This window comes from Pongo abelii, chromosome 19 (genome assembly GCF_028885655.2).
Source record: "Pongo abelii isolate AG06213 chromosome 19, NHGRI_mPonAbe1-v2.0_pri, whole genome shotgun sequence".
NCBI lineage: Eukaryota > Metazoa > Chordata > Mammalia > Primates > Hominidae > Pongo > Pongo abelii.
Window position 1 is genome coordinate 60,457,775 of NC_072004.2, and position 72,089 is coordinate 60,529,863.

A 72,089-nucleotide genomic window follows, 5' to 3' on the forward strand; every position below is an offset into this window, starting at 1 on the left:
TGAACTCCAGATAAATAATGAATAAACAACCAATATTGCATGGGGCAGAATTATACTAAAAAATTATTTGCTGATAACTGAAATTCAAACTTAAAGGGAATCCTATATTTTTATTTGCTAAATCTGGCAACCCTACCCAGAAGTCCAGTTCTGACTCTTACAAAAAGTAAGAGTTGTAAATTTAAATTTGTCATCCTCAGAATCCTCTATAAAATGAAAAGCCTGAACAAGATGAATCCTAAGGTTTCTTGCAGTTCAATAATTATGTGATTCTGTGACTCAAGTACTAATGAACTACAAATGTGACACTGGGCAAGTTAATTTCTTGGTGGATCAATTTCCTCCTCTTCAAAATAAGGATGATAAAGCCAATGTCACAATTATTAGATGAATAGACCTGGTTCATGACTTGTCTTAGATAAACAAAGTTAAGATATTAGTTAAAGAGGTGAAAGCAGTTTTATTCAACTACTGACAGTAAGGAAAGAGTTGGGCTGCCTTCTGATTTGTGCAAAGGTAACTGGGCATTTTAAAGGGAAAATAAGGGAGGAGGAAGTGTGAGCAACTGCAGCTCAGGCAGAGTCAGGGAAAATGAAAAATGACTAAGGGTTAGTCAGGGTAAATGTGATTAGGCTGGCTGCATCTGCTAGCTGGCAATTATGGAAGTCAGGATTCTATCCTCCCACAGAGACTGGGACTCCCAGGCCCTATTCTTCCCGATTATATTTCAAAGGAATAGTTTTCAGGTCCTTGAGAAAGATACTCCTGAGTTGTAGGAGATACGTACACACCTCAAAGCAACAGAGAAAGGACTCAGAATTGTAAGCCACTTTGATTTCATGTGCTAGGAAAGGGAAGTCAGGGGCCTATTGTCAGGTGTTGATGAGAACGAACAGTAAATGCTTTTGACAGCCTTGAGATTTTCCTGACAGGAACTCAAAAGGGGGCAGGGTTTTCTCAATGATGCTGCCTTCCATGCTAGAAACCATTCTACGATTGGGTCAAGTCTTAGTGCAGCGGTATGGACTGAGTAGTTCTTATGAGCCAATAGTTCTTTGCAGTTCTCATCTTCAAAAGTGCATGGCATAGTAACTTGTGCTTAATAATTAATCGTTTGTTTATTCATTCAAAATACTATAAAATCCCTCATGATCAAGCTGTATCTAAGGAAACTTTTTGTTTTGTTTTGTTTTGTTTTGAGACGGAGTCTCGGTCTGTTGCCCAGGCTGGAGTGCAGTGGTGCGATCTCGGCTCACTGCAAGCTCCACCTCCCAGGTTCACGCCATCCTCCTGCCTCAGCCTCCCAAGTAGCTGAGACTGCAGGCGCCCACCACGACGCCCGGCCAATTTTGTTTTTGTATTTTTAGTAGAGACGGGGTTTCTCTGTGTTAGCCAGGATGGTCTCGATCTCCTGACCTTGTGATCCACCCGCCTCAGCCTCCCAAAGTGCTGGGATTACAGGCGTGAGCCACCGCACCCAGCCTAAGGAACATTTTTTTTTTATAACTTAGTTCTGTGTGAAGAAATGGCTTTTGATGCAAACTTTAAGTGAGAAAAAAGTATAGGACACTTGCTTGCTTAACTTGCTTACTTTTTTTATTTTTTGAGACAGAATTTCACTCTGTCACCCAGGCTGGAGTATAGTGGTGTGATCACAGCTCACTGCAGCTTTGAACCTCCAGGGCTCACATGATCCTCCTGCCTCAGCCTCCCAAGTAGCTGAGACCACAGGTGTGTGCCACCATGCCTGGCTATTTTTTTAATTTTTAGTAGAGATGAGGTCTCACTATGTTGCTCAGGCTGGTCTGGAACTCCTGGGCTCAAGTGATCCTCTTGGTTTGGCCTCCCAGAGTGCTGGGATTTCAGGTGTGAGCTACCATGTCTTACCACTTGCTTAAAATATTATGAGTCTTAGCAAATTGTTGGTAAGCAATGATGGTGCTGCAGTTTAAAATGAATGTTATTCCTTCATTAAGGCATCTCTTAAGACTTGTCATTGTCACCATTTTTGTTGACACGAAATTGGTGACCTATGGACTCAAAATACACATCTTTATTCTAGAATTTGTATGTTAGCTTTCAGCTTGCCCTCCCTTCAGTTGGTCCAAAACAAAAAGATTCCTCAGTTTCTGAATAGGTGAAGGTACTACACTGATTTAATTATATCTGTATTGCAGCAGATCTGAGCTGGATCTGGGGAAGAGCGTGTGTCCTATTTTTGTTTCTCTTTACTCATTAGATTTCTATTTTTAAATGGTGCTAAATTGTGAATTTAATGCAATGCACACAGAAGCAGTCATGGGTGGAATTTTATCCCTCCTTGGCTCTAAAGAGTTTTCACAGATTTAGGCTTTGTATAAAGAACTTCATGGCCGGGTGTGGTGGTGGCTCACGCCTGTAATCCCAGCACTTTGGGAGGCCGAGATGGGCGGATCACAAGGTCAGGAGATCGAGACCATCCTGGCTAACACGGTGAAACCCCATCTCTACTAAAAATACAAAAAAAATTAGCTGGGTGTGGTGGCAGGCGCCTGCAGTCCCAGCTACTTGGAGGCTGAGGCAGGCGAATGGCATGAACCCAGGAGGCAGAGTTTGCAGTGAGCTGAGATGGCACCACTGTACTCCAGCCTGGGTGACAGAGCGAGATTCCATCTCAAAAAAATAAAAAAGAAAGAAAGAGAGACAGAGAGAGAGAGAGAAAGAAAGAAAGATAGAAAGAAAGAAAGAAAGAAAGAAAGAAAGAAAGAAAGAAAGAAAGAAAGAAAGAAAGAAAGAAAGAAAGAAAGAAGGAAGGAAGGAAGGAAGGAAGGAAGGAAGGAAGGAAGGAAGGAAGGAAGGAAAGAAAGAAAGAAAGAAAGAAAGGAAGGAAGGAAGAAAGAAAGAAAGGAAGGAAGGAAGGAAGGAAGGAAGAAAGAAAGAAAGAAAGAAAGAAATTCTTAATCTTTCTCAGATTATCCTCTTTTTCTCCACTCCATTGATGTTGCCTTGGTTCTGGCCTTCATTACTGCTTTCCTGGATGATTATACTCTTGGTTTTTTTGTTGTTGTTTTGTTTTTTGTTTGTTTGTTTGTTTTGAGATGGAGTTTTCACTCTTGTTGCCCAGGCTGGAGTGTAGTGGTGCAATCTCAGCTCTCTACAACCTTCGCTTCCCAGATTCAAGCGATTCTCCTGCCTCAGTCTCCCTAGTAGCTGGGATTACAGGCATGGACCACCACACCTGGTTAATTTTTTTGTATTTTTAGTAGAGACGGAGTTTCACCAGGTTGGCCAGACTGGTCTGGAACTCCTGACCGCAGATGATCCACCTGCCTCAGCCTCTCAAAGTGCTAGGATTACAGGCGTGAGCCACCGCACGCAGCCTATACTCTTGTTTTAAAATGATCACTCTACTTCCAGCATCCCTCACAGTATTTGTTAGGCTAAGCTGTATGTAACAAAAGCCCCAAGTAAGAGTGGTATAAACGAGATAGAAATTTATTCTTCTTACAGACCTTCTGGAGGTGGAGGATTTCCCCCACTGGCATGGGGAAGAAATGCTGGATAGAAACATGGGGTTGTTTGAGAGAAAGAGTTATGGTAGCTGCCATATGACAGAGAACTAGAGAGATACAGAGATGTTTAAGAGTTATGTGCAATGCATTTCCCTTCTCCATATTCACAAGAAATTTTAGTAACAATTGACATTACTTGTCTGTGCTTTTATAGCAGCAGTCCCCAACCTTTTTGGCACCAGGGACAGAACTGGTTTTGCAGAAGACAATTTTTCCACAGATCGGGAGTCGGGGATGGTTTCAGGATGAAACTGTTCCACCTCAGATCATCAGGCATTAGATTCTCATAAGAAGCGGGCAACCTAGGTCCTTCACATGCTCAGTTCACAATAGGGTTTGTGCTCCTGTGAGACTCTAATGTCCTCGCGTGTGTAGTTCACAATGAGGTTCGTGCTCCTATGAGAATCTAAAACCACTGCTAATCTGACAGGAGGCAGAGCTCAGGTGGTAATTCTCACTCCCCCACAGCTCACTTTCTGTTGTGCAGCCTGATCCCTAACAGGCCACGGACCGGTACCGGTCCACAGCCTGGGGGTTGGGGACCCTTGTTTTAGAGACTCATTTAAATTTGTGATTCTTCCAGAATCATTAAGGCAGGTACTAGGACTTGCCCAAGGAGGCTCAGTTGCATTTAGATTGCAAATGAGTGATGATATCTACCTGGACCTTCTACAGCACCTGGTGAGGTTTCAGAGCAGCATCTTTCAGTGTGTGCGAGTTTAGAAATCGTCATGGGCATTTCCACCAACATACTCTGCTTTTCTCACTTCAAGAGAAATTACGTTTCGTCTTTACCACCACCTCTTATTTATCATGAACAAATAGAATAACTGAGACCACACAAAGACACTAAGAATCTCAAATCTTTTCTGTTCACAGTTGACTTTGGCAGAATGAAAGAACTCAGGCTGACTATTCCCACTGGCTTCTTACTACCGTCACCTAAGAAAGAAAGAAACATCAAGATAAGTGGCTAAGTGAGCCCAAATAAGGGGCATCTACATTGTGTTAAATATGATTCTTTATTCTCTGTGGCCAAAACAAAAGCACAGACATGAGTTTCACACAGACCAATAGGAAAGCCCCTATCTAATGTGTCTTGTGGCCTCTGCACCACATTGTGAGAACCATTGCCATCAACTTTTGCTTTATGTTGGTCTTTTGAGGCCTTCCTTGCATTCACTGACATTCCCATCCTTATTCTTACTGCCTTTCAAACCTGTGTTTGAAGAAAGAGCTGAAGCAATCCTGACCCTCAGTCCTCAGCAGAATATGTCATGAGGCAGTCAGGGGCTTACATTCAAATGTTCTTTTTTGAGGGAAAACAACCACAAAAGCCAACAGAATGTCATTTATTGATTGTGCAATGAGAATAGAACGCTGCTTCATGCAGTGAGTAATGACACATAATCATCTACCGTGACAAGGCATGGGTGGAAAAAGCCTTGAGCTTGGAGTGAGAAAACCTGGGCTCAAATCTTGACTTTTTCACTAATACACATTTATGTTATTTGCAAAACCTCTCTATCTTTCACTTCTTCATCTATAAAACAGACACTATATTATCTATCTCACGGGATAGTTTTCAGGATAAAATGAGATAATCGATGTAGAATTTCTAGAACCATGTTAGGCATTCAAAAAGTTAATCTGCGCGGGGTGTGGGACAAGGGGAGGGGGAATATTAGGACAAATACCTAATGCATGTGGGGCTTAAAACCTAGATGATGGGTTGATAGGTGCAGCAAACCACCATGATATGTGTATACCTATGTAACAAACCTGCATGATCTGCACATGTATCCCAGAACTTAAAGTTAAAAAAAAAATAAAGTTAATCTGTGCAAACACTGTACATCCTCCTTCCATGTAGTCCAGTTGCTAAAAGAAGTAACTTTCAAATAAATACAACCAAAGAGTCAAAAATAATTTTTAAAAAGGACTCAAGCTGGGCACGGTGGCTCACGCCTGTAATCCCAGCACTTTGGGAGGCCAAGGCGGGTGGATCATGAGGTCAGGAGATGGAGACCATCCTGGTTAACATGGTGAAACCCCGTCTCTGCTAAAAAGTACAAAAAATTAGCCAGGCGTGGTGTCGGACGCCTGTAGTCCCAACTACATAGGAGGCTGAGGCAGGAGAATGGCGTGAACCCAGAAGGCGGAGCTTGCAGTGAGCCGAGATCCTGCCACTGCACTCCAGACTGGGAGAGAGAGCTAGACTCCGTCTCAAAAAAAAAAAAAGGACTCAAAACTACTTCTTGGGAAATATGAGAGTATCCAACTCAGATTGTTAGTAAAACTTCTCCCAACCCCTTTCCTATCCTTCTTCTTCTTATTATATCTGACAATCCTAAGAATCCTTTTATTTTGCTAAATTCCAACCCACCTCTCAAAACATCGTGACCAGTATCTCCCAGAGTATGGATTTCTTTTCTTATTCATCTTCATCAGGGTGATAAATATAGCCCATCTACCTAAGTCCTTTGCTTTTTCTGTAGATCTTTTTTTCTTCCCATTGCTTTATCCAGTTTTTATCAAGCAAGTCTAGCAATGGGGCATGAGAGACAAAAGCACTACTCAAAGGTCAGCGATTGTGGGCAGAAAACCAAGTAGGAAAAGACAACATTCTTCTTTTCAGAAAAGAAGGAAAGACTGGGAGCATCTTCATTTTAAAACTTGCTTTATTCGGTCATATTTGTAAAAAAACAAAAACAAAAACAAAAAACAGAAAAAAAACCAAAACAGATTGAAAGCCAGTTACAGAACACCGGATGAGATTGGAAGTTCAGTCAAGTCTTCCGGAGGTGTCTAGAGTCAAAGTTTGGAGAAAAGCTGCTACTTTCAGATTGGATGATCAAAGCTAGGGGAGCAGGTTCCAGGTGCTTCCTCGTATGAATGGCATCCTATCCAGGAACTCTGTATCCCTCCGTGAGCAGAGCAGGTGTTTGCTCTCCTAAAACTTTCCTCTGGCATCTGTTCTACTGCACCTGGAGTTAGCTCTATCACAAACTCCTTCTTATAGGCACTGGTGATGCCCATGCAAATATACATCTGCAGTTTTGCAGAAAGAAGAACTATAACTCTGAGCTCAACAAAAATGTCACATTCTGCTAATGCAAAACATTTTCCATTGTCTTCAGCTCTCACAACACTAATCTCTAAATCAAACTGAGTAACTCTTTGCTGCAATCATACTTGGGATTGCTCCTCAGAAACAGATTCACTAAACACCTCACTAAAAAAAATGTGGCAGGTGTTTACATGATTCATTTAAAGCTGTTTCTTGTGTTTTCTTTTTATATTTTGTGGCTTGCTTTTACCTTGGGGGGTAGGTTTCAGGAAAGATGAGGTTAATTTAAAATTGCGACCATATTTGTTTAAGTCACCTTTAGTTGATAGTCCAGCATTTCTGTGGAAGAGACCACTGTAGTTCAAGGTGTTTTATTTCATCTGATTTAATCTGACTTTTTATCTCATTCATTTCTTTTTCCTTGGGTAAATATCATTCTCATTGATGTTTCCAAACCTAGGTAGCGTCTCAAAAATTTTCCTCATACCAACCACTTCTCTTCCTTGTTCAAGCTATTCTCCCAGTGGGAAAGTTTGTGCTAAGTGATACCCAGCCAGCATCTCAATCAAAATCCATCTGCAGACTTCCTTCTCTCTGGCACCCCTTCCTCATTATGCTCATCATACTCAGTTCACTTGTTATCTCTGCACATTCCTACATCACTAATAAGATGTGATCTGGCATCTGTTGGCTCATTGTGTTGTTGTTGTTTTGTTATTTTTCAATTAAGTTCATATAAATAACTTTATTGAGCACCTACTGTGTGTGTTTCTGTTAAAAGTATCCAAGAAATACAAACATGAATAAGACAATCTCTGTGCTCCAGATATTTTTATTTCAACCTTTTTACAGAAACTAAAATTTTTCAAAATCTTTTAACAGCTTTATTAAGATAGAATTCCTATGCCATACAATTTACCCACTTAAAGTGTAGAGTTCAGTGGCTTTTGTATATTCGCAGAATTGTACGTCCATTATCACAATTTGAGAACATTTTCATTAGACCCCAAAAGAACCATTGTACCTCTTAGCCATCACTTCTCAGTCCCCTCCCATTCCCCTGCCCTAGGCAACCACTAATCTACTTTCTGTCTTTATAGATTTGCCTGTTCTGGGACATATAAATGGAATTTTGTATGAATGGAATCATACAATCTGCAGTTCTTTGTGACTGGCTTCTTTCATTTAACATAGTGTTTTCAAGGTTCATCCATGTTGTAACATGTATCAGCACTGCCTTTCTTTCCTTCCTTCCTTTTTTTTTTTTTTTTTTTGACAAGATCTCACTCTGTGGCCCAGTTTCAAGTGATCCTCCCATCTCAACCTCCCAAGTAGCTGGGATTACAGGTGCCTACCACAACACCTGGCTAATTTTGTTGTTGTTGTTGTTGTTGTTAGAGATGAACTCTTGCTTTGGTGCTCAGGCTAGTTTCAATCTCCAGGCTTCAAGCGATCCTCCCACCTAGACCTCCCAAACTGTTGGGATTACAGGCGCAAACCACCGTGCCTGGCCCCCTTTTTTTTCCAGAGAAGTTTTAGGATCACTCAAAAATTGAGAGTAAAGTATAGGGATTTCCCACACATACGTAGCCTCTCCTGTTATCAACATCCCCCAACAGTGCGGTACATCTGTTACAATTGAGCTTCCTTGTTTGTTTGGGTTTTTTTAACCCTTCTTATGTTATTTCACATGGCTATTTTTCATCTATCTTTATTAGCTATCTCCTTTGTTACCTTCCCCTTCCGCACTGATGGTTTAGCCCAGTGGCCCAACATAGCTGATAAGAAGTAGACTTTCATTCCAGGCTCATTTTCCTGATTTAGTGTTGAGGGTGCGGGTGGATGAAGTCTTGTTTTGTTTGTTTTGCTTTAGAGAAGTGTATTGCTTTAAAACAGGGAGACAGTCTGACATACTGAAAGGAGCTGGGTCTTTAATGTTACAGAAAGGTAGGTAGGAGCCTTAGTTTTGCCTTTGGCAAGTTTACTGACCACTATAAGCCTCAGCCTCATCTGTAAAGTAAGTTGGATAATGCCCATCTGGAGGAGCTCTTGGGAAGATTGAAGCATGGAAAGCACCTCTCTGGAAGGCTCAAGGAAAGGGAACTAGAATTATGGGTGACAGAATTCCCTGGCTTTCCAATGCTTCACTGTAGGTCGAATGAGCACTCCTAGCAGGCTGGCCTCATGCCCCTCCAGAGTCTCTAGCCTGCGGGCTGGGGGCTGGGTATGGACACGATACCTGGAAGGGAACACATGTAACTTCCATCGGTGATCCTGGAAAGGCTCGACAGATCACCCATTCATTCATTCTGTGTGTGTGTGTGTGTGTGACAGAGTCTTACTCTGTCACCCAGGCTGGAATGCAGTGGCGCAATCTAGGCTCACTGCAACCTCTGCCTCCCAAGTTCAAGTGATTCTCCCATCTCAGCCCCCGAGTAGCTGGGATTACAGGCGCCCGCCACCGCGCCCGGCTAATTTTTGTATTTTTAGTAGAGACAGGGTTTCACCATGTTGGCCAGGCTGGTCTCGAACTCCTGATCTCAGGTGATCCGCCCACCTTGGCTTCCCAAAGTGCTGGGATTACAGGCATGAGCCACAGCACCTGGCCCATTCATTCATTTTTATTTGAACCTCTCTTCCAGGAAGCCCTCTGAGTTTAGAAGGTTTAGCGACAGGACCCTGATTCAAGTCTACTTGTTTATTTGAAAGCTGCCTGGATAAAAATAAAATAAAATAAAAAATAAACTGGAGGATAACATAAAAGGATCCTTGCAGAGGATTCCTCCGTTTGTGGATCTCACTGAATCTCAGAGTTAGAAGACGCTCAGAGACCTCAACTCCCTCACGGGTCAGACAAGGACAGGTTTTTCATTCTGCCCTGGATCCTCTCACAATAGCCTCGCGGGAGCTGGCCCTCAAAATGATGAAGGAATAAATGAATGGAGGGATGGAGAAATGAATGATGAAGAAAAAATGAATGAGGTAGGGTTGCTTGTTTGCTGCTATGTTCTTCACCATGCTTTTAAGATTTCCTGGTCCATCCCCTCCTTCACCACTTCTCTCCCTCCCTCGGTCTCTTCTCCAACTTGTCTCTTACAGAAGGGCGCCGCGTTCCCGCGCTCCTCCCCTTCCCCTCGCCCCGCCCCTCCCCAGCGAGGCCCCGCCCCGCCGCCCGAGCCCGGCGGGAATGAATGGCAGCGCAGCCGCCGCGCCGCTCGGGGTGCCGATTGGCTGACCTGCGCGCTGACGCGCCGGCGACCGCGGGTGCACGCAGACGAACAGAGCCGGCGGGGGCGGAGCCGGGCTCAGGGGCGGAGCGCAGGAGCCCCGGGGCGGAGGAGCCGGGGAGGCGGGAGGCGGGAGGCGGGAGGCGGGAGGTGCCGGGGCCGTTGAAGCGGCCTCCCTCCCGCCCCCAGCCGCCCGGTCTGGCCCCATCCCTGTCCCGACCCCCGGCCTGGCCCACTCCGACCCTACCCGGCCGAAGGGTTCCGCTGGACACGCAGGCGGCCTCCGGAGCAGCCCAAGCCCATGAGGGCCGCGCGCCCGGCCGCCGGTGCTGACGAGACGGAGCTCCTGGCCCCCGAGGAGGAGCAGAGGATCAATGCGGTTCAAGAATCGATTCCAGCGGTGAGAGGGATGGCGTCCCGGTCCCGCTGCCCGTGTCAGAAGCGGGTCCCCAAATCCCGCCGTTAAGCGCACGGTTCCCCGCTCCTCACCTGGATTCATCCTGGGTGGATCCCGCACCTTGGCCAGGGATCAGCTCCCTGGGGATTCCCCACCCTGCTGTCCCTGGGCGATCCCCTTCCTCCAAGGATGGGAGCTCCTGCCTCACCCGGGTCTCCTCTCGCGATCTGCGGACCTCGGATGGATTCCCGGACCCGGGACTCCAAGCCTCTCCTCCTTCCCCGGGATCCCTTTGCTCCTGGGGCTCACCCTCCCGACCCCTCTACAGGCTGGGCTCTGGCTCTCTCTGGGAACCCGAACCCCAGCCCTGGGCACCGCCCCCGAGTCCTCCGACCTGGCTTTGGCCTCCATCCCTTTACCTCCAGGGTGGGGGGTCTCCCGGGGCGCGCGGAACGGGGTGGCGCCCTGCGGAGAGATTTGTCGTAAAGCGGGGTGCTAGGCATTTTGGGTGCTTTGTGAACGGCCCTAGCAACAGGGAAACTGAGGCACGTTCCGCCAGCTTAGCCCTGCCTGGCCGTGTAGGGGCCTTGCTGGTTCTCCAGCTGAGCGTCCCAGGGCGGTGCTATTTTTGGGCTCTGCGAAGGGGCATGTTAGCTTTCGGGTGGCGAGACCTGCTGTGGAGGCGCCAGTGTTAGCAAACGAGGAGGAGGAACCGTGGAGGCGCCACCGGAAGGCTGGCCGACTGCTCATTCACTGTAGAGCTGGTGGAAATGCCGGGCTGGGGGGCGCCGTGGCCTTATTCCCGTCTGGGCTCCACGTCTAACAATGGATGGAGGTTAGCCCATGACTCTCAGAGGAACTCTGGGCTTTTCTTTTCTGTTTAAGTGGGTGAAAGTTCACCTCTCCAGGGCATGTGGTAACTCTGCATCCCTTTGTGTGAATTCCCGGACCTTCACCACCAGCAGGTTTGCTGGGGGTGCAGTGACAGGGGAAATTTTAAGAAATGCATGAAATCTTCCAAGAAGGTTGTTGAGTTCTTAGACACTACCTTTTATATCAGAATTTTAAAGTACACATTTTTTTTTTCTTTCCAATCTCCATGCCCTCACTGCCCACTCACCCATCTCATTCCTCCCCCAGTCCCAAAGGGTAAAGGAGGCAACAAATGCACAGAAGAGTTGCCATGGTCTGGGCCACCAGGAAGGGGATCAACTTGAAGACTTGGATTGACTTCTGAATATATTGCTTATCAGTCAGGGTGTTGAATGCCTGGCACTGTTCCCCCAGTGGAACTTCGTATCGGTGTGTCTAAGGGCAAAATGGAACCATAGTGTTCTGACTTTAGAACCTGATGTCAGAAATGGAGACCGGAGGGGCTTTTAGAGAGAATGTAACATGCACTCTGCCATGATCAGTGAAGCCCTGTGCATGCGGTTTGTTTGATTTGGTTTTACTTCTCTACACGTCTGTGCTCTTCCTGTTTTCAGAGAACAGTGGCAATATTCTGTGAAATTGCCCCTTCCTTATTTGATTAAGAGTTTGTCATTCTTACCTATCCCTTTGGAGTCTCTAAAAAGAAAGAAAAAAAAAAAAACCCTGTTCAATTATTTGTTGCACACACGTTAAAACTGTTAAAACAACAACAACAACAACAACAACAACTTCATTTAGGATGCTACCCTCTCGGCTTATTGAACTGACTTTTTAATTATTTTTGCTGGACACTGATCTCTCCATTCCTTATTAGCACAATTGTAATGTGATTTTTGTGCTATTATTCACTTAAAAATTAAAAATACAGATATTTTCTTTTAGTGTGGCATAGACTGTAATTTTCTTGGGGGCTTGTGTGTTTCTCAATGGATATTTAACAGTTTCTTTCTTGATGACGTCTAGACCTACCCTGATTTTCTTTGAAGATTTGTGTGATGTCATAATTTCCTGGTTCTCTATCATAGGCTAGGTTGGAAACATATTTCTAAGCATTAATTTTAACTTGGAAATAAAGCCTATAAACAAAAAGTAATGTAATGAGAATGTCCTGATTTTTGTGGTTCACACATTAAAATGCTGAGAGTACTATTCTGCATCTTTTAATGCTGTGTTCATGATATATCTTTCTGAGCATTCCCAGGTAGGTAAATTACAAAGGAACTGGAGGGAGAGACACACTGTCTTTGAAGGGAGACATGCTTCCTCCCTCCTGATAGATTTATTGGGACTGGATGGAGGAGCATGAGGAGGGTTTATGCAATGATGGCTTCTTAACAAACTTAGGATGTGAAAAATTCCACTGGAACACAGAGGCATATTTTATCTTCCTTATTTTATCTGTTTCACACTTGAGTATCCCCAAGATACCTGCATACACATAGACAAACACAAAGTCATCCTCTCCCCTTCATAGCATCTCTGATTGATGGCAATAACTGCTAACATTTATTGAGTGCCATTTGTCTGTGCCAGGCACTGGCTGGGCACTTGTATATTACTTATCCTCAACTATAACTGGAAGACATAAATGTTATACCCATTTAATAGAAGAGTAAATAGGTTTAGAGAATAAAAGGGAACTTGCCCATAGTCACACAGCTAGGAAGGGGTAGACCCAAGAGTTCAACTTCATGTCTGTCTCTCCACCACTCATGCTGCTAGCTCACCTCTTTCTCTCTCTTAACTCCCTGCCCACACCACATCTGTGTGTATTGCATATAGGCATAAGATCCACAGAGCTCTACTGTATCTTCTTGTTGGTGTATACGCATTTCAACAGTCTTGCAACCAAAAATCCAAGGAAAAAGAAGCCCTTTTCCTCAGCCCCAACCTCATGATCATGTAGCTAGCTTCAAAACTGATTATATGGGAAAGCATTTTAATCTAAAGTATTAGAAGTCTTACAGGGCTACCTATTGTCTTTTTTTCCATGTTCTTAAAGCACTAAATCATAGGCATGGGGTAGTCTCCTTATATATGCCATCTTCCTTTATTTAATAATTAAGTCAAGATCGGCACTATTGACAGTAGACGCTTTTCCTGAACAAATATGCTCAGTCATAAAGGAGAGCTAATAGTAAGAGGGGTCCATTTATACGTTGCAACATAAGTGATGTTGAAGGGGCCCTTGGAATATCCATTGTCTTGGCTTTTAAGTGTTTTTTTGTGTGTGTGAGATTCGGGGTTCTCTTGGTTCCAAGGCTGCCTGTTTCTCTTACTTACAGAACCTGCTGTGTCCACAGTAAAACTAATTGACTATGGGATATCTTTGTTAAGACAAAATAGTTCAGCAGTAGCTAGAATTCTTTCTATTCATTCAACAATTATTAAGCTCTAGCAATAAGCTGGGCATTGTACTTCAGTTTGGTAATGGAAAGGTGAACAAGACAGCCTTCGTGGAATTCACACTACAGTGGGAAAAGATGAAATAAAAAATAAGCTAAAACAAATCAAAGTCTTACCAATTGTGACACAGGGCTCTGGTTGGATGGGGAGGGTTGAAATGATACTTCAGTTAGGATAGTCTGGAAAACCTCTCTTGAGGAGGTGACATCTGAGCTGAGCTGAAAAGATGAGAAGAGAGCTGAACATTCTGGAGAAGATCCTAGACAGAAGTAAACAGCAAGTACACATGCCCAGAGGCAGACACAACCTTGATGTGTTTAAGGAGCAGAAAGGAGGTGGTATAGCCAGAGGGTGGAGAGAGAGAAAGATGCCACCCTGAGACTGGAGGGGTAGTGAGGCCCAGACCACTCAGGGCCTGTGGGCCTCTGAACACTGTGTTACGGTGCTATTGTAAGCACTTTGGGAAGCCAGAGGCAGACTTTAAGCTGGGATTGGGGTGTGTGATGTGATCTGGGTTTTTTCTTGTTGTTTGTTTTTGAGACAGGGTCTTGTTTTGTCACCCAGACTGGAGTGCAGTAGTGCCGTCACAAATCACTGTTGCAGCCTTCACCTCCGAGGCTCAAGCAGTCCTTCCACCTCAGTCCCAAGTAGCTGGGGCTACAGGCATACACCACCACTCCTGGCTAACTTTTACATTTTTGTGTGTGTGTAGAGATGGGATCTCACTATATCGCCTAGGCTGGTCTCAAACTCTTGGGCTCAAATGACCTCCCGCCTCAGCTCCCCAAAAGTGCTGGGATTACAGGTGTGAGCCACCATGCCCAGCCCTTAATCTGTTTCTAATGGAAAACTGTAGCTGCTATATGAAGAAGAGAGTCTGTACTGGGTCAAGCAGGAGGACTAGTTAAGAGACTTTGTATTTGTACAGACCTGAGATGTTAGGCCTTTATTTAAGATAGGAGATGTGGAGCTGGGATTAAGGTGCATGCCACCACACCAGGCTAATTTTTGTATTTTTGTAGAGATGGAGTTTCTCCATGTTGGCCAGGCTGGTCTTGAACTCCTAACCTCAAGTGATGAGGTGGACTTATTTGAAATATATTTTGAAGGTAGTGTTGATGGTACTTGCACTTGGAGAATGAGGAACACTTGTGGGATTTGATCTACTGAGATCAGCCTCTGAGATCTGCTGGTGGGTTGCAGATCTACTCAGTGGGCACAGTGCTTTAGGTTGAATTTAAAGTGTGTTAGTGTGCTAAAGAGTGTTCCCAGGTCTCTGATCTGTTCTTTCCCTCCATGGTTTTGAAATTCTGTCATGGCATGGGAGAGGGGTACGGGGGAAGGAGGAGGTGATAAGAACGTTGGGCAAGGGGGAAGGCAGGAGAGTTTTGAAAGATAAAGTGAAGGGATGAGTAAAAAAACTCTGCTTAACTAGTAGCTTTATTAAGTGCAGCTCCCACTCCCAGGACTGAATCACCTTCCTTCAAACCCTCTAGAGCTTGCTGGTTGCTCAAGCATTGAGTAACCATTAGGGCCACTCCGCCTTAAATAGAGATGTCTTCCATAAATAGATGCTGTTTTCCATAACCAGCACTTGAACCTTTCCCATTCTTTTTTCAGGGAAGAGATGAAGGCCAGAGTGTGGGAGTTGATTTACATTTTACATCTGCTTTTCCATTTAGGTCTTAGGAGTGATTTCTTCAGGAGGCTGTGGAGGAGGCTTGATTGCACCCTGGCAGGTTAAAGAGAAATGCGAAAATTGTATTGTACTTTCCCAGCAGAACAATTATGCTGTCTATCCTACTGAGCCCCAGATTTAGAGAACTGCTTCCAGGATAGTTACCCTTATCTTTCCCTATTGCCCGTGTCTTGCCCTGTGCATCAGGATAGAGTGCCTTAAGTCACCATGGGTGGGATATTTTTCTGCATAACTTTCTACTTTTATTTTTTAATGTGAATTATTCCAGGTGATTAGGGACTAAGCTGTCACAAACATGGCCATCCAGTTTATTTGTTTTTAGGAGAAAATGTGAAAGTCTGTCCCTGTTGCTGGGTAATGGCTTGACTATTTTTAGATTGGGCTGCCAGAGATATAAATTGCTATTTTAGTCTGCAGCCTGGTGGTGGGTAGACAAATTCTACTTACTGCACCCTACACAGAGCACTTTCAATTTCATCTGACTTCAGCCATCTTGGGGCCTTGCTCTTTAGCCTTGGAAATTCCTAATAGGGTATGCTACTTATAGCTCTGTTGTTATATCTCAGGACAATGATGTGGTATATCCTCCAATACTTGGGACACTTTTAAAGCATTCTTCCCAAGAGTGTAATTATTTTCTTTTTTGCTAATAAGAGCTGTATAGCAACACTCTTGTCCCTTAGGAAATTAGTAAAATTATTTAAAATATTATCAGGGGAGAAAAGACGATGCTTAATAATAGTTAACTATATTTGAGAATAGCTTGGATAAATTTTGAAGCTACTAACTGTATATTTCTCTTTAACAGTTGGTTTTCAAACCATCTGGTAGATTATACTCAGTAAGTACATATTTTGTACACTAGTGAAATATCTTAACCCATCAGTGGGCCAAGTGAAATATCTTCACTGTCCCAAATTCATTCCCCAGTGGATTTTCCACCTGAACTATCTGTATTGTGTTAATAGTGGCTGCCACTTTATTTTTATTTACTTGATCTAAGGATAACAGGCTCTTCCTAACTCAGGGAGAGAGTATTGGCTGGTCTTTTATTAATAAACTTGGTACTCCTAAAATGGCTTGGTCATGCATTTTAGCCAATTTTTGGCAACTTGGTTCTACCATTTGGTTCAGCCTTTTACCATTTTTTATTTTGTGTATGAATAAGGTAATGAGTAGTTAGAACTCATTAGTGGCACAAAATACCAACCCCCAACCCCTATTCACACTTCTTTAAACTAGCTTGAGCAAAAGGATGATTTATTGTGCAAAGCCTGTTGACGTCTTACAGACTCTTAAGCACAGGAATGCAGTGGACCTCTGCGACCTGAATGCTGTTGAAAAATTTTTTTTTTTAATGTCCGTCTGTTTCTGTGCATCTGCCTCTTTCTTCTTTTATTCAGACAGCTGCTTTTTTCTCTCCTCCTGAGAAAAAAAAGGATTAGTTAGACTAATCCAGACTCCCTCATGAAACCTGTTGTTGGTATGGGTTGGGTTTTTGGTGGGGAGGGCATCCTCACTCAGCATACTGAAATGGAAGAACGCTATCCTCTCTTTAGGTTCTGTGGTATTCATGCTTTTCTCTGTACTACTGATGGCCACAAAGTTAGCCTAAAGGGAAGTGTGGAATATAGGCATATGTCTATATATGTAACAGATTTTGATATTTAGATACGTACACACATTTGTGTGTATATATGAATTTTATAGCCAAAAGAATCAGGTAGTAGTCATGTGTTTGGTTTTTGAAGCAGACTCTTTGAATTCAGGAAGAACAAAGGTGAAAACATACCTCCGGTTTTAAGTTGCCTAGAGGTAGCCAGGTGTCATTTATTTAAACTGTCTGGTAATACAATATAGGGAAACTAGTGGGACAGGCCTGTTAATCATGGGATGTAGGGTTTAAAGATGTGCCTATATAAAGCTTCATAAATTTTAAGAGAGAAAATAGAAACTTTGTTTTTCAAATGTAGTGTATCCCTTTTCACTAAATGACAATAAAATTTAGAAAAATTCATTTTTTTTTTTTAGTTGTACCGTGTGTGTGTGTGTGTGTGTGTGTGTATGGAGGAGGAGGGTTCCAGTTGAAGGGGTGGATATGGTTTCTGTTTGCTTTTGGTGGTAGAAGTTTGCTTTTGGTTATGGAAGGTTTTTCTTTTGAATAAACTGAAAGAATGCTTAATCTAATAAACTAGGGTATTTGCTTAAGGATCATTGCTATTGGCTCAGTTTACTCCTCTCTTTAGTGGCTTTGGCTTTATTACCGCAACTGGGTATTTCCACCAGTCACTTCTTCGCGTAGAATAGACCACTTACCCACTGGCAGGTTTCCTCATTGCTCTTCACACACTTTGAGTTTTTCTTACATGATGTTCTTTTTGTTTTTACAGGTTCATGAACCATCGAGCTCCAGCCAATGGCCGCTACAAGCCAACTTGCTATGAACATGCTGCTAACTGTTACACACACGCAGTGAGTACAAGTTTTCCGCCATTGCCATCCTTTCCATGGGGCTTTGGCGGGAGGAAGGGGTAGTTATCTCTAGTAACCTCAGCACAATTAGTTGTATGTACCCATCTGTGACCTTATCTACCAGGAAATCAGTTCTGGGTCATGTCACCAGAAACTATGTAAGCATGTAGAGTGCTTTGTGTGTTCTAACCTACAGTCAGCTCTGTCCTGGATTTGCTTTCTCCAACAAGATCTTCTTTAAAGGAATAATAATAGTATGTACCCTAGTTATAGAAAAACCAAAGACACCTATTTATGAAGACTGTCACCCCTAGAATGAAATGAATCGCCTTTTCAAGACAATCAACTATGTTCATTTGGCAAAGAGAGTTCACAATTTGTTGAAAAAGATGCTTTTTAAAATTAAGTGATCCTCTGAAATGGGGAGGGGAGCCATAGCCTCCCACCCCTACAGTGGCCATTGCTTCCCAGAGGAGATGTTATTCCATATTGGTGAAGAAAAAGCTGATGTGATCCCTACATTTTTTGTTAATTTTTTTCTGCATTGTAAAAGCAAAACATGCTTATTATAAGAAACTTTAAAAATACTGAAAAATATATAAGAAAAACAAAAATAACCAGAAATAAACTGTTAACACTTCAGTACATTTCTTTGTGTGTGTGTTTGTGTGTGTGTGTGTGTGTGTGTGTCTCTGTGTTGGGGGTGTTTGTGAATATGTATGTATTTTCAGTTTTCCTGTTAATGTGACATTAATGGCATTTTCTTATATCATTATAAATTTTTTACTTTATCTGTGGTTTCATTATTCCCTTGCATTTAGTGACGTTGAGGGAAAAATAGTGGCTGGGATACAGTCTGAAAACAAGAAATAGAGAAAAGACCAGTTTACTTCTTTAACAATGAGTGTTTGGAACAGGCTAGTTTAACTATTGGTACAATACAATGGTTCAGATATTGAGACACACAGCTTACCTTTAGGAATAATATTTACTCAGGATGAGCCTGAATAAAGCTTAACTTGTTTCTTCTGAGTGTGTCACAGGTTAAGGAACACTTGTGTAAACTTAAGTTAAGGGAGACCTGACAAAACCTCCATATTAATTTTTTAGAACAGAAAATATAATCTTATTAAACCATATCTTGAATTTTTGGATTTCAGGGACTAGTAATATTTCTAACAGAGACAAAACACCCCTATTGTCATCATTTCGTTGAAGAGAAGATACTTTAACATGAAAAGTAGAAAGGACATGATCTCAAGATAAAGGGCATTCCTTTAAATGAAATACATTTTGTTTTATGAAAAACTTTATTGTACTTAAATGTACTTAAATCCTCTGAAATAGGAAGGGGAGCCATAGACTCTCACCCCTACAGTGGCCATTGCTTCCCAGAGGAGATGCAATTGTATTTAATGTTCTAATTTTGCTCGGGCCAACGAAAACTTCAGCATCTGAAAAACTCATGCCAGTCTTATCTAGAGGATTTAATATTCTGTTGCAAGATGACAAATGTAGGTTTGGGGAGAAAAAAGATAAGCAAATTGCTAACATTTGTATTCTTTGTCAAGTATGCTTTTTCTAATATCTAATAAAGTAGTTTATTCTCCTGGGAGCTTCTGTCATTATAAGATGTTTACTAGTCATAGTCATACACATATGACTAGACATTAAAGTCTGTGACCATGTGGACTATGAAATATGATGCAGAAAGCAAAATCCTCTCTAAAATTCTCAAGATTTTTTGAATACGTGGGCCTTGGAAATGGTTTGCTCTTGCTTACTTAAAAGGCTCTGTTAAAAATGAAGTGACCCCAAAACTCTTTCACTCTGCAGTAGCTCTCAAATTGGTGGAATGTACAGATCCAAACTGAAAATCAGGGTACATAACTTCAACAATTGACTTTTTGTATATGTGTGTTGCTATGTACATTATAATACCTATTACTTGATTTGTTCAATTATCCTGTCGTGAAATATTGAGATTTCTATTGCAATAGGACAGATGTTTTAAAATGAGGACCTCCCTGAAAAATCTGAGTATATGCTTGGCTGTTTTTTGAAATGGGGTCTCACTCTGCCTCCCAGGTTGGAGTTCAGTGGTACAATCACGGCTCACTATAGCCTCAACCTTTCAGGCCCAAGCAGTCTTCCCACCTCAGCCTGCCAAATAGCTGGGACTACAGGTGTTTGCCACCATGCCTGGCTAATTTTTTAAATTTTTGTAGATACAGAGTCTTGCTGTGTTGCCCAGGCTGGTCTCAAACTCCAGGGCTCAAGCGATTCTCCTGCCTCAGCCTCCCAAAGTGCTGGAATTACAGTCATGAGCTACCACACCCTGCCTGCTTGGCATTTGAATATTTTAAGTAATTACTCTAAATCAGATTATAAAGTAGAATGAAACATGTCCTTATTTAATGAAATTAGGATAAAGAACATCTGTTTTGCAACAGCTGAATAATGTTGCATCCTTGATGGCTTAATTGTATCCCCACTGGTTGGCACAATTCCTGGGCCCTGAATGGTATTACCTGCTTTCCAGTGTAGCAGCTAACTTCATCTGGCTCTCGTTATGATTATCCAGGAGACACAAATACTTGCTCTAAGATTATTTTACTAAAATTGTTCCTGGTAAACCTCTGTATTTTTAGTAAAAGACTCACTTCCATAAAAGCCAGAATATTCCATTCACCATTCTTTATCTTTCCCTCAGTTCCTCATTGTTCCGGCCATCGTGGGCAGTGCCCTCCTCCATCGGCTGTCTGATGACTGCTGGGAAAAGATAACAGCATGGATTTATGGAATGGGACTCTGTGCCCTCTTCATCGTTTCTACAGTATTTCACATTGTATCATGGAAAAAGAGCCACTTAAGGTACAGTGGATGGCATGCTGTTTCAACAGATCCAAATAGTTGACTCAACATGTTTGGTAGCCTCCCAAGCTGGCATGCTTTAGTCAAGTAGGGCAAAGGGTAGACATTTTTCTGCCTTGTAGACTAGAATACTATCCCATTATTCAGGACTTGTTCTTTGGACTGGATGAAGTTTTAGGACTCCTCCCCAGTAGGTATGTAAAAAGGTAGGCCTTTGCTCAGTAACCCCAAACAAAAACTAACTGATTCCCCAGGACTTACCACTTAAAAACCTGAGAGCTATTTTCCAATACTATCAAGCACACTAAGGATATGATGAGAGCAGCAGCTATGGGGTAGTGACAAATCACACTGAGCTTGGAGTCAGCAGGCAGGCTTTGAGGTCCAGCCCTGCTCTTTAATTTTGGGTAAATCACTTGATCTTGTGGAGCCTCAGTATCTGTATCACTAAAATGAGAATAATAATACCTGAGTCACACAGTCAGTGTGATAGGTGAATGAGATAAGGTACTTGAAAATAACTTGAAAATTACAAAAGATCCTACAAGTGTGTGAGGTATGGAGGTATACTTATAGTTTGCGTTTACCATTTTGCAAAGTTTAGCTTTCAGAATTAAGTCTTGTGTATATTATTCAGAGTTCACATATTTTGCTATTAATAGTCGTCAAGCACTTTCAAAACAATACTATAGCTCTTGGCTTGCCAACGACAAGAACGTAAAAGCTTTCCTCCTCTGAGTGAAGGATTGATTTTGGAGCACCACACCATTTAGGTGGGAATGGTTTGCTTGTGAAATGGATTCTGCACAGCCCTAAAGGGCAAAACTTCTTTTCAAAAAAGGAAGATTCAGAGCAGACTATGAGCAGTTTAAAGAAATACTCGAATATGCCTTTTGGTTTTAAAGAATGTCCAAAAAAAACTCAAACTATTCAAACAATCTGATATTTAAAAGATATGCTCCTTTTACAAGCAGGATTTGAGATTTATGAGATGATTACTGGTTTCCTCACATGCAGAATCCTAGAGTTTTAGAGCTGAGAGGATCTTTAGAAATCATCTAATTCAAATCACTTCATTTTTATTTAGGGGAACTGAGGCTCAGAGAAGTGGCCTGACTTGTCTGAGTCAGTGAAACCAGCAGAATCTGATTTTTCCAAGACCTCTGACTCCAAGTCCTAGTTTTTTTCACCATATCTTTTACAATATTGCATATAGCTTGCAGTCTGCTACCTTTTCCAGTAAGGTGACAGTTTCCTGGGCTTAAAATAAAACCACAGCATTGAATCACAAGGGCACTCTGGGACACACTCACAAGAGAACCACAAAAGTGCCTGTCCTGGCTCCTTAGGACACACTGTCGCAGCGCCCAGAGGCCAGTTTAGAAGCAAAGTACTTTATTATCTTCTTGGCACAATTTAGTGCTTGTGGTTGTCTCAGCAAACTTGGCTTCAATGTCTAGATTCTGGATCAATAAAAAGTTGTAGGTACCTACTTCAGTATTCTGGGTCTCCCTGCCAGAGGTGTAATAGAAACTAGGTTCTCTTTAACTTTGAATAGCATTGCTAGAATCATATGCCATGTGTAGATTTTTGCTCCTCATTAAAATTTTTAAATATCAAAAAAGCCTTATTTAAGTAAAAGTGAGAAGGGAATTAACATTTATTATGTGGTAGGTGCTCCTGTGTGCTAGGTACTATGCTAGATACATGGCCTACATTATCTCATTTAATATTCACACATACTCCATGAGAAAGATCTTATTTCCACTTTACCTATGAGGTAAGTGAGAGTCAGAGAGGTTGGTGGCAGATCTTGGATAAGATTCCAGGTCTGTTGTCTACCTACTCTAACAGCGTATAACAATCTAGAAAACAGAATTACAAAGGCCCAAAACCTTGCTAGAAATCACAGTCATCCAAGGAGTTTTAAAAACTTATTCTTCTCCTTCCTCCATCCTCTGTCTCACCTCCTAGCCCTTCAGAGTCTTCTGAACTGGAGGCCATCACTATATTTTGTAAGCTTCCCAGGTGATGATATGCAGTCAAGTTTGAAAAGCATTGGCGTAATGTTTGCTTCTTTAGACCTATGGTGTAAAGTATCATCTATGGGTATGCTATAGCTTCTGATGACTAGTAGACTGAAACCCATTCTTTCTCACAAATGTAGTTTTCATTCCTTTAAAACTTTTTTTTTTATTTTTAATTTTTGTGGATACATGGTAGGTATATATATTTATGGAATACATTTTTTTTTTTTTGAGACAGACTCTCACTCTGTTGCCCAGACTGGAGTGCAGTGGTGCGATCTCAGCTCACTGCCACCTCTGCCTCATGGGTTCAAGTGATTGTTGTGCTTCAGCCATCCGAGTAGCTTGGACTACAGGCGTGCGCCACCACACTTGGCTAATTTTTGTATTTTTAGTAGAGACAGTGTTTCACCGTGTTGGCCAGGCTGGTCTCAAATTCCTGACTTCAGGTGATCCACCTGTCTCAGCCTCCCAAAGTGCTGTGATTATTGCTGTGAGCCACCATGCCCAGCCTTTATGGGGTACGTTTTTTCACTTATTCACACAAGTCCTTATTAGTTTGCTTTGGTCAATGTTACGTGTAGGGGAGGCAAAGTCTAATACTAGTGTTCCCTCAAATTATAGTTATACCTGCTTGGACACGGAAAATAGATTCAAGATTAGATTACAAATTTGTACTTTTAAATTACCTCAGTAAAGGGCAGATTCTGTCTAATCCATTTTATGAATAGACCTCAGTGAACCAAACTCTTTGTACATATACCCCTGACTTTTCAGTTTTGGAAGGAGGAACTTGCTTAGAAATACAGGTGGCTATGCTTTTGTAGTAAATGTGCCTTTTTTTGTTTTTGTTACTGTTTTTCCTAAGTTAATTTCTGAATTTCCTTTATTACTGTTTACTGTCCACACCAGGATATTTGAAGTAAAAACTGTAAATACATTCTAAAAAGACACAAAGAATGTGATTTCAGCTCAGGGAGTGTTTACTGAACATCAGGACTTTGCCCTGCACTGATAGGAGCTGGGGTGGGGAGTGAGGGAGGTGGTCTGCCCTCCAGGAACTTCATTTTTCTGTTAGATGGGATCCAAAAGAAATAGAAAACATCAAAAAAAGACAGATTTTGTTTGTTTGCTTTAACCACTTCAGGCTTTCTAACTATCATGGGGCTCTGTCCCTATGTCTCATATATGCTGAGAGAATCTATTGTATGTGCAACCTAAAAAATAATAGAAAGCTTTTACTCATGACTTCATAACATTAACAACAACAAAAATCTGTGTGACCTTGGAAGAATGAGTGTAAAGGCCATGAGAATGAGAACAAGAATGGAAATTGCAGCATAGTGGAGTGATAACCCTTACTTCCCATCTGAACACTTTCTGACAAATTAACTTTTTTTTCCCCCTCACTAGGACAGTGGAGCATTGTTTTCACATGTGTGATAGAATGGTTATCTATTTCTTCATTGCTGCTTCTTACGCTCCATGGTAAGATACAGTCTTCCTATTTTTGAAGGTAGTGAGTGATTATATGATTAGAATTCCTCACTCCTCCTTTCCTCTCTTCCTCGTGTCCCCACCCTCAGCCCTCATGTGTACACCACCTCCCCTCCTCCTGAACACATACATGCATGCATGTTTTTTCCTGTTTGATGTACTTGGGTCAGATTGCATATTTGAAGGGGAGAATATTGCTGCTGTTTATAATATCTGGGTATTGGATTGTTCAAGAAGAAGTGCCATGAACTTGTGTGCAGATAGCTTGCTCACTCTTGAAATCTGTAACCTTTGCTCTCCATATTGTTTCCCTATACCTCTGCTGTTGTTCAGAACACTAGAAAATTGAATTGTTCAACTGGAAATGCTGTAAATATGTATGAGGAAAGCAAGCTTATTTATTTATTTATTTATTTATTTATTTATTTATTTATTTATTTTGAGACGGAGTCTCACAATCTCGGCTCACTGCAACCTCCGCCTCCCGAGTTCAAGAGATTCTCCTGCCTCAGCCTCCTGAGTAACTGAGATTACAGGCACGTGCTACCATGCCTGGCTAATTTTTGTATTTTTAGTAGAGACGGGGTTTCACCATGTTGGCCAGGCTGGTCAGGAACTCCTGACCTCAAGTGATCTACCCACCTTCATCTCCCAAAGTGCTGGTATTACAGGTGTGAGCCACCGTGCCCAGCCTATTTTTTTTATTTTTTGAGACGGTCTCACTCTGTCTCCCAGGCTGGAATGCAGTGGCGTGATCTCAGCTCACTGCAATCTCCACCTCCTGGGTTCAAGTGATTCTCCCACCTCATTCTCCCAAGTAGCTGGGACTACAGGTGTGTGCCACCACACCCAGCTAATTTTTGTATTTTTTGGTGGAGATGGGGTTTCACTGTGTTGGCCATGCAGCTCACTGCAACCTCCACCTCCCAGGTTCAAGTGATTCTCCCACCTTATTCTCCCAAGTAGCTGGGACTACAGGCATGTGCCACCACACCGAGCTAATTTTTGTATTTTTTGGTGGAGATATGGTTTCACCATGTTGTCGACACCAGGTTGGTATCGAACTCTGACCTCAAGTGTTCTGCCCGCCTCTGCCTCCCAAAGTGTTGGGATTACAGGCATGAGCCACCATGCTTGGCCATTTTGGTTTGTTTGTTTGTTTGTTTTGAGACAGAGTCTCACTATGTTTCCCAGGCTGGAGTACAGTGGCAGTGGCCCATGGTCTCAGCTCACTGCAACCTCCGCCTTCCAGGTTCAAGTGATTCTCCTGCCTCAACCTCTGGAGTAGCTGGGATTATAGGTGCCTGCCACATCTGGCTTCTTTGTTTGTTTGTTTTTTGAGACAGCTTCTCACTCTGTCACCAAGGCTGGGGTGCAGAGGCGTGATCTCAGCTCACTGCAACCTCTGCCTCCCAGGTTCAAGTGATTCTCCTTTCTCAGCCTTTGAGTAGCTGGGGCTATAGGCATGTGCCACCATGCCTGGCTAATTTTTCTATTTTTAGTAGAGATGAGGTTTCACTGTGTTACCCAGGCTAGTCTCAAACTCCTGACCTCAAGTGATCTGCCCTCCTCAGCCTCCCAAAGTGCTGGGATTACAGGCGTGAGCCACTACACCCAGCCTGTTTTTGAAATTTAAGCCATTTGTCTTCAATTCACCTCAAGTGCAGTAGCTACTATATAGCAAGTGTGTTTATCATTTCTTTTGCTGAGTAAGAGAACTGGCCACATGAGTTAACCATTTAAAATACCTAGTATCCTGTTCAGTGCCTTTGCTCTTTCTGCCTTTTTGGTGCTGATCAAATATAATCTTTTGTTGCTTTGAAACTCTTAATTAAAGAAACGCTAGCTTTCTTCTACAAGACATAATCCAGTTTTAAAAACTCAGAAGCTTATATTTTGCAATCATCTACTGTAGTCATTAGAAACAGTATGCCTCTAGATTCTGGCTAATGCAGCATCAATGATTGAAAAGAAACCTGATTATCTGAAGGAGTAAAAAGTAAGTGCTATCTTTGCCCAGCATCTGACTAAATTATAGGTCGGCTTCATGTTGGAAGAAGAACACTGAAAGGCTTTTATGAATGGACATTAAATGCCCAGAACAATGCTTATTTCAGTAGGAACCTACAGGGTGTTCCAAACAGGATTCTTTACTTAGTTATTTTAAATTCTTTAATTTAAAATAAGTAAATGAATAAAAAGAATTTAAATGTGAGCTGAGGAGTTAAATATCATAGTAGGCAATTTGTTTACCTGTAGTTTTAGATATGTAGGCTGTACTTTTTCCATTTGGAAATGTGACTTTTGTAGTTGTAGATAATCAGGACAACATTTGTTTTTTCCTCATTTATTCTTTTTTTTTTTTTTTTTCCTTGAGACGGAGTTTTGCTCTTGTTGCCCAGGCTGGACTGGACTGCAATGTGCGATCTTGGCTCACCGTAACCTCTGCCTCCTGGGTTCCAGAGATTCTCCTGCCTCAGCCTTCCAAGTAGCTGGGATTACAGGCACGTGCCACCATGTCCAGCTAATTTTTTTGTATTTTTAGTAGAGATGGGGTTTCACCATGTTGGTCAGGCTGGTCTCCAACCCCTGACCTCAGGTGATCCACCCATGTCAGCTTCCTAAAGTGCTGGGATTACAGGTGTGAGCCACCGCACCTGGCCTCATTTATTTTATTTATTTTTTTTGAGACAGAGTCTTGTTCTGTCACCCAGGCTGGAGTACAGTGGTGTGATCTCAGCTCACTGCAACCTCTCCCTCCTGGGTTCAAGCGATTCTCCTGCCTCAGCCTCCCTAGTAGCTGGAATTACAGGTGCCCACCACCATGCCAGCTAACTTTTGTATTTTTAGTAGAGACTGGGTTCCACCATGTTGGCCAGGCTGGTCTTGAACTCCTGACCTAAAGTGATCTGCCTGCCTTGGCCTCCCAAATTTCTGGGATTACAGGTGTGAGCCACTGTTCCTGAACTTCTCATGTATTCTTAATATGAAGTTAGTACAAGTGAATTTGCAGCATTTTAAAATTCAAACCTCACAACAGTCCATGGTTAAATTCTAACAAAATGTCTTCCATAATACATGTTAGGAATAATTCTTCTCATGTTCTCTCTTGGCAGAGAGATTGATAATGGAGACACACTTGGTTTGTGTATTAGGTATCCACTGTGGATATGTGATCCTGGGTCAAGATTTTGTTCCAGGTTCTTCTCATTAAGCTTTGTAAGCAATCTGCTCCCAAATACATGGTCAGAAATTAAAGGGCAAGCAGTCTTGACCTCATTCTGCCTAATAGGGTAAGTTAGGCATCACAAGAGTGCTGGGACTCCCTTCAACTTGTCTGCTTTTAGCTGGTTCTGTTTTAAACCATGTTGAAACTAATTCTAAGTCTTTTTTTTTTTTTTAGGTGGAGTCTTGCTCTTTCGCCCAGACTGGAGTGCAGTGGTGCGATCTCAGCTCACTACAACCTCTGCCTCCCGGGCTCAAGCAATTCTCCTGCCTCAGCCTCCCGAGCAACTTGGATTACAGGCACATGCCACCACACCTGGCTAATTTTTGTATTTTTAGTAGAGATGGGGTTTCACTATGTTGGCCAGGCTGGTCTTGAACTCCTGACCTCAAGTGATCCGTCCGCCTCGGCCTCCCAAAGTGCTGGGATTACAGATGTGAGCCACCACTCCCGGCCTAATTCTGAGTCTTAAACGTCGACTGACAAATTTGTTTTTGAGTTGCTTAATTTTACCTAAATTGCCCAAATGCCTGCTTGATGCGTTGAGTGCGTTTTCTTCCTGCTCTTATCCTAAGACTTTCTCAGTTTTCAATGACACAGGTTCTATGAATTCCCTTCATTTATCACTTCTGTTCTTTGTTGTCATGTTTACATTTTTAGGTTAAATCTTCGTGAACTTGGACCCCTGGCATCTCATATGCGTTGGTTTATCTGGCTCATGGCAGCTGGAGGAACCATTTATGTATTTCTCTACCATGAAAAGTAAGAGAAAATAATTTACATTTGATAGTTTTAAAATCGACTGCCTAAATATTATCTGCACTGCAATACAATTTACTTTTATTTGTACTTCAAAACAGTAGAAATACATAAATAGAATATGTTATTTTTAATAAATCTTCAAAACCATTTGGTATTCATTATTAGTGGAAAGATTGCTGTGGAAAAACAAGAGTGGTACAGGTTTGTTATAATGCAGTTGAGGGGACACGGTGACCAGCCCCTTTGGAGTCCATCAGACTTCATTTCTATAGCATGAGGCAAATTGGCCTCATTCTCTGTGATTCAGTCATCACGTGAGAAAACCAGCCATTTGTCAAGGTGTCTATGAAGATTGGAGAGAATAGATATTAAGTGCCCAGTACAATATTTACCTGAAGAAGGGCCTAGAGGGTATTCCAAAAAGGGTACCTTGAGAAAAAGGATGTTGGGAAGGACGTTGGAACTCTTAATATCCTAGCCGTAGGGCACAGCTTTTTAGCCAATTATTCATAGCTGATAGTCCTAATTATTGAGCCATATAAAAACAAAAGCTAATGGAAATTTAGTATCTTCGCTCTAGAGGAGACCTTCAAGGTCCCCTATTCCAGCTTCATGATTAAAAAGTCAGAACATTTAGGATATGCATCAAATTAGTGACTCATCTGGAAATTAGGACCCAAACATCCAAGTTCTGATTCCATTGCTCTTTTCATTACCCTGTATGTTTGAATTTGAGAAACACACAACCAGGAAATCTTTGTCATTGGGTTTATTTACAGTTCATTAAATTCTTTATCTATTGTGCTTGGCAGAATGGCTCTCAGAATTGAACATAGTTTGTGTTTATCAGAAAGTACTAAATTGTTTTCCCCTTTCAGAAGAAGAAAATGGTGGTTTTCACTAACTTCTTTTTGTCTCTGTAATTCACTTAAATACCTTTTTGACCATAATTAGCAATGCTGAGTAGTGTTATATATTATAGTATATATAAGTCCAAGGGAACAGTTTGCTTCTTGGACTCAAATCTCTTATTTATATCCTTGGATAAAATAGGAAGTCAAGAAAGGCAACTATCTTTTCTCCTTTTCCTGGCCTTCTGGTGTAAACAAAACCCATAAACCCATTCTTCCCCTATCTGATTATTTCATGGTAGGCTTTGTGTATAAAACACGATGAATGAGGTATGAGTCACCCTTGGCCATTCAGTTTGGCAGACATTAGGGAGTACCTAAATTGTGTCAGGTACTATTCTAGGATTTACAGATCAAAACATGATTAATCTTGGTTCCTGCCTTTGAGGAGCTTATAGTCTGGTTTGATTAGGCTGAAATGTAATTTGAATTTCAATACAACGTATTTCATAGGGTTTTTAGATCTTTTGTAGTCTAACATGATGAGCCTTAAAATTAGTTTGTGCAGGTGCAAAATAAAGAGACAAACAAAATTACGTGTCCTTTCCTTAGGGATTGCTGTTCCTTTTTGCTGATAAACTAGGCTCCAGGCTGCATCTCCATTCATCTTCAGAATTTCACTTATAGCTCTGGATTGGAATGGTAATGAAAGCAGACACTCTAGGATCAGAAGAGGAAATATTTTACAAGGTGGAGTGGGTTAAACGGTAACTACTTTTGGCAGAAAACATTTTCTTTTTTTTTTTTGAGGCAGTCTCGTTCTGTCACCCAGACTGGATGGAGTGCGGTGGCGCGATCTCGGCTCACTGCAAGCTCCGCCTTCTGGGTTCACGCCATTCTCCTGCGTCATCTTCCCAAGTAGCTGGGACTACAGGCGCTCACCACGCCCAGCTAATTTTTTGTATTTTTAGTAGAGACAGGTTTCACCGACTTAATCAGGATGGTCTCGATCTCCTGACCTCGTGATCCGCCCGCCTCGGCCTCCCAAAGTGCTGGGATTACAGGCATGAGCCACCGTGCCCAGCCGGCAGAAAACATTTTCTAGGTGGCATGTGGGATTTGATGCCTTTTCAACCCTGAGAGAAATGCTAGTTCCTTGTTACTCAGCTACTATGTTTTAGTTAGAGGCCTAGTGGTTGCCTACTGAGAAATAACGTTTTATTTGAATAGTTAAGAGTTTACATTTCTTTCTCAAAAGTGAAAAGGAAAGGCTGGTATGTAAATTGTTAGGTGTTATAGAAATTTATAAGTTAAATTAACTGCATTTCTGTTCCTGCAGGTATAAGGTGGTTGAACTCTTTTTCTATCTCACAATGGGATTCTCTCCAGCCTTGGTGGTGACATCAATGGTGAGACATGGCTTCAGAATTTTAGTTATTTTCTTTTAAGCTGCTGGAACTTAATATGATTATAGATATGATATGTAGCTTTTCTTTATAAAGTTATGTCCATTAAATAGAGGCTCAAAAGAAAAAGAACTTATAAATAATGAAGTGTTTAGCTGGGCATGGTGGCATGTGCCTGTGCTCCCAGCTACATGGGAGGCTGAGGCAGGAGGATTGCTTGAGCCCAGGAGGTTGAGGCTGTGGTGAGCTGTGTTCATGCCACTGCACTACAGCCTGAGGAACAGAGTGAGACCCTGTCTCAAAAAAATAAAAATAATGAAGTGTGCCAGCAACTCGTAAGCTTGCACTAGGTACCATGTACAGTTTGGGAAAGCTATAAATTTAGGTATGTTTCTGTCTTTATGGTACTTTCCTGAATCAGAACGAGAATAGGTTAAGAGAGGTATTTTTCAAATCCCTTTACTCTTACTTTTCCTTTCCCTTGCTTTTAAGTCATAAGTCAAGCACTTTTTTTTTGTTCGTTCTGTTTTCTAAGGCAAGCACTTTTTTTTTTCTTTTACTTTATTTGAAAATATTTTTGGGGATTTTCGTGGGTAAAGTGTAACATTACCTGTAATAGGCAGTTGCATGTATATATTTGAATTCCCTTTCAAATTGAATTACTGTTGAGAAGTCTGTGTGTGTCTGTCTTTTTGAAATGAAAATATATTATTACAACTTCATGGTTCCATCCACCTGATTACCAGGCCTTTAGCTTATATATTGTAGTATCTTAGGCTCTAGGCACTATATTAACTAAGGAGGTCCCAATGTGTTTCATTTGAACTCTTCCGAGCCTACATTGTTCAGAAGAACTGTACTTAGGATTTCACTCCTAATCTCATAGGCACATTGTAAGAACCTTTTTTTTTTTTTTTTTTTTGAGACAAAGTCTTGCTCTGTTGCCCAGGCTGGAGGGCAGTGGAGCAATCTTGGCCCACTGCAACCTCCGCCTCCTGAGTTCAAGTGATTCTCCCACCTCAGCCTCCTAAGTAGCTGAGATTACAGATGCGGGCTGCAACCCTTGGCTAATTTTTTGTATTTTTAGTAGAGATGGGATTTCACCAAGTTGGCTAGTCTGTTCTTGAACTCCTGAGCTCAGGTGATCCACCCGCCTCGGCCTCCCAAAGTGCTGGGATTATAGGCGTAAGCCATCATGCCTGGCCGTAAGAACATAATTCTGTGATAGTTTTTTTCCTGGTCACAAAAACACCTATAAAAGGTTTAAGAGTTTCAAATGGTTCTGTTTTTTTCAGGGGATGTCTTCATGAGAATATAACAAAATACATTTCTTTGAGATACGAGGTTTATGATGGCTTTAATAATTAGCTAGCACCCAAAATACATATAGATGGTAAAAGCAAGAGGGAATGGTAAGGAGGAGGAGTTAAGGGACAGAAATAAGAAAATCAGCCTTGAAGGCCATATAGTTAGAAGGCATTTCAGGACACCCAAAGCAATATAAGCAAGGTTTGTGCAGCTTAATAGAGTAGAATTTCAGGCAAATTCCCTCTGGGTATCATAAAAACAGGTTTATCCAGTAATTTTACTAGCCTAAATCTGAAATTGACATTTCCATAAGTGGTACAATAGCAGGTGACTAATGTTTGTGATAATCAAGCAGGATGATCCCCCACACTGCCTTCATAGAACTTAGAGTCAAGCAGGCAAATGCAGTTCCTATTAAAGAAAAAGAGATCATGAAATTTGATAAAATATTTGATTGGGGAAAGTTCAGGCTGCTATGGGAGCACGACAGAAGTACCAGAGGAAGTGATATTTCAGCTGATTTGGAAAAACATGTAGGAGCTGAGAGATGGTAGGGGTGAGGCAAGTGTTACAGGTAGAGAATACAGCACGAAGGAAGCCCAGAGAAGGGGAAAGCACCAGCATCTTTGGAGAAATGAAAATAGCTCATTGTTTGTTACATAAAATACATGTACCAGCTTGAGTTATGTACATATGCATGGTGGGGGCAGGTATGCAGGTAGCACAAGTCTTGTAATAAAGCTGGAGAGCTAGACAAGAGTCCAGATCACAAAGGACCTCATAAGCCACTAACACAGTAACACAATGAATGAAAATGCGAATCTTTGGTTCTGGCCAGAATCATGGGTCTCAGACTTACCCTTCTGCCATAAAGAACTGTAAAACTAGAAAAAGAATAAAGGCAACTGTTTTTTGGCTCTGAACCCAAACAGTACAGGACTGTGATCCTTGAAGGAAGAGAAAACAGGAAAATGAGCTTTGAATTCACCCCAGTTGTTTCCCTGGAGACACTTTCCAAACAGCAACAAAAGGAGGTAAAGCCCAGAGAACAGCAGCCTGGGTGGAGGAAACAGAAATTACACTTCAGGTTACTGACATGGCTGCAGTTTGTGGGGCAGGGTATGGAAGAGGAGGGAGCCTCTCAGGGAGGATGCTTCAGAAATCCATGAAGCAGTTTCCGTGAGTCGTTGTTCAGATATCAAGCTGAATGTTGTACAGGGCAAAACTCTGCAAGTTCCGGTTGCAAATAACTCTTAGAAGGCTGGAAGATAAATGGAAATTCCAGACAGTGCCCAGTGCTGAAAGACATTGAAGTTCCAACCAGCCAGAGTTCAGAGATGGTGCTGGACATCCCAGGCACTCAGTTGACCCTGCCAAGGCCACAGCTTAGGAATAGAGCTACTCTATCCCTAGAGAGAGGGCTACTCTAGAACTGCCATATCAAGGCCCAGACAAACCTTGAAAGGATAAAATTGATCCTCCAGTAAATAAACCGCCTGACAGAACAAAACTCAACAATTTTTAAAGGAATACAACAGAATCTTTAACAACTTAGCATGTACCATGAGTAAATATTATCAGAAATAAATCAATAATAATGTAATAAAATAAATAATAAATATATAATAAACATTACCAGATAGGCAAGAAACTGGAAAGTGACACATACCTAAGGGAAAACAGATCAATAGACACAGATCAAAAGACAGGAGAGATACTGAGATTCCCACACAGGGAGTTTAAAACAGATGAGGAATCTCAGAAAATACCTGGAGACTATGAAGAAGAATCCACATGGAGATTCTAGATCCGAAAACTGTGATGTCTTCAGAAAAAAAAAATTATTGGAGGGATTTAGTAACAGATTGGATATTGCAGAAGCAAAGGTCAGTGAACTTGAAGCCAGGTCAGTAGAAACTATGCAAACTGAAGCATGAGAGAAAAGAGTGATTTAAAAATGAACAAAAGGAGAAAGAAATTGGGGCAGTTTTTTGTTTTGGGTTTTTTGTTTTATGGTTTTTCTTTTTTTTTTTTTTTTTTTGAAGAAATAATAGTTACAACTTTTCCAAATTTGATGAAAAATATCAACCTAGAGATCCACAAAGCACAAGGAGGCCTGAGCAGGATAAACACAAAGAAAACTACACTAAGACACATTAAAGTCAAATTACTAAAAAACAAAGGCAAAGACAAGACCTTAAAATCAGCCAGAGAGAGAAAAAAGAGCAAGGAGAGAAGATGACCACTGACATTTTATCAGAATTCATGGGAGCAGGAATACAATGAAATGGCACATTTAAAATGCTGAAAGGGGCCGGGTGCTGTGGCTCACACATGTAATCCCAGCACGTTGGAGGCTGAGGTGGGTGGATCATGTGAAGTCAGGAGTTCAAGACCAGCTTGGCCAACATGGTGAAACCCCGTCTCTACTAAAAATACAAAAATTAGCCGAATGTGATGGCAGAGCTCCTGTAATCCCAGCTATTCGAGAGGCTGAGGCTGAGGCAGGAAAATCGCCTGAACCCAAGAGGCAGAGGTTGTAGGAGGTTGTAGTGAGCTGAGGTCGGGCCACTGCACTCCAGCCTAGGCAACAGCATGAGACTCTGTCTCAAAAATAAATAAAATAAAATAAATAAGTAAATAAAATGCGGAAAGGAAAAAACAAAAAAACCCTATCAACTTCAGGTTGAAGTTAGCACAGTTTAGTAACATTAATGTCAAAAATTTAACCAGGGAGGCCGAGGCAGGCAGATCACTTGAGGTCAGGAGTTCGAGACCAGCCTAGCCAACATGGCAAAACCCGTCTCTACTAAAAATACAAAAATTAGCTGGGCGTGGTGGTGAGCACCTGTAGTCCCAGCTACTCGGGAGGCTGAGGCAGGAGAATCACTAGAACACGGGAGGCAGAGGTTACAGTGAGCCAAGATCGTGCCACTGCACTCCAGCCTGGGCAACGGAGCAAGATGCTGTCTGTACATAAATAAATAAATAAATAAACCAGGATTGCTAGAAATGATGAATTTGTATGTAAATACATGGTTGTTTTTCATTTCTTAATTTCTTCACAAGATAACATGGGGGTTTCTAACATGTAGAAGTAAAGTACATGGTAACGATGGGGTGGAGAAATAGAAGCCCATTGTTTTAAGGGTCTTAACCTTGTATAGGGGATATAATAATAAACGTACATTGTGATGAGTTAAGGATGCACACTGTAACCCGTAGAATAACCACCACTGGCCAGGCACAGTGGCTCACGCCTGTAATCCCAGCACTTTGGGAGGCCGAGGCGGGTGGATCACGAGGTCAGGAGTTCGAGACCAGCCTGATGGACATGATGAAACCCCACCTCTACTAAAAATACAAAAATTAGCCAGGTGTGGTGGCACGCGCCTATAATCCCATCTACTTGGGAGGCTGAGGCAGGAGAATCCACTTGAACCCTGGAGGTGGAGTTTGCAGTGAGCTGAGATTGTGCACTGCACTCCAGCCTGGGCAACAGAACAAGACTCCATCTCAGAAAAAAAAAGAATAACCACCACCAACAACAACAACAAAAGCAAAGTAAATGTTATAGTTAAGTAGTCAAGATAAAAGATAAAATGGAATCCCAAAGTTATTCAATTTAGTCTAAAGCAGGTGGGAAAATTGGAAAACGGAAACAAAAGATAGATGAAACCAAATAGAAAACAGAGAGCAAGACGGGAGGCTTCAATACAACCATATCAGTAATTAGGTACTTCATATATAATAACAATTACATCACAATGGACTGAACACTCCAACTAAAAGGCAGAGATTGTCAGACTGGATAAAAAGTTTTCTAATCTGTATAATGGGGATAATAGTACCTAATTTAGGGTCGTTGTGAAGATTAAATGAATAAATATATGAAGTGCTTCAAACAGCGCCTGGTACATAGTTACAATAATGATAATGATAATGAAAAAAAAATCCGTTTTGATACAGAATTAACTATGTTCTAGGTCTTTGAAAGTTGAGGTAAATATGGTATCTTGAGGATACTTGTTAACAGAATGCATGTCAAAACTAACCTGTGTGCTTGGTTTGGTGTCTTGGTTGTTTTGGCAGAAAGGAAGAAAAAGGGTATTTTGGAACAGTGACTGGCCATGTGATTTTGTTCAGGCCACTTCACTGCTCTGGCCTTAGTCTCCTAACCTCTGCAATAAGGGGGTTGTGTTAGATGAGTGACTCTTACTATTTGGGAGTCCCTGTGCCCCTTTGCGAATCTGATGACAGCCTTACCACTATCCTAGAAGAGGGCTCCTAATGCACACACAAATACTTTTGTATAATGTGTATTCATTGCTGTATAACCTTGAGGAATTAATAACGTGTGGTATTTTGTCTTTGTTTTTACTTTTTAAATAAAAATAAATCTGGCTGAAGTCCTTTCTTACCAAGGTTAGGAAGAAATCCAATGTCAGTCCATTTGGATTGGCTCCTTCCCCATCTTTTGATCCCACACCAAACATGGGGGCTTCTGTGAACTTTGAAAAAGGACTGATGCTCACAGCTGGCTCTAGATCCTCACACCTGGTCCTTAGCTCATGATGGTCTAGTGTTGCCTTGCTTTTAGCTGAGGCCCTTGGGGCCCATTCTAATCAGATGCCTGAGTTAGAGCTTCCCTTTACTCTTGCGGCGCACACAAGGCTGCTGCCCAGTGCCCAGCCCTCTGGGACACCCACACACCTATCCCCTTCCAAGGCCCTGCCATGATCTGCCTTAGGTTTCCACTCACTCTGCAGAACCTGTCTCCTTTCTATTCCTAGTCCTCAGAAATCCAGGGGACTAACTTGTTTCTTCATCAGCTTCTAAGCATTGCCTCTATTCTCACTCCTCATTTATACAAGCCATTTTAATCTTGTAGATGGGCCTTGATCTTTGAAAACCAAGAACAGCCTAAAAAATTCTCCCTTCTGCCCTAAGACACACAAGAATATTAACTTATTGCTAAGCTAAGCAATGGCCAGGCGCAAAGACAAAAAGGCCTGGAGACATCTAGAAGGCTAGGAAATATCTGTACTATGTGATCTATGATCTCAGAGGTCACTTCTACTTATGATTTTCCTGTGTCAGCCTTAAGGAATCTATAAGCTCACATAAGCAGGGGAAGTCTCAAAGAAGCAATCAGTGTAGAACAGTGTTTGAGAAGGACAAAGGGAAGTAAATACCCTGGCTGAGATGTAAATTATAAATAGAGTGGCTTGGGCCTGCCTTAGTAGGGAAGGAAGCATTTAAAGGGGAAGATGAGAACAGAGGATTGCACTTTATTAAAATGAACTTCCATGTCTGGCTATGATTGCAGTTTGCTTAAATATGCTGTAAATGAGCAGAATGTTCTGCTTTTTCATTTGGGACCTGTAATGTGATTGCTTGCTCAACTCAAGATTGTCAGTCCAAAGGGCAATCCAGGTCGATGTATAAGAGACTTTTTTTATGTTTGGTTCATGTTTACAGATCAGGATTGTGTTCACACAGCTTCTTCATTGTCTAGAAAATCAAGAGCCTTAGAGGGAATTACAGTTATCTGTAGCTTGCCATGCAGAGTAACATCAAACCCTTTTTATTTTTTTTCTCTGTTGACAGAACAACACCGATGGACTTCAGGAACTTGCCTGTGGGGGCTTAATTTATTGCTTGGGAGTTGTGTTCTTCAAGAGTGATGGCATCATTCCATTTGCCCACGCCATCTGGCACCTGTTTGTGGCCACGGCAGCTGCAGTGCATTACTACGCCATTTGGAAATACCTTTACCGAAGTCCTACGGACTTTATGCGGCATTTATGACCAATCTGTACTAATTCTCCAAACCAGTATTATTTCAATTATGGCACTTGGGAATGGGGTGAGAGCTGAACATTGCACAGGGAAAGAAAAAAAAATAACTGCACTGACTTTATATCTTTTGAATATAATTACTGTGAAAGTATAAAGGCTGTGTTCTGGAATTTTCCCCCTCACAGCAAATAAATAAGGTAGTGAATTAATTATTCATTCCATTCCACTATCATGAAGGACTCTGAATAGACTTGGCCAACTGATGTTTACAAACCAGAATTTTGTATTTTAATTTTACAGATTTTACTACATGATTTTTCTAAATTACTATGTCAGGTTGTAAAAGTCAGTGCAATAACAAACCTTCCTTTTTAAGAAGAAAATTGTTTCTATCACTTTCCCATTCACTAGGTAAAGAATCATGGACAGAACTTACACTACTTTTTACCATGTTTCATCTTGGCATAACATGGTTCTTTTTTAAATAGAAACTTTAGTTTTTTGTAAATTTTTAAAAAAATATTTCATTGATATGCATCTCTGCAGGTCCTCATTCATGTTGTGAATTTTTGCAGCAAGCAGTCAACATTCCACAAATGAACAAACATTATACCTCTCCTGATAGTTTTATTAAGCATGGAGAAATTGCCAATTTTTAAAAACTGCAATTTTCCAAACTTTTCTGCCAACCTCTTACTCTGAATTCAGTGCTGCTTTGGGACATACACTTGACCTAGCTTGGTTTACCAGTGATGGAAAAGTATTTTGATATCATTAACTTTTTCAAAAGATCCAACTTTTTCTCTATGCCTTTGCCACATTCTCTTCAGGGTCTCTTTCCACAGTGGATAGGTGTTTTTTTCTGTATTATGACAGTATTGTTGGGTTGGCCATCTGCTGGAAACTCCTGAAGAGCATTATGTATTACAGTGAGCAGTTGTATTGCCTGTTTGGTGCCCAATGGTTAAGTCATTGTCACTTAGCTTTATATTGTCAGTTTGATATTTATTTTAAATTGTGGAACTAGATGCATAAATTCACATTTCTGCCTTTCCTTTGCATCTTCCCATATATTGTGTTTTTTTTTTTTCCTAGAAAAATATTTAAAGCATTGTTTGACAGGTAGAAACTCATGTATCTGTAGTCCATGAGTTGTATCCTGGCTCAGTGGAGTAATATTTATGTATTATTTTTACTTTTCTCTCAGTGTCTTATATTAAGATTAACATGTTGTTAATAGTTGCTTTGTTGATTAATCTCTCTTGTTGTTGTTTTAATAAATGAAATAGGCTTGCCTTTAGATCGGGTGCTGATATTGCCTGTTTCCTAGTAATGGGCTGATCAAATGATCAGTGGAATTCTTGGTTTGATGATAAGCTTATTAATTGAAATTTTTTACTGATGTGGCTTTAAAAGAGGTTTATTTTGTATATGTTTAGAACTCTCTGATTTTGATGAATTATATGGGAACGAGAAACAGAAGAAGTGGTATTTGCTGGCGAGTTAAATAGGCAAGGTACCCAGTGATAACACCAACCAAACCACTCCTATCTGCATGATTCTGAACATCTGGATGCCTGTTGTTTTACTGTGTATATTTTATTTTTAATATATTAACTTTGTGGATTCATTTAAGGTCTACTCAAAAGTAACACTGTCAAAACCACTAATATGTATGTAAAAATTGTGCTGTATACTACAATAAAGTTGTTACTTGGATTTGTTCCACTGTCTCTAAATTAGATGACTGTGAAAATAATAATGCATATTTGAGAGTTCGAGCTCATCCAGCATTTGTAATTTGTATACTAGTCTTTAAAAAAAAAAAAAAAAAGAAGTCCAAATGGAAAGAAAAATGAATACGCCTGGTCACTTAGAACTTTCTAGTCTACTTTTTAATAACTGAAATGCCAGAGCCAGCTCAAACATTAATCAACAGACATTTTCAGTTTAAAATACACTAGTCAGGACCTAATGATTTCAAGTTTTTTAGATGATGCGTCTTTACCAAGATAAGCCTTTTGGTTTAGCATATTTAATATTCTATAGGACTGAGGTTACAGTCTTTTATGTTACCAACCAGACAAATGGCAGATTATAAACCTAACAACGCTCCGAGTGTTAGATGCCATTCTGCCTCTTCTGTAGTGTGGGAAACCAGGGCCAAAGAAGTTTAACTGCTTCATCCTAAATCAGGGAACTGGAACAGCAACCAGCTCTATCTGATTCCGAAGCCTCCCATTCACTCTATACTACTGCATTTCTAGAGTCAGCAAAAACAAATAAAAAAACTTGAACTAAAAATTCATCAGGCATGGACACAGAAAAGAAAACACTATTCACATGGTTTAGAACCTCAATAATCCATCAGATAACTCTCCGTCAAATCTAATTTTGAGGATTGAGTGTCTTGAAGCATTATGATTCCAAAGAGTTCTGTCCTCTAGGTCACCAGTGTGACCTCATCCATTTCTAGAGTGTCCCCACTGTTGTGCTGTCACCTTCTTGGTCAGTATCTCCAGCCTTAAACTATTTTCTAAGGACTAGACCTCTCTCTAATCAACTGCCTAAATGCTCCCAGACGTATTGACTCAAACCATCCCAAACTGATTTCATTATCTTTCCTCATCCTACCACCAAACCTATTTTCTGAAATTTCCTAACTTAGTTAATGGCATGGCCACAGCCATCTGTTCATTCATGCATCCTTGATTTCTTGCACCCCTGAGATGCAACAGGTCAGCCAGAACTGTCACCCCTGCCTTTCTCACAACTCCCCGGTCTGGTTCCTCACCTCTCTTCACACTGCAAGGTCCTAAAAAGACCTACTTAGCAGTCATCAGACTACAGCAGCCACCTCCTCATTTGTATCCCTGCCACTGCTTACACCCCTCAAATGAGCTCATCCTCCACACTGTACCAGCATTATCTTCCCAAAATAAAATCTGAGCATGTGTCTCGATGCTCCAAAACTTCCACTGACTATTATCCTATAAGATTCACGCCAGATGCTTTAGCATGGACTCTTCACATGCTGACTCCGCCTGATCAGCCCTCTCCCCAGCTGAACCCCACTTGACATCAGCCCTGCTAGTGATTTTCACAGCCTCCCCCACAACACACATGCCCTCATGGTGCTTTTGCAGCTGTGTTTTTGTACCTGCTGTTCCTTGTCCTGGAATGCCCTTACTCCAGCCCCTTTCCTACCTGGCAAATAGTTGCTTATTCAGGTGCCATCCACCTCCCTTGTGCCATTGACCAAGTTCCCCCTGACATGAGTAGTGGTGCCCTCCTTTGACCCCACAGCACAGATATTCCTTCATGGCCCCTGTCATGGTGCATTGTGATTGTGTTTACTGTCTTTACCTCTGGTCTTGGGACTGAACTCCTTCAGGCAGGGACAGAGTCTCATCCACTTCTGTTCCTAGCTTCTAGCATAGCACTGGCTTATGACAAGAGTGAAGAAGTTTTGCTGGATGAAAGGGGCGGGGTCGGGGGAAGGTTGGAGAACGGTGCTGTGGAAGGGAAAGACCGAGAATAAAGCATTTTTTAGGACAGACTTTGGTTTTAGCAAGTTTATCCTGTCCATCACAAGCACTCTTACTAGCTGGAAACTGACTTTTAGCTTCTCTGGCCTTAGAGGCTTTTTTGACCACAAGGGTCAGCTAGAACATTCGTAGCAACCGCAGGAAAGTTGATGAGAAAATAGAGTGTACATATTAGAAAGTATGTCCTAAAGAAGAAAATGTCCAGCATTTTTATTGGTGCTTTCATAGAAATAACTCAACAATTTACAAAATTATTTTGGGAAAAAAAAAGTATTTGGCCTAACATATTTCCCTCTGGTCCTCTTTTCTGAATATAGTAATAAAATAAATCAAAACAATTGTGCAATCATTGGGTCTTAGTGCAGATTATACTCAAGAAGCGACAACTTAAATTTTTAAAAATATTTTGAATATTTTTACTTTAAAAATCATACAGGCATATAAAACCCTTTGGAAAATAGAGAAAGCTAAACATTATCCAGCATTCATTTATCATAATATATTTTAATATACTTCCAATCTTTTATTTCCCTATTTTTATTATACAGCTGTAAATATGCCACATATGTAATTTTATATACTTTTTCCTACTTATTATGAGCATTTAAAAATACTATTATATCGGCCGGGCACGGTGGCTCATGCCTGTAATCCCAACACTTTGGGAGGCCAAGGTGGGCGGATCACGAGGTCAGGAGTTCAAGACAAGCCTGACCGACATGGTGAAACCCCGTCTCTACTAAAAATACAAAAAAAAATTAGCTGGACTTGGCGGTGCATGCCTGTAATCCCAGCTTACTCAGGAGGTTGAAGCAGGAGAATTGCTTGAACCTGGGAGGTGGAGGTTGCAGTGAGCCAAGATCACACCACTGCACTCCAACCGGGGCAATGAAGCAAGACTCCATCTCAAAAAAAAAAAAAAACTATTATTACTATTGTATCATTTCATAGCAAGAATTTTCAATGATTTCATCATCTTTCAGAACTGGGTATGCAGCCTATTTTGCTTAATCATTTGCCTAATTTTGCATATTTAGATTGCTTTAGATTTTTTATTATAAACAATGCTGCAGTGAACACACAGCTTCGTCCATATTTATGACTGGGTTTTAAAGGTAATAATAATAAACAATTGACTGTTTCTTATGTATCAGGTACTGTGCTAGTTTACATGGATTATCTCATTTTATGTTTACAAAAAATTTATAGATAAATCATTTTCTTATTCCCATTTTACAGAAGAGGAAACAAATACAGATGAATGAGTTTCCTTGCCCAAGGTAAGTGGCAGAACCCGAGTGAACCCAGGAACCCTAGAGGCTGTTTTCATTTTCAAGAGAGCCATTCCTGGGGCAAAGTTTTATTGATGGGTTTACCCAAAGGAAGACCTTTTAAAAATAGAGCTCATTTCCAAATCTCTACATTTATACTTGGTGTCTTCAGTTTATGTCTACTCTTCTCATGTGCCAATGAGATGGAGAGTGGAATAGGAAAATCTCCAAAGGAAACTGACCTCGAAGAAGCTGGTTCACCTCCCTCCTTGTGCAACAAAATAAAAGTTTCTCGAGGGGCCCTGAGGAATGTTTTAGTTTAACAAGGTTAGAATTGCTGCATTTATGTCTTTCTACTGCTTTTGCTATTTTAAATAGACAGTGCCAATATGTTCTTACATTCTGTGCCATTCCCACCTACATCCCTGCAATGGATTGGTGGTGTTATTTTTCCAAGAAACAGTGCCACTGTGCACTCTCGCCACTCTGCAAGGGGAGTTAAGCTATTCTCATCAGGGGCCTGTTCAACACAACAGAACGCTTTCTCATTCTGCCACACAGCTCATTATCACTCAGACTTTCACTGCAGTCAGACTTGTGAAGTCAAAATAGACTGGCAAGGCTTAAGGGGGGCTTGGGAAAGTAGGCTTTGGAGGCTTGCCCTATCTCCTGGGAGAGGTCACAGGTCCTTTGCTGTTCTGTGCCAGGCCACACTTAACACACCCGATCTACTGTGTCAGTCACTGAAAAGGTCAGGAAAACTTTTTGATCACTAGGATTTCATTCTCTTAAAGTCACACCAGCGTTTTTTGAATCCCATCTATGAGCTGCGTGTTGAGTAGGGGGGAAGCAGACAGCCGGTGACAAATTGGCTGGGTGAGCTTCGGCAAGTTTGGTATTACTTTTGAGCTTCAGTTCCTGTCTGCAAAAGGGGTATATCACTTCTCTTGCAGTGCGGTCATAAGGATTAAATAATATGTTGAAAGTGTCAAGTTTATACAGTCTGGCATATGATTGACACTGGGTAAATAATCCTAGTGCTTCTTTCCCATATGGCTGAGCTTTTAAAATTATGGTTACAGCCCACCTGGGGATATTTTTCATGCACAAACAACCTGAAGAACAGTTCAGTACCACTCTTAAAATTGTTCTGTGCATTGTCTAGCTCTTATAAATGGTTCTGGATCAAATGATGGCCGAGGCTAAACTGAGGCATGTGGTTACTCCAGGCTTTCTAATAATTTTGTGTCATTTTAAACAATGTTCTTTAAATATTCAAGTTGTTTTTTTTTTTTTTTTTTTTTTTTGTCGGAGTCTTGCCCTGTCACCCAGGCTGGAGTGCAGTGGTGCAATCTCGGCTCACTGCCACCTCCGCCTCCCAGGTTCAAGCGATTCTCTTGCCTCAGTCTCCTGAGTAGCTGGGACTACAGGTGTGTGCTACCATGCCTGGCTAATTTTTGTATTTTTAGTAGAAACGGGGCTTCACTATGTTGTCCAGGCTGGTCTCGAGCTCCTGACCTCAGGTGATCTGCCAGTCTCTGGCTCCCAAAGTGCTGGGATTACAGGCGTGAGCCACCATGCCCGGCCAAATATTCAACATTTCTTTAGACAAGAACATGAGTATTCACAGAGAAAGGGCAGAAAAGGAGGAGGCTGGGGCAGTTCTTTATGTCCAGATAGAAGCTGCATGCTTTGCTTAGCAAAGCAAAAGACCTTCAATATGTTGAACCCACACTGTCAATTTGGACAGCAATTTGGTCACCATCTGTGCACTCTCGCCAACCTGAGCATGCCTCCCGGGGGACCCACACCAACAGACTCTTAGTGGCTTATTAAAGAATTCCTTCCAACTACAGTCATATAATGCCTTCTCCACCTTGTTTCTTTCCCAGTGATGTTGTAGGGTCCTTTATTCACACATCCATTCAACAAATGTTTATTGGGTGTCATCTGTGTGCCAGGGACCAGTCTAGGGACTGAGGATGTTATAACAGACAAAAAAAAAATAGGAACAAAAAGGCCAAATTCCTGCTTGTTGCTCAGGCTAGACGATTCTCTGCCCCCCCAACTTCCTTAATCTGGATTTGACGTTTTGGGGAGCTTTTGTCAATCTGTTTGTTGGCATCACACAGATAGAAGACTGTGGCCAGTGAATGTGACAGTGTGCATGACCAAGTAGAAAGTGATGCTGATTTACCTGTCTTTTCAACAAGGGTCCCGTACTTTGTGTTATTCATTTGTGCATCTGCTAGGGTGAGGTCGAACTGACTGTTTGAAAGATGGCTCTTACTTATGAGAGCACCAAAGCAGCTCATTATTTAAAGAAACTTGTGAACTCTGCCCTCAAATGAATAACCCTCATGTGTGAATGAATCTCCCTTTGCTTTAGCTGAACATTTAAGCATGCCGGGTTCATTCGAAGCAGGGTTTACCTATCCTCCCAGGCAGAGGATGTTGAATGGGCAACACCTGTGTAGGCTGAGATATTTTTTCCTTCCTTGTTTACTGTGTCTGGGATGCCTGAGGTCCATCCATCATTCCCCCAGTCCTGCCATGTGTCATACTTGTGTTAGAGGCTGGGGACACAGAGTCCAATAAGGTAAATCTCTGCCCTCAGGGGAGAAGGATGTGGAGACAAATGAACAATTTGAACCCAACATAATCTCCACCTGTGTATTGGGTGCTGTTATTGGATGAGGGAGTGATTAACCCTGTCCAGGGGAGTCAGAAATCCTCTGTACAGAAGCAGTAGTATGGCTGACACTCAAAGGGTGAATGAGGAATTGGCAGGGAGTCAAGAGAGGGGGCAGTGGGTAGAGACAGGGTCAAAGAAAGACATATTCCAGGGAGAGGAAAGAGCAGGCTTCAGGAAAGGGTGAGGTGTGTGGAAGGGGACATAATAATAACAGCTAATATTGACTGAGTCCCTACTAAGGGCCCAGCTCATTCTTTATGTTTGACATACATATTGACTCATCTATTATTTTGAGGAGTGAGGAAGACAATCTTGTATACATATGAATTCTTCTGCAGCAGACTAAATCTTAGATGGCGTATTGTTCAGTTCTTGCACTGCTATTAGGAAATATCTGAGACTGGGTAATTTATAAAGAAAAGAGGTTTAATTGGCTCACTATTCTGCAGGCTGTACAGGAAGCCTAAGAGCTTCTGCTTCTGGGGAGCCCTCAGGAAACTTACAATCATGGGGGAAGGTGAAGGGGGAGCCAGCACTTCACATGGCTGGAGCAGGAGGAAGAGGCGGGGGGAGGTACTACACACTTTTAAACAACAAGGTCTCACAATAACTCACTCACTATCACAAGAACAGCACTGAGGGGATGGTGCTAACCCATTCTTGAGAACTCTGTCCCCATGATCCAATCACCTTCCACCAGGCCCCACCTCCAACACTGAGGACTACAATTCCACATGAGATTTGGTGGGCACACAGATCCAAACCATATCAGATGGATTTCTTTGTCTTAATATTTGGAACTTCTTTTCCTTTTTTTGCCCCCTTGCAAACATGTACCAACATAGACTTCTTACGGAAGGTGAATATTTTGTCATTCACCGGAGCTAATTTCTGTGATACTGTATTAAATGGAAAGAAAGCATGATGAAGTAAGTATATTATGAATTGGTTGGACTACTGGGGATTTCTTTACTACAGGGGATTTCTTTGCTTTTTTTTTTTTTTTTTTGAGACAGAGTCTTGCTCTGTCACCCAGGCTAGAGTGCAGTGGCACAATCTCAGCTCACTTCAACCTCTGCCTCCGGGGTTCAAGTGATTCTCCTGCCTCAGCCTCCTGAGTAGCTGGGAATACAGGTGCCTGCCACTGTGCCCAGCTAATTTTTGTATTTTTGGTAGAGACGGGGTTTCACCATCTTGGCCAGGCTGGTCTCAAACTCCTGACCTCGTGATCCACCCACCTCGGCCTCCTAGAGTGCTGGGATTACAGGCATGAGCCACTGCGCTCGGCCTACTATTGGGGATTCTTATCCTTCAGTACTGACATAGATCATCTGGATCCGAGGGTATTTATAGAGACCCTCATCCAGGTGTCCAATTCATTTGAAGACTGAGCCCCTCGTAGGTGCCAGATGCTGCTCCTGGTGTTAAGGATAAAGCTGCGAACAGAACAGACACAAGTTCCTCCTTCACAGAACAGACATTCTAGTTGTGGGGAAAATAGCCAATAAACAAATATATAAAGAAAATATGTAGTGTATGAGATGGTGATATGTGCTAGGGTGAAAAATCAATCAGGGAAGAGGTGTGGAAAATGCTGAGGGTGTGTGGACATGTGCTCATAAACATGGAAGCTAGGGACAGTCTCATTGAGAAGGGGATATTTGGATAAGACCTGAAAGGCCAAGGGCCCTGGCACCCAGACACCTGCTAAGAAAGGCATCCAGGCCTAGCAGGTGCAAAGGCCTGAGGTGGGCATAGCCTGGTGCAGAAGAAGGCCCGTGATGTAGGGTTTTGAGCGAGGGGAGAGCAGGGTCGGCAATGAGGTCAGGGGTGTGACAAAGACCGTCTCTTTTGACCAGACTTGACTCAGGCTTCTCTGAGTCTTCTTTCTGACTAATACCTGACCTTGGGCGTTGTCATCCTATTTGGTCCAGTTTTAGCAAGAATCCTACTGGGTCATTTCAGCGAAAATTCCCCACTCTTGATATCTGATCAACCTCCTTATTATTATGCTGGACTGCCTTCAGCAAGAATCCTTCAAGTCGTGACATTTCTTCTTAGTAATTTTCCATCCACTGACCCCTACCCAGCTCCTTGTCTATAAATCTCCACTTGTCCTTGTTGTTTTTGGAACTGATCCTGATTTCTCTCTCTCCTACTACAAAATCCCATTCTAGTAGTCCTGCTGAATAAAATCTGCCTTAGCATCTTTAACAAGTGTCATGAATTATTTTTTTCTTTAGCAGGGGTACTGAATGCTGGGGTACACAGGGTCCTGTAAGCCATGGTAAGGCCCACAGGCACAAGTGCAGGGTGATTATTAGTGGAAGAATCATTCATGCTTGGGTATTAGAACATTCCAGCGTCTGGATTCATAGCACTGAGTTAAGTCCTAGCTCCTAAAGCCAAAGGAACATGGGCAAGCCCCCAAGCCTCTGTTTATCTTTAAAATACAGATTATACTAATAAGACCATCAGCCTCACAGGGTAGAAAAACACTGTGAACATGAGTTTAAACATGACACTGTCAACCCAAATGAGAAAATGAGGCAGGAGTCTCAATCAACCAAGGTTTATTGAGCCAGAGCCTGAGGGAACGCCTGGGAAAAATACAAGTCATAGAAGCTCTTGTGGCCTGTGTTGTCCAGAGAGGTTTCCAGGAGGCTCAGCATTTATATGTTTCTTTAAAGGGGAAAAGCATGCAGGAAATGGGGACTAGGCGGTGAGACAAATGGTTACATTCTTGTGAGGCTCTACTTAGTGCCCAGTAAATCTACATTTTACACAAGATTCGGTGAACATTTAAAGAAGAGGGAGTAAAAAGGAAGAGTCAATTATGTAGATATGGCAGGGTGGAGGAAGGAATGATTGATCTCATCTAGTCCTTGTTCTGTACCTGGGGAGTTAAGCTCAATATTTGTCCATGTGAGAGATTTAACAGATCTTAGTTTTATGAGTTAAATTCAGCTTGTAGACCTAAAGTTACAATTGACATGTACTTGTTTTATAGGAGGATATATGTCTTGAAAGGTTAAGGGGTCATCCCTTGTGAGGGCAGTCATCCAGAGGGGTGCAGGAGGCCTTTTGCCTTTGTGGGGGTCTGGTTAATGTATAATGCTTTGACACAAGGTTGGGAAGTAATCGCTGTCTGTTTGGGAAAAGAATGGTAACTCTACCTGACTCAGGCTTAACTCTCCCTTTGGCATAATGAGTTTGGGAATCCTGAGACGTTTATTTTCCTTTACATCACCAACTTTCAAGATAAAAAGTGAACCAGGTATTCCCAAGCAGCCCTGAAGTCATCCTGGCTGACTTCCCTCCCCAACATCACCCACCCCCGTTGTGCCCCCCACCCACCAGCTGTCCTTTGCCACTTTGAAAGAAAGCATCTTTGTGGCCGGGCGTGGTGGCTCACGCCTGTAATCCCAGCACTTTGGGAGGCTGAGGCGGGCGGATCACGAGGTCAGGAGATGAAGACCATCCTGGCTAACACGGTGAAACCCTGTCTGTACTAACAATACAAAAAAATTAGCCGGGCGTGGTGGCGGGTGCCTGTAGTCCCAGCTACTCAGGAGGCTGAGGCAGGAGAATGGTGTGAACCCGGGAGGTGGAGCTTGCAGTGAGCCGAGATCACGCCACTGCACTCCAGCCTGGGCTACAGAGCAAGACTCTGTCTCAAAAAAAAAAAAGAGAAAGAAAGAAAAGAAAAAGAAAGAAAGCATCTTCCTGCAGTGTCTTATCCCTCTTCTACCCATTGATTTAACTATGTTCCTGTGAATGTGTTTGTGGTAGAAATAGCATCCTACATCTGGCCCAAGTCTATCTTTATTTTCACTTATCGGCATTAGGAGCTCGAGCCAGTGAGAGATAAAAGGCTCTTCACAGATCTGTTTTGGGGAGTGTGACCTGGCAATCAGTGGAGAGGAAAGAAACAAGCAGTTGACATGGCCATGCTAAGCCTTGATTTCCTCATCTTGAAAGGGAGGATTATGCTGTCAGCCTCAAAGGGCTGCAGTGAGATGATTTACATAAAGTATCTAGCACAGGACCTGACCATCAATATGTGCTGAATTCCATTCCCAGCTATGCACCTTCATCAGAGGTGCTCTGATGAATGTTGAATAGCCCTTGGTTATGAAGGGAAAGGGGTACAGGTAGATTGCTCTCATATTTATCTCGTTTCATTTCATATTAGGGAAAAATGGCCCTCCTTCTATCAAAGGCTCTTCTTCAAGCCCATCAGCTATTTGGGCCTTATTCTACCAACCCTCTCTTCCTTTCCCTATTTCTGGCCTTCGTCATACTTATCCTCCCTAAGGAACTTGATAGAATTGTGCACTTTCCCTTCTTGAATCTCCCCCAGGCCTGGCTTCCCTGACGTTACTGCCTGGTTTCTCTCATGCATTTCTGGCCTCTCTCTTAGACTTCTTACCTTGTTCCTCCTGCTCTGTTTACCTTTAAACCTTGGTGTATCCAGGGGCCCTTGGCTCTCCACCCACTTTCCCATGGCGATCTCACTTGCGTCTACAGTAAGAGTCTCTAGCACTAAACTTTCTCCCGATTTCCAAATCGTTTTTTAAATATTTATGTATTTATTTTTCAGAGATGGGGTCTCACTCTACTACCCAGGCTGGAGTACAGTGGCATGATCATAACTCACTGCAGCCTCAAATTCCTGGGCTCAAGTGATGCTCTCATCTCAGCCTCCCAAGTAGCTGGGATTACAGGGTTGAACCACTGCACCCAGCTATGACTTGTAAAGCCTGAAACCCATTTGTCCACTGGCAATCTCCCCATAGATGCCCAACCACACCCACCTTAAAGTCAGCAGTTTCAGAGCTAAACAAATCATCTTTTCTCCCAATCCTGAATCTCCTCTTATATTTTCTATATAAACCAACAGTATAACTATCTTCACAATCAGCTAAGCCCCAAACCTGGGAGTAATTCTAGACTCCCTTCTTCATATCTATCCTCCATACTCCATGGTTGCCAAGTCCTTTATACTTCTGCTCAGATCTCTCTCTCTAGCCCTCTCACCTTCTCTACAGGCACTACCTTGGTAAAGGTCCTTATCCATTCTCAGGTGCTTTACTGTGATGGCTCCCAGCAGGTCCCTCTGCCACCCACCCTGCCCCTTCAATCTCACATGCCTCTAATCTATTCACATTTCTACCAGTGCACTTTTTAAAATGAGAATCTGACTCAATTAAGTCTGGGGAAAATCTCTGAACTAGTTCCCCTTCTCCTTCACAATAGACCCAGTACTGGATCTGGCACCAGTTTACCTGTCTAGCCTCATCTCTTGCTCCTCCACAGCTGATCAACCTGCTTGCTCAACTCCTTGAATATGCCACTGTTTTATCACGTCTCCACACCTGCGCATGTGCCACACCCTCTTCCTAGAACGCCTTCCCTTAATCTATCCACATTGAAAATTCCTCCCTATTAGCTGGACATGGTGGCGCACACCTGTAATCCCAGCTACTCGGGAGACTGAGGTGACAATCGGTTGAACTCCCGGGAGGCAGAGGTTGCAGTGATCCGAGATTGCACCACTGCACTCCAGCCTTGGGGACAGAGTGAGACTCTGTCACAAAAAAAAAGAAGGAAGGAAGGAAGGAGGGAAAGAAAGAAAGAAAGAAAGAAAGAAAGAAGAAAGAAAGAAAGAAAGAAAGAAAGAAAGAAAGAAAGAAAGAAAGAAAGAAAGAAAGAAAGAAAGAAAGAAAGAAAGAAAGAAAGAAAGAAAGAGAAAGAAAGAAAGGAAGGAAGGAAGGAAGGGAAAGAAAAGAGAGGGAGGGAGGGAGGGAGAGAAAGAAAGAAAGAAAGAAAGAAAGAAAGAAGAAAGGAAGGAAGGAAGGGAAAGAAAGAAGAAAGAAAGAAAGGGAAAGCAAGCAAGCAAGCAAGCAAGCAAAGCAAAGAAAAGCAAAGAAAAATTTTCCCTATCCTTCCAGTCCAAGTGTCACCTTCTCCTAAAAGTCTTTTCTGACTCGCCTGGGCTTAGAGAGGGCTCCTTCTTCACATTCCCCTAGGGCATTCCATTATGATAGTCATTAATGACACTGTAGTTTATTCATCTGTTTCTCACAATGGATCTCAAGGTCGAGGAAATTTTCTAACTTTTATACTCCTAATCCTTAAGAAGTTCTTGACATGTAGGAGTCACTTGGAACTTGCCTATTGAATGAATGAATGAATGATTTTGAATGAAGACTTGATGGTCAGTGTCATCAAAAGGATCATTTGTTGAGAGAATATCAGTGGTGTTGAGAAGACAAGAAGACCTGGGAAACCAAGCTGTCAGATGCACTGCCAGCATGTGAACTGAAGTCTTCAAAAGTGATGGCAAAGAGAAGAAAACCTTGAGCCAGGATTAACCCCAATCTTCCTCCCAGCACCCAACATCTATCTGGGCTGCCGCTCCCTTGCCTCTTGCAAAGCTCAGCCTGAACAAAACAAAATAAAATTATGAAGACAAAACTTTTAAAATTATTATTGCAACGCTGAATTTAAATGACCATGCTCTTCGAGATTATCTGCTCTTTGAGATTATGCTCTGCCTTTAGCAAGGATAATCAAGGACTATTTCTCTTTCTCAGATTCTCTTTCCTGATGCATCAGAGCAACTTGTTAACCCTTTATGAGATGAAAACTGTCAAACCAATCAAATCAACCAGGAGACATCCTGGAGGACCGGAAAGAGCACAGGATTCAGACCTGAGGTTCCTTCCCAGCCCACATAGATCATGAAGGCCCTGTCAGCTTTAATGCCAGAGGGCCTTGTCTGTAGTAACTCACAGACTAGGTGGTTCTGAGAAATGCTCTAATGGTAATGTCTCCAAACCTAAGACATCTCTCTATGGAAAATGTCCAAGTGCCTTTGCAGCTATCACCTACCTTCTTTTCTTTTCCTTTTTCTTGAGGCCATTTAGTGGCACATATTCTAAATCCGATGTTACAGTTGGAGAGACTGAACCTTCCAGGAGGTAAATAACAATCCGGGATCACACAGTGAATTGGAGATCAAGCCAGGACCTGCACCCAAGCAGAAATAACTTATGAAAGACTATTTTACCAAGTCTTCTATGAAGCATCATCTGTTCTTTATTTAAGTCTGGGGGAAAATTAAATTTGAGAAAAAAGAATAGAAGCATAATTAAAGGATCTGGCAAGAGAATATAAAACCCGGAGGGAACAAATCATTCCTTTGTGTGTGTGTGTTTTTTTTTTTTTAGCTGCTTGAGCACGCATACGATTTTCCTTGTTCCTTATTCCCAAATGTTCCTCCTTCTTTTTTAAAGTTAAATCTTAAAGGCTGAAGGCTAAACCCTTCAGCACCTGACTTCCTTGGGGCCTGACCTCCCCTGGATTTAGTCTTCCAGAGGCTGACCAAGTAACTCAACTCTATTCTTTAAAATTTCTTAAAAGTTTTATTATGGAAAATTTTATATGTGTACAAAAGTACACAGCAACTCAACCCTAAACAGAAAAAATAAATACAAAACAAAAAACCTAGCCCTAAGCAGTTTTCAATGTATTTTCATCTCAGGACATCATTACCCTATTTTCCAATGGTGTAAGATGAACTCAGGACTCGAAGGAGAATGAATATCTGGATCCAGCTTTCCTTTGTCTTAACTGTGTGGTGTTTGGAAAATTGCTCTGAGGCTTGTTTTTTTCACTTTCAGAATCAGAATAATCAAACCAGCCCCACAAAATGGCTGTGACAATGAAATGAGATAATGTCTGGGAACATGTCCTGTAAGTTATAAAATGCTCTTAAAATGTGAAGAACTATTATTCATATTTCACAGGGCCTTTGGAGCATTGCCATGCAAAAGTGTGGGTAATGTGCTCAGGAATGTGGGCAGAAGGTGTGTGTGCCAGGAGCCCATGTGCCCACCCTGCTGAGACTCCGTCCTGAACCCTTCACCTCACGCCATCGTGTTTTTCACCCACTTGACTGCTGACCTCGCTGTCACCACCCCCTTTCCTCCTTCCTTCAAGGGTGATACTTCTTATCAATTTTGTCTCCCCAAATTTACTCCAGCTCCTCTGATCACCTGTCCTGTTTTTCCACCCAGACTATGCCAACTTAGGCTGTCTTCATTTAGAAAGATCCCCTTCAAGGGGCACCTGTGATCTTCTTCTTTTTTTTAGGCAGGGTCTCACTCTGTTGCCCAGGCTGGAGGGCAGTGCAGTGATCACAGCTCACTGCAGCCACGACTTCCAGGGCTCAAGAAATCCTCCTGCTTTAGCCTCCTGAGTAGCTGAGACTACAGGCATTCACCACCACACCTGGCTCATTTTTTTTCTATTTTTTTTTTGTAGAGACAGAGTCTCGCTATGTTGCCCAGGCTGGTTTCAAACTCCTGGGCTCAAGCGATCCTCCCATCTCAGCCTCCCAAAGTGCTGGGATTACAGACATGAACCACCTGTGATCTTTCATTCCAGCAAAATCCTGATTGGTAGCACCCTAATCAGTGTCAGGACCCAGGCAGGAAGCACCGTGGGCATAGGAAGGAGGGCAGAGAGGGAAGACTCCTCGTAGCAGGCTCAGCCTGTATCTCACGCACTAAAGAGGGAACCACTCTCCTTAGAAGGTGGTTTAAGGAACAGCGGTGAATAAAATGAAATCCATGCCCTCATGGAACTTATATTTCAGAGGGAGAGTTGAGTATAAATGAGTAGATATGCAAATAAATAATAAGTAATATTTAAAAAACATAATATTTCAAATTGTGTAAAGAAATGACACAGAGTTAGGGACTAGCAAGAGACTGGAGGTGGGGTGGCTAATTCAGATAGTGTGGTTAAGGTCATGGACTGTGGCTTTATTTTATAAGTGCTACCCCCCACCACACCCCATTGTGAATAAGGAAGCTAAGAGCCCTACATGCTGCTGGCAGCCATCCTAATAACTATGGGGGAGGCCATTTTAGGATGAAGCCATTGCTGTAGATAACAGAACAGAAAAAGATAAAACCGAGTCTTTGTTGCTGTGGTTAAGCCACCATCCATCAGTGATTCCTGAAGCCCACGCAGGTCTGGGCCTTTCAGTTAGGTGAGCCAGTGACTTTTTCAGGCCATTTTGATTTGGGTTTTCAATTCTAATAACCAAATACATCATAAATGATGCGTGCTTCTAGTGGGCTATCATTCCCCGCCCAGGCAGCTTATCCATCTAGCCACACACAGCTCTTCTCGTGCGAATTCTGAGAAGCCCGTGTTTCTCCATCTTCCAACGTTTCCATGCTGAGGCACTTCTTAATGTACCTAACATATTAATGATACTTGACAAATATCTGTTGAACTGGATTGAGAGAATAATCCAGAGAGCTGCTTAAGGAAAAAAGATGCACGAAGTCCTAGCCTCCCCAAAGACAAGGACATTCCAAAATAAAATTTTGCAGCCCTTTCTAGGTCACAGAAAGCTTTCACATACATTACACCACTTAATCTTGTGCTACCCCAGGGACCATCATTATCTTTATTTTATTGTTGAAGAAATAGAGAATGAGAAAGGTTAAGTCAGGGGCATCGCAATTAGGTGATGCTCACGGGTTTTCCGACTCCCAATTTCCCACTCATTTCCCACTCTTGTCTGGGCTCTGAAAATAAACCGGATGATGCAGTAGATAATCCAAATTCCAGGTAAGCCAGAAGAACGACCACAGTGATGTGCATAGGCTTATTGATCCAGGAGAACAAAGCTTTTAGAGATGACAGCGGGGAAAACATGTTTATCCAGGATCAGCCAGTCACTGGAAGGCCTGAAGAATGTGTCAGGAACACAGGAGTCCTTTTTCTGTGCTGCTGCAACCAAAGCTGACTGTCAACCCCAAAGAATGAAGAGAAAGCAGAATAAAGGCTTGTATAGCACTTTCCTCCCACCAACCCTCCCACCACTTTATTACGCCAGCAATACATTGGTTGTACGTTTTCCATTGCACAATTTATCTTTTTAAATTTTATTTTATTATTTTTTTTTTTTTTTTTTGAGGGATGGGGTCTTACTATGTTACCCAGGCTGGAGTGCAGTGGCTATTTACAGAGGTAATCATAACACACTGCAGCCTCAAACTCCTGGACCCACGTGATCCTCCTGCCTCAGCCTCTCAAGTAGTTGGGACTACAAGTGCACACTACCATGCCTGGCTCTTTTTATTTATTTATTCATTTATTTTTCCAAACAGGGTCCCGCTGTGTCACCCAAACTGGAGTTCAGTGGCATGATCACAGCTCACTGCAGCCTTGACCTCCTGGCTCAAGTGATCCTCCCATCTCAGTGTCCTGAATAGCTGGGACCACAGGTGCGTACCACCACTTGGCTAATTTTTAAAATTTTGTAGAGACAGGGTCTCCCTATGTTGTTCAGACTGGTCTCAAACTCCAGGGCTCAAGCCATCCTCCTGCCTCAGCCTCCTGCGTGCTGAGATTACAGGTGTGAGCCACTGTACCCAGCCTTTCATAAACTATTTTTATTTTTACTTTACAGCAAAGTTGTGACATTAGTGCAGAGTTTCCCATATACCCTCATGCCCAGTTTCTCCTGTTATTAACATCTTACATTAGGATGGTGTATGAGTCACAATGAGTGAACCAAAATCGATCAATTATTATGCACTAAAGTTCGTACTTTGTTCAGATTTCTTCTTTTTTTTACCTAATGTTCTTTGTTCCAATATCTCGTCCAGGAGACCACATTGCATTTAGTCATCCTGTCTCCTTAGGCTCCTCTTGGCTATGATAGTTTTTCAGACTCTCCTTGTTTTTTCTAATGACCTTGACGGTTTCCAGGAGTACTGGTTACGTATTTTGTAGAATGTCCCTGATATGGTTTGGCTGTGTCCGCACCCAAATTTCATCTTGAATTGTAGCTCCAATAATTCCCACGTGCTGTTGGAGGAACCCAGTGGGAGATAATTGAATCATGGGGGCGGTTTCCCCCATATTGTTCTCATGGTAGTGAATAAGTCTCACGAGATCTGTTGCTTTTATAAGGGGAAACCCCTTTCACGTGGCTCTCATGTCCTCTCTTGCCTGTCGCCATGTAAGACATGGCTTTTGCCTTCCGCCATGATTGTGAGGCCTCCCAGCCACGTGGAACTGTGAGTCCATTAAACCTCTTTTTCTTTTTAAATTGCCCAATCTCAGATATGTTTTATCAGCAGCGTGAAAATGGACTAATACCGTCCTTTAATTGGGATTCACTTGATTTTTTTTTATATGATTAGACTGGTATCATGAGTTTTTGAGAGTGAGACCACAAAGACGGAATGCCATTCTCATCACATGTTACTAAGGGACATGACTTACCACGGTTGATGTTGACCTTGATCAGCTGGCTGAGGTGGTGTTTGTCAGGTTGCTCCACTATAAATGTACCCTTTTTTCCCTCTCTCCCCACTGGGCTCTTAGGAAGGAAATCACTATGTGCAGCCTGCACTTGAGTAGTGGGGAATTATGCTCTACCTCCTGGAGCGTGGAATGTCTACATAAATTATTTGGAATTCTGCTGCAGGGAGATTTGGCTATTCTCCCCCATTACTTATTTATTTTGTCATTTACTTGTATCAGGATAGTCTCTTGGATATGTATTTTATACTTCGGGGTATAATCCAATACTACTTTACTTATGTTGCTCAAATTGCTCTAGCTTTGGCCATGAGAAGCTCTTTCCATTGGCTGATTGCACTTTTAGCCCAAACAAATGTTCTGATGTCTTTTTACCTAACAGCATGAACCAGAGTCAGGAGAACTGCGGGTTGTTTGTCACGCCATCTCTACCACAAATTTTTGTGTCACTTTGGTAAAAGCTCAACTTGTCTTTCCGTTTTTTTTCACCTGTGCAGTGAACTTAACACTATCTGCTTCCCTTCACCTCTGCTGAGGCTGTGAAACTATAGTGAGATGACAAGTAGAACAAGACTCTGGAAAATTAAAAACAAAACCCAAAAATCATGCAAATCCAAAGCCTCACTTAAAATCTCCGCTTCTTTTTCTCACTTGCATCTATAGAGCTTCACAATTCAAGCACACAATAAATATTTTCATATTTTCTGAGTAAATGAATGAGTGAATGAGTGAAAATGCATACAGGCTTCTGAGCTGCAACAGCAGATAAGCAAGGGGGAAGAAGGACCACAGGCCAGGTATGCTGGAGTATACTGGCTCCAACTCAGTTCATTTCAGAGTGATTTTGCAAACTTTGCAGGTAGGCCTATGATGGGTGCATTAGTCCATTTTCTTTTCTTTCTTTTTTTTTTTTTTTTTTTTGAGACAGAGTCTCACTCTTTCTCCCAGGTTGGAGTGCAGTGGTGCAATCTCTGCTCACTGCAACCTCCACCTCCCGGGTTCAAGCAATTCTCCGCCCCAGCCTCCCAAGTAGCTGGGATTACAGGAGCTGGCCAGCACACCCGGCTAATTTTTTTGTATTTTTAGTAGAGATGGGGTTTCACCATCTTGACCAGGCTGGTCTTGAACTCCTGACCTCGTGATCCACCCACCTTGGCCTCCCAGAGTGCTGGGATTACAGGCGTGAGCCACTGTGCCTGGCCGTATTAGTCCATTTTCATACCACTATAAAGAAATACCTGAGACTGGGTAATTTATACAGAAAAAGAGGTTTAATGGAGTCACAGTTCCACATGTCTGTGGAGGCCTCACAATCATGGTGGAAGGTGAAGGAGAATGTATTAGTTCATTTTCACACTGCTGATAAAGACATACCTGAGACTAGGCAATTTATAAGAGAGAGGTTTAATGGACTTACAGTTTCACATGGCTGGGGAGGCCACACCATCACAGCAGACGGCAAGGAGGAGCAAATCACTTCTTACATAGATGACAGCAGGCCAAAAGAGCTTGTGCAGGGAAACTCGTTTTTAAAACCGTCAGATCTCCTGAGAGAAAAAGCCCCACCCCCATGATTCAATTATCTTCCACTGGGTCCCTCCCACAACACATGGGAATTATGGGAGCTACAAGATGAGATTTAGGTAGGGACACAGCCAAACCATACCATTCTGCCCCTGGCCCCTCCCAAATCTCATGTCTCACATTTCAAAATCAATTATGCCTTCCCAACAGTCCCCCAAAGTATTAACTCATTTCAGCATTAACTCAAAAGTCCATAGTCCAAAGTCCCATCTGAGACAAAGCAAGTCCCTTCTGCCTATGAGCCTGCAAAATCAAAAGCAAGTTAGTTACTTCTTAGATACAATGGGGGTACAGGCATTGGGTAAATACAGCCATTCCAAATGGGAGAAATTGGCCAAACGAAGGGGATACAGGCCCCATGCAAGTCTGAAATCCAGCATGGCAGTCAAATCTTAAAGCTCTGAAATGATCTCCTTTGACTCCATGTCTCACATCTAGGTCATGCTGATGCAAGAGGTGGACTCCCACAGCCTTGGGCAGCTCCGCCTCTGTTGCTTTACAGGGTACAGCCTCCCTCCTGGCTGCTTTCACGGACTCGCATTGAGTGTCTGCGGCTTTTCCAGGCGCAAGATGTAAGCTGTCAGTGGATCTACCATTGTGGGGTCTGGAGGACATGGCTCTCTTCTCACAGCTCCACTAGGAGGTGCCCCAGTAGGGACTCTGTGTGGGGGCTCTGACCCCACATTTTCCTTTTGCACTGTCCTAGCAGAGGTTCTCCATGAGAGCCTGCCCCTGCAGCAAACTACTACTTGGACATCCAGGCATTTCCATACATCCTCTGAAATCTAGATGGAGGATCCCAAGTCCCAATTCTTGACTTCTGCGCACTCACAGGCTCAATACCATGCAGAAGCTGCCAATGCTTGAGGCTTACACCCTCTGAAGCCATGGCCTGAGCTCTATGTTGGCCTTTTTCAGCCATGGCTGGAGCAGCTGGGATGCAGGGCACCAAGTCCCTAGACTGCACACAGCACTGGGACCCTGGCCCTGGCCCAAGAAACCCCTTTTTCCCCCTGGACCTCCAGGTCTATAATGAGAGGGGCTGCTGTGAAGACCTCTGACATGTCCTGGAGACATTTTCCCCAATGTCTTGGGGACTAACATTTGGCTCCTCATTCATTAGCCAATTTTCTGCAGCTGGCTTGAATTTCTCCTCAAAAAATGGATTTTTCTTTTCTGTTGCATTGTCAGGCTGCAAATTTTCCCAACTTTTATGCTCTGTTTCTCTTTTAAAACTGAATGCCTTTAACAGCACCCAAGTCACATCTTGAATGCTTTGCTAGTTAGTAATTTCTTCAACCAGATACCCTAAATCATCTTTCTCAAGTTCAAAGTTCCACAAGTCTCTAGGGCAGGGGCAAAATGCTGCCAGTCTCTTTGCTAAAACCTAACAAGAGTCACCTTTGCTCCAGTTCTGATCAAGTTCCTCATCTCCATCTGAGACCACCTCAGCCTGGATTTCATTGTCCATATTCATTATCAGCATTTTGGTCAAAACCATTCAACAAGTCTCTAGGAAGTTCCAAACTTTCCCACATTTTACTCTCTTCTTATGAGCCCACCAAACCATTCCAACCTCTGCCTGTGACCCAGTTCCAAAGTTGCTTCCACAGTTTTGGGTAACTTTTCAGCAGCGCCCCACTCTACTGGTACCAATTTACTGTATTAGTATGTTTTCACACTGCTGATAAAGACATACCTGAGACTGGGCAATTTACAAAAGAAAGAGGTTTAATGGACTTCCAGTTCCATGTGGCTGGGGAGGCCTCACAATCATGGAGGAAGGCAAGGAGGAGCAAGTCACATCTTACACAGATGGCAGCAGGCAAAAAGAGCATGTGCAGGGAAACTCTCAATTTTTTTCTTTTTTTTTTTTTGAGACAGAGTCTCGCTCTGTCGCCCAGGCTGGAGTGCAGTGGCGTGATCTCAGCTCACTGCAAGCTCCGCCTCCCAGGTTCACACCATTCTCCTGCCTCAGCCTCCAGAGTAGCTGCGACTACAGGTGCCCACCACCATGCCCGGCTAATTTTTTGTATTTTTAGTAGAGACGGGGTTTCACTGTGTTAGCCAATATGGTCTTGATCTCCTGACCTCGTGATCCGCCCACCTCGGCCTCCCGAAGTGCTGGGATTACAGGCGTGAGCCACCGCACTTGGCCAACTCTCATTTTTAAAACCATTGGATCTCATGAGACTTATTCACTATCACAAGAAAAGCATGGGAAAGACCGCCCCCATGATTCAATTATCTCCCACTGGGTACCTCCCATAACACGTGGGAATTATGGGAACTACAAGATGAGATTTGGGTGGAGACACAAAGCCAAACCATATCAGAGCCGCAAAGGCACATCTTACATGGCAACAAGTGAGAGAGTGTGTGCAGGAGAACTGCCCTTTATGAAACCATCAGATCTTGTGACACTTATTAACTATCATGAGAACAGGAGCGGGGAAGCCTCCATGATTCAATTATCTCCACCTGGTTCCTCCCATGACACGTGGGGATTATGGGAACTACAATTCAAGATGAGATTTGGGTGGAGACATAGACAGACCATACCAATGGGCAAACCCTGGGCTTGTGGACAGCAATGATGCATAAGCTACACAATTTACGATCTAGCAGGTATCCAGACACACAAACAACTGTCCATAGACAGTGATATTTCTTATGGGTACCAGAAATGCATGTCTACTTTGTTATTTTCCATAACTTAAATCTCTATAAATGTCTCCATCCCCACTCCTGACCCATCACTTAGTCAAGCCAATTCCAGGCTGCCTCAGTCAAGCCTTCCCCTTTGATTCAGGTTTTTCTCCCTCCCAAAACATTCCTCCGTAGGACTGCATCTGAATTCTAAACATCATGCACTGAATAGGCATTAGAGGTGGGGAGGCATCTGATACCTGGGTGTCACCTGGTACCATTGTGCTGGCCTCTACCTGATGCCCAGGTATGGTTACCTGAGGTGTGGCTTACCTGTCCCTCTCCTTTGCCATGGTGCTGATGCCATCAATATCTGCCTGCTGGCTGTCTTTGTCTTTAATGGAGATACAGAGACAGTTGGAATTCTTTCACACTGCTTTGGAGCCTCAGGAAAGTGAGGGTAGCCACTTCAGATACTTTCTGCTGTCAGCTTGTCACATAACAGTCTTTGCCTTCTGCTCTTAGGCCACAGGGGTATAAGGAGCACCTGCATGATGCCTGGGTCCCAGTCAAGAATTAGGGCACAGTTCCCGAACTCTTCAATACCCACACTTATCAGGGGACACTATCATCCAGCCCACTTTGAAGCTGACTCTGGGGAAGAGGGCCCCTTCTCAGGTGCATTGACCATCTGCTTTCCTGCTTTCATTCTAACCCTCTCATGTTCTTCCTCTTGGGAGATGGACATGGGTGGAGGGGAGCCTAGCTCGGCAAATCTTCTGTTAAATCAATACTGCTTAGACCTCGGCTAGGATGTTTATCTTAAGATGCAATAATTTGACAAAGCTCTTCCTGCTTTTTAGTCTCATCTTGGACTCCAGAGACTTTTTATTGAGCCACCTGTATGCAGAAAGATCTCAAGAGGATGAAAGAGCCAGATGCAGTAATTGGGTGACACATCATAACCAATGAGCATAAAAACAGCATCTTTTCCTTTCAGGAACAAAATGCAATGTGGAAAATAGGACAGAGGGGCAGTCGATGTCTTCATCAGGGACCACATTCATGCAACGGAGTTAAGTGCATGATTCTTCAAAAAGAGCTGATCCTTCTCTTCTAGTCTGTGCTGGTTACCTTCTGAGATTAAATAATAATAGGAGCTTAGGTTTGCCTAACTCTTCACAATTTACCAAGCAGGACCCTATAAGGCAAGCACTTTATCTCCCTTACAGTGTTTGATTACTAAGCAGGGAGGTCTAATGATCCTCATTTCACAGATGAGGAGACCAGGGTTTAGAGAAGTTAAGGGACTTGGCCCAGGCAAACCAGAGAATGACAACAGTTGCTAGAACTGAACATCTCCTGTTTCTGTATTCTTCGTGGTGGGTGTACTCAAAAGTGTGGCTCATGACCTTTGGAGAAGGAAGAAAATGGCAAGGCAGAAAGCCCATCTCACCGCTAGGGCTTCAGGGAAATAGCAATAATGTGACAATCAAGACAAAAGCATTAATTCTTCAGCACTGGTAAATTGCTGCCCTTCAGGTCCATGGAGGGGAGTGTGTATGTCATAGCAAAAAGGGTTTATGTTTAGGTATTATTTATTCATTCAACAAACATTAATTAAATGTCTACTAGTGTTGGGTGCTGTTCTGAGTGCTAGGGGTACAAAGGATGAGTACCATAAGATTTGAGCAGCTTATCTCTAGTAAGGGGAGATACGTGAACAAGTAAGTGAAATACGATCTTGTGAGAATCTTAGAGGTTGATACAGAGCTCGGTTTGGCCCAAAAGAGAGATTTTTTTTCTTTCTTTTTTTTTTTTTTTTTTTGAGACGGAGTCTCGCTCTGTCGCCCAGGCTGGAATGCAGTGGCGAAATCTCGGCTCACTGCAAGCTCCGCCTCCCGGGTTCACACCATTCTCCTGCCTCAGCCTCCCGAGTAGCTGGGACTACAGGCGCCCGCCACCACGCCTGGCGAAATTTTTTTTGTATTTTTAGTAGAGACGGAGTTTCACCATGTTAGCCAGGATAGTCTCGATCTCCTGACCTCGTGATCCACCCGCCTCGGCCTCCCAAGGTGCTGGGATTACAGGCGTGAGCCACCATGCCCGGCGGCTTAAAGGAGGGATTGAACAGTCCTGGGTATCTGCACCACGACAGAGGTGGGAGGTATCATAGAGGAGGTGCCTCTTGAGCCAAGACTAAAAATCAGTGGTTTTTTTAGGAGTGCAAAAGGCTAAAAAATATACAAATAAATAAATAAAAATGAGTAGGTTTTCGCTAAGTGAATAGGGAGATGAAGGGAAGGGCAACTGAGGGACAAGCTATGTTATGGGGAAAGTCCTGAGGCATGAAGTGACATGAAATATCTTGAGAAATGCACTTCCATAAAACTGACTCCTTATGTGCAGCAGGGAATTAAATAGACATAAGACTGAAGAACTTGGAAAGAAGCTAGGTCCTCGATAGCCTTGTAAGCCATGCTGAGGGCTTAGAATTTTCTCTTTAAGTCCATGCTGACCAAAACAGCAGCCACAAGCCACATGGGTCGGTAGAGCATTTGAAATGTGGTTAGTGTCAATGAGAATACTTGAACACAGGAAGGGGAACATCACACACCAGGGCCTGCCATGGGGTTGGGGGAGGGGGGAGGGATAGCATTAGGAGATATGACGACCTAATGGGTGCAGCACACCAACATGGCACATAGATACATATGTAACAAACCTACACGATGTGCACATGTACCCTAGAACTTAAAGTATAATAAAAAAAAAGAAATGTGGTTAGTGTGAGTGAGAAATTTAATTTTTAACTTTAATTAATTTAAATGTAAAAACTGATACTCAATTCAGTTCTTGGAAAGCTTTTTGTTTTATTTTATTTTTGAGACAGGATCTCACTCTGTCACCAAGGCTGGAGTGCAGTGGTGTGCCACCACGCTTGAGATAGGATCCTGCTATGTTGCCCAGACTGGTCTCAAACTCCTGGGCTCAAGTGATCCACCCGCCTTGGCCTCCCAAAATGCTGGGAGTATAGGCATAAGCCACCGTGGCTGGCCAGAAAACTTTCAAGTATGTTCGGAACAACTTGGATAAGTACATCTACTCTGTCAGTTATGAAATCTAAAGACAAATCGAGTCATTTCAGTGAAAATATAACATCTGAATTGAGGTGTGCTGTAAGTGAAGAAATATACCCCAGATTTCAAACATCTGGCATGAAATATTAATGATTTTTGTATTGGTCACAGGTTGAAATAATATTTTTGATACATTGGGTTCAATAATATACATTTTTATGTGAATTTGACATTTCTTTTTACTTTTTAAGTTTTCTAGTAGCCACATAATATTACATATGTGGTCCACATTATATTTCTATTAAATATTACATATGTGGCCCACATTATATTTCTCCCTTATTTGGGAGAACAGTGAAGGATTTTATGTAGGACAGAGACATGATCCAATTTTCATTTCAGAGAGAACGTTCTGGTAGGAAAGAGGATAGATTGGTGAGATCTAAGGCTAGAGAAAGGAACGCTAGTTGGGAAATGATAGCAATAGTTTAGGCATAAGATGATGAGGGCCTGCCTTAAAACAGGAGCTTTGGGAATGGGATAATTAGAGAAAGATAAGGACAATTAGAGCATGCATCAGATTCCCTGGAGGGCTTAAGATGCAGATTCCCTGGCCTCACCCCCAGAGAGTCTGATTTAGGAGAAATAGGGTGGGGTCCTAAACATTTTCATTACTAACTAGTTTCCAGACACTGCCGCTGCTGGTGGTGGTGGTTTGGATACCTCACCCTGAAAACCTTTCCTTATAGTACTTGCTGACCAATCAGATATATCAAGAGAGGGAGAAGTCTATGAAGACTTCCAGATTCCTGCTATGACTATCTGAGTAGACAGGGACTAAAAAGGAGAAGCTTCTTTGGGAAAGAGTAGGATAGGTTTAGTTTGGGATATATTGAGTTTGAGGTCCTTTTGGAACTCCTAGGAGGAGATCTCTCTAGAGTAATTGTGTATCTATGGATCTGGAACTCAGGAAAGAGATCACACTATAATTACAGATTTGAAAGTCATCAGAATTTAGTTGGCCCTAAGCATGAGCAAGATTGCCCAGAGAATCAGTGCAGTATGAGAAGGTAACAAACCCCAGGACAGATTCCTGTAGTGAAGCTCTGTTTGGATCAAAATCATTAGTGTTCAAGAAAAAGAAGATAGGCATGAATTTCCACTTGTCGTTTTTAACCATCTGCCTCTTGTGTTTGATCACAGTGACCAAGGTTTAGGTAACAGTTTCATAGGGCTTCAAGATCCTTCAGAAGATTCGAATCAATGGTTAGCTGTTTCATCAATGATACAGAAGAAGTTCAACAAAGCCTTTATTTACACATTTGATTATTAATAAAATAGGCTTGACCAAGTAGCAGAAACCCCAGAGCTTCAATTTCTTCATCTATAAAATTGGAACACTGATACCTTTCTCACAGAGTTGCTGGGAAAATGGTGATAATGTATGTGGAGCATGGCACCTGATCTACCCAGAATAGCATCTCAATAAAGGTAATTATCATTATTGCTATGAGACCAACTTCCAGGTGAGTCTACTTCCCTAATTAAACCTTATGGGATAGGGGCCAAAGAAAGACTCCATTCACATGGAATTCCACCCCATGCAAAAGAGTGATTTAAAGCACTGAAAATAGCAATAATAATTTCAGTACTATTGTAATAGTAATTTTGTAATTCAGAGGGGGAGAAACCCAATTACTGAGGACAATGTGTATTGTCCATTGTTTCACTGTGTTTTTGTAGCAATTGAAGGAGAAAGAAAATAGCCTTCCTATATGCTAGACAGGCTGGATATATTATTTCATTAAATTTACAATATAATATCTTTAAAATAAGGTCACAGTGAATGGCTCCAAGTGTTTCCTGGGATGAGCTGGGTCTCTTTGATCTCAAGAAATGCCATTGCTAAGGCAGTCAAAAGCTGGGTCATTGCAAGTGGCTTGTTGTCATGTATTCAGAGCAGCAGATGGCTGGCCACAGTTCTGATTCAATTGATGAGCACAGCCAGACCTGAGTAGACAAGCACAATCTTTCTTTTGTTAATTTAAGCCATTTTCTCTATCACCCTCTTCCGTTCTCATTTTCTTTGGAAGCCTCAGTACTTTCTTAGATTTGCCTGCTATTTTTTCCCAAACAAAACCCTTCTCCACCTGAGACAGAAAGTCTTCCTCACATTACCTTTAATCTGAATATCACTTTCAGCATCTTAACCAGAGAGGCTTATCAAGTACAGCTGCTTTGATTTAGATGTGGTCTGGAAAGAAGAATAAATTGAATTTGTGGGACATGCCTGACATCTCTCCTAGTCCTCCTGTACTTTTCTTTCTAGAGAATTCACCCTTCCCCAGGTCCTGGTGTGCTAATGAAATAGACATTTTGTTTGTTTGTTTCTGCTAGGCACAAAAGGAGGCCCAAATGTATTTATTAATGGTTTGTTTTTGAGGTGGGCTGAACAGAATCAAAGCCACAAATTCCACCAACGAGGGCTCAAGATGTATAAAAGAACAAAGGAAACCATTAAAAATGCCAAAAATAAAATCAGAGGCACATGAGAGTCTCTGTAGTTATTTTACTAAGGAGTGGAAGGAGATTATTTTATATACATATAAATGTATGTTATTAACAAATGTCATATTATTTAACAAATGACCAGGTATGCTGTGCTGTTTTTAAAAAAAGCATATTTAACTAACCCTGTTCCATACCTCCTTCCTAACCTCTACCACTTGGCCACAGAGAACCTACCAAGTGATCGGCAAACTCACCTTTATCTGTAAATGCTTCTCTAAATATTACCTATACCTCCAGGCCTTAGTTGAAATCCAAGGTAATTGTGTGCCCTCTGTTATGGTCTGAATGTTTGTTTTCCCCCCAAATTCATATGTTGAAATCCTAACCCCCAAGGAAAGATAGTTGTTTTTGTTTTTGTTTTTGTTCTTTTGAGATGTAGTCTCGCCCTGTTGCCCAGGTTGGAGTGAACTGATGCAGTCTCGCTCACTGCAACCTCCCCTTCCCAGGTTCAAGTGATTCTCCTGCCTCACCCTCCCAAGTAGGTGGGACTACAGGCATGCACCACCATGTCCACCCAATTTTTGTATTTTTAGTAGAGACCAGATTTCACCATATTGGCCAGGCTGGTCTCAAACTCCTGATTTCATGATCTGCCCTCGTAGGCCTCCCAAAGTGTTGGGATTACAGGAGTGAGTCACCACACCTGGCTGGAAAGATAGTATTAAGAGCTGGAGCCTTTGGAAGGTGATTAGATCATGAGAGCAGAGCCTTCATGCATGGGATGAGGATGCTTACAACAGAGGCCTGAGGAGCTTGTCTGTCCTTTCCACCACCTAAGGACCCAGCAAGACAGTGCCATCTATGAGGAATGGGCCTCTACAGACACTGAATCTGTTGGTACCTTGATCTTGGATTTCCCAGCCTCTACAATTATGAGAAATAAATGTCTGCTGTTTATAAGCCACTCAGTTCATGGTGTTTTGTTACAGCAGCCTGAATGGACTAAGGCATCCTCTTACTCTCCTACAGCTTAGGGTCAGGTGGTAGGACAGGGGTTCTCCTTGTTTGTCGTTGTTACATCCAGACAATTATTTCTCCATCCTCTTATTAAAGCAAAACTGAAACAAAAACACATAACAACAACAATAAACCTAGCTCTGTTGAAGCTCATGATGTTACACCTTATCTTCCTCTCCCCTTCCTCCTCTGATTTCTTTTCCTCATTCGCTGAATTATTAAGGATCTGGTTCAGGGTCTTTATCTCTTGCAACCCATGCCATTAATCTTCATAACTTTTGCAAGCAGGCATGCAGCTTGTTCCAAACCTTCTGCATCCACTCAGCAGCCATCTCAACTCTACATCAGCCCACAAACTCATGACCCTACCCTAAATGTTGTTGTATCAACATATCTTCACCCCTTCCAAAATCATGATTTTACAGATCCATATTTTAGACCACATTTTCCTATGTTGCCAGTACTTCTTCAGCCTCATGGAGGCCTCCAATCAATTCATCTACTTATTTTTTACCTTTGTCCTTCTGCTTTCTCTTGACATCACTTATGTCTTTATGACTTGTATGACATTATTTTTCTGTGTCATCACCCTTTGCCACCACCTTTATTTTTATTTATTTATTTATTTATTTTGAGACAGAGTCTTGCTCTGTCACCCAGGCTGGAGTGCAATGGTGCGATCTCAGCTCACTGCAACCTCTGCCTCCCAGGTTCAAGCGATTCTCCTTCCTCAGCCTCCTGAGCAGCTGGAACTAGAGGCATGCGCCACCACCTCTGGCTAATTTTTGTATTTTTAGTAGAGACGGGATTTCACCATGTTGGCCAGGCTGGTCTCAAACTCCTGACCTCAAGTGATCTGCTTGCCTTGGCCTCCCAAAGTACTGGAATTTCAGGTGCGAGCCACTGCGCCCGGCCACCACCTTTAACTATTTTGCCTTTCTCTCCTTTCATCACATTTACCTTACACACAGAACAGTTTCTGTACCAGTACCTCTGGGAATGGCTATAGAAAAACCACACAATGGAGCAAATTACCATCACTTTAAATGAAAGATAACTCACTTCAAACATATACAGCACGATGCCTAGGATTTCTACTGTAACTCTCTAGTAAACTTGATCTCTATGATGGTTAATTTTATGTATCAACTTGACTGGGTTAAGAGACACCCAGATACCTGGTAAAACATTACTTCTGGGTATATCTGTGAGGGTGTCTCTGGAAGAGATTAGCATTGGATCAGTAGTCTTAGTAAAGAAGATCTGCCTTCACTAATGTGGTCAGGGATCATTCAATCCCTTGATGGCCCAAATAGAACAAAAAGGCAGAGGAAGGCCAAATTATCTCTCCTTGAGCTGGGACATTCATCTTCTCCTGCTCTTGGACATCAGAACTCCTGGTGCTTGGGCCATTGCACTCTGGGACTTACACTAGCACTATCTTTCTCTCCAGGTTTTACCCCTGGCTGTCTGGAGTCTTATTCTTAGAGCTTGTGTTGATAGTCGTGTATGTGTGTGTGTGTGTGCGTGTATGCACATGTGCATGTACATAAATCTACTCTCTGGCTTTCTCCACCCTGCTCTGTGCCTCTGTGCCCTGGCAGGGCTGACCCATATGCATCTGTGAGCTCATTTGACCTTTGTGTTCCTGTTGGGCCCACCCAATGGGATGCTCCTGCAGGAAATCAAAGGGTAAGAGGAGAATGAGGATGTCGTATGTATGTCCCAGCTTTCGCCCAGCTGGATTGCTGTGGGTTGACTGTGTCCCTCTATCAAAAGGCTGCCACTCCCATTGGGAGCCTTCTATGTTCAGCTCTCCTCTCAGGGTTCTGGAACTGCTCCTTCCTCTGGCTTCTTCAGCCCTGGGGATAGTAAAGCTCCAACTGTTGTTAGCCCTGGCAGAACTGCACTGTCTTTTTCTGTTTCCCTAAGCCTTTCCCACACCTTTGCAAATAGTCTCATTATAAAATTCTGTTCAAACAACTTAGTTTGAATGTGCCATCAGATTCCTGCTGGGATCCTATAGCTTCTCCTCTACCAGAGCTATAAATATTTAAATTCCTCAGGCTTTGGTCTTAGACCCTTTTCTTTCTATATTCTTCCTAGTTTACTTCATTCACTTCTATTGTTGTACACTGACACTCTAATAAACTATATCCCTGGCTGAGAACTCTCCTTTGATTTTGAGACTTGTATAGCCAGCTGCCTATTTGGAAGTCCTGTGGACAGTAACCATACTAAAAAAGCATGCTCCATTCTCTAGTGTAAGTATTACTGTCTGCCTAGCATCTGCCTATTACTGCTGCCATTTCTGAGAGTCCGTTGTTACAGCAGGACTCCAGATATTCCACTCCAGGTCCTTCCCCTTACCCCCAATCTTTTGTATTGTCTCTTCTTCTAAATTGGCCTCCACCCAAAGGCAGTAGGGATAGTTTATTCAAAGTACAAGGTATTTTCAATTAAAAGAGGACTTTGTTCTGAAAGCTTATCAGGAGTTTAGAATTCTTAATGCTTTCCCCCATAGAACTTATGCTATAGGTTATGCCTTGATTTTTTGTTTACCTCACAAAGATTGCTGTAGGCATATTGTACTTGTAAGCTTCTCAACGGCAATGATTGTATCTAATTTATCTTTAAAAATAGCTTTATTGAGATAAGATTCAAATATCATGCAATTTGTCCACTAAAAGTAAATAACTCAATGTTTTTTAGTATATTCACAGTATACCATCATCACAATCTAATTTTAGAATATTTTCATTCCCTCCTGCAAAACAAATCCCATACCCATTAGCAGTCATTTTCTCATCTTACCACACCCCATTTCTAGGCAACCACGAATCTACTCTCTGTCTCTATAGGTTTGCCTATTATGGACATTTCATGTAAGTAGATTCATACAATATATGGTCTTTTGTGACTGGTGTCTCTCACTTAGCATAACGTTTTTAAGGTTTATCATGTTGTAGTATATATCAGTACTTTATTTCTTTTTATTGCCAAATACTATTCTGTTGTATGGATATATGACTTTTGTTTATTCATTCATTCATTGATGGATTTTAGCCTGTTTCCACTTTTTGGCTATAAGGAATAATGCTGCTATGAACATTATGTATTTTGCATAGAAATAAGTTTTCATTTCTCTTGGGTATATAGCTAGGAGTGGAATTTTCAGGTCATGTAGTAACACTATGCTTAACTTTTTGAGTAACTGTCAAATAATTTTCCAAAACAGTTGTACCATTTGATATCCTTGATTAATAGATTTTTATTTCAGCACTGTCTTCTTCCTGCTTTCTGGCCTCCACCGTTTCTGATGAGAAGCTCATTTAAGTCTTACTGGGTTTCTTTTGTATGTGATGAGGTGTTCTTCTTACTGTTTTCAAGATTATTTGTCTCTCAGCATTTAACCAGGAAGTGTTTGAGTGTGGGTCTTTTTGTGTTTATCTTATTTGGCATTTGTTGAGCTTCTTGAATGGATAGATCAATATTTTTCATCAACATTGGGAAATTTTTAGCCATAATTTCTGTGATTTTTTTGTCCCTTTCTCTCTCTCCTCTCCTTTTGGTGCTCTCATTACATGTATGTTGGTGTAGTTCATGGCATTCCACATGTCTCTGAGGCTCTGTTTGTTTTTCTTAATTCTTTTTCCTCTCTCTTTATCAGATTGCATAATCTCTATCACTCTATCTATCTTCAAGTTTGCCAATTCTTTCTTCTGACAGTTCAGGTCTGCTGTTGAACCCTCTAGTGAATTATTCATTTTCACTACTGTACTTTTCAACTCCAGAATTTCCTTTCAGCTGTGTCTGTGTGTGTGTGTGTGTGTGTGTGTGTGTGTAATTTCTCTTTACTGATCTTCTGTATTTGATAAGATATTTTTACCATATGAGAGCTCTTCAAAAAATTCATAGAAAATGCATACTATAAAAAACTATGCATGAATTTCAAACTTTTTTGCACCAAAATAAACTCACACTAACTTGTTATAACATGTCTGAACACGATCTAGTTTGAGACAATAGGAAGGATAAGACATCAGTTGGAAAAGAGTCCCATCAAAGAAATACAAATTTTGCTAAATTGAAGCTGGAACAAACATGAAATTTATGGTGAATCTTGGGTGGAAGAATGGTGAAATCATTGATGCTTTACAAAAAGTTTATGGAGACAATGCCCCAAATAAATCAGTAGTTTACAAATAAATAAATACAGAAATCAGCAGTTTACAAATGGATAATTCTTTTTAAGAAGGGATGAGACTATGTTGAAGATGAAGCCTGCAGCAGCAAGCCATGAACATCAATTTGTAAAGAAAAAAATTAATATTGTTCATGCCCTAACTAAAGAGGACTGATAATTAACAGCAGAAACAATAACCAACACCAACACCATAGATACCTCAATTAGTTTATCTTAAAAACTTCTGACCGAAAATTTTAAATTAAGCAAATTTTCTACTTTATGGGTGCCAGAACCATTGCACCCAGGTTAGCTGCAGACAAGAGCAGAGCTTTCAATGGAAATTTTAAGTAAGTGGGATCAAGATCCTAAAGCATTTCTTCAAAGAACTGTAAAAGGGGATAAAACATGGCTTTACCAGTATGATCTTGAAGACAAAGCAGAATTAAAGCAATGGCTACCAAGAGGTGGAAGTGGTCCAGTCAAAGAAAACTTGGGGGTTGGGTGCAGAGCCTCACTCCTGCAATCCCAGCACTTTGGGAGGTCGAGGTGGGCAGATCACCTGAGGTCAGGAGTTCAAGGCCAGCCTGGCCAACGTGGCAAAATCCTGTTTCTACTAAAAATGCAAAAATTAGCCAGGCGTGGTGGTGGGCACCTGTAACCCCAGCTACTTGGGAGGTTG

General features: G+C 42.1%; 1 protein-coding gene and 1 long non-coding RNA gene across 2 annotated transcripts; both read left to right on the forward strand.

Moving 5' to 3' along the window:
• Positions 1–9,951: 9,951 nt before the first annotated feature.
• On the forward strand, positions 9,952–39,227 carry MMD (monocyte to macrophage differentiation associated). The gene is made up of 7 exons (XM_024235453.3): positions 9,952–10,248; positions 17,674–17,755; positions 20,469–20,629; positions 24,070–24,144; positions 28,040–28,141; positions 30,332–30,401; positions 37,317–39,227. Exons 1-7 carry the CDS (start codon positions 10,223–10,225, stop codon positions 37,515–37,517), a joined length of 717 nt encoding a protein of 238 aa, XP_024091221.1. The 5' UTR covers positions 9,952–10,222; the 3' UTR covers positions 37,518–39,227.
• LOC134760485 (uncharacterized) lies at positions 10,257–11,849 on the forward strand. Its single transcript, XR_010137963.1, has 2 exons — positions 10,257–11,080; positions 11,386–11,849. It is a non-coding gene; the product is annotated as an uncharacterized LOC134760485 (long non-coding RNA).
• Positions 39,228–72,089: the final 32,862 nt, after the last annotated feature.

Excerpts from the sequence above, each read along its gene's own strand:
- MMD (XM_024235453.3), top strand. The coding sequence starts at position 10,223 with ATGCGGTTCAAGAATCGATTCCAGCG. Across the intron at positions 10,249-17,673 it reads TTCAAGAATCGATTCCAGCG|GTTCATGAACCATCGAGCTC; the intron begins GTGAGAGGGATG and ends TTGTTTTTACAG. Across the intron at positions 17,756-20,468 it reads CTAACTGTTACACACACGCA|TTCCTCATTGTTCCGGCCAT; the intron begins GTGAGTACAAGT and ends TCTTTCCCTCAG.